At 36.1% G+C, this 53,088-nt stretch overlaps 7 protein-coding genes, 6 non-coding genes and 3 pseudogenes across 14 annotated transcripts; 3 read left to right on the top strand and 13 right to left on the bottom strand.

Annotated features, from left to right (window-relative positions):
• Nucleotides 1-1,626: 1,626 nt before the first annotated feature.
• On the bottom strand, nucleotides 1,627-1,699 carry LOC147937823 (small nucleolar RNA snoR8a; annotated as a pseudogene).
• A 60-nt stretch (nucleotides 1,700-1,759) lies between these two features.
• Nucleotides 1,760-1,852, bottom strand: LOC147937822 (small nucleolar RNA snoR1). The gene has a single exon (XR_015567711.1). It is a non-coding gene; the product is annotated as a small nucleolar RNA snoR1 (small nucleolar RNA).
• A 2,003-nt stretch (nucleotides 1,853-3,855) lies between these two features.
• Nucleotides 3,856-11,895, top strand: LOC109126371 (putative disease resistance protein RPP1; annotated as a pseudogene).
• Nucleotides 11,896-12,757: 862 nt separating this feature from the next.
• Nucleotides 12,758-12,846, bottom strand: LOC147937821 (small nucleolar RNA snoR8a). Its single transcript, XR_015567726.1, has one exon. It is a non-coding gene; the product is annotated as a small nucleolar RNA snoR8a (small nucleolar RNA).
• Nucleotides 12,847-12,919: 73 nt separating this feature from the next.
• LOC147937820 (small nucleolar RNA snoR1) lies at nucleotides 12,920-13,013 on the bottom strand. Its single transcript, XR_015567710.1, has one exon. It is a non-coding gene; the product is annotated as a small nucleolar RNA snoR1 (small nucleolar RNA).
• Nucleotides 13,014-13,253: 240 nt separating this feature from the next.
• LOC147937819 (small nucleolar RNA snoR8a) lies at nucleotides 13,254-13,341 on the bottom strand. The gene has a single exon (XR_015567725.1). It is a non-coding gene; the product is annotated as a small nucleolar RNA snoR8a (small nucleolar RNA).
• Nucleotides 13,342-13,416: 75 nt separating this feature from the next.
• On the bottom strand, nucleotides 13,417-13,510 carry LOC147937818 (small nucleolar RNA snoR1). Its single transcript, XR_015567709.1, has one exon. It is a non-coding gene; the product is annotated as a small nucleolar RNA snoR1 (small nucleolar RNA).
• Nucleotides 13,511-13,872: 362 nt separating this feature from the next.
• On the bottom strand, nucleotides 13,873-16,477 carry LOC104710628 (PWWP domain-containing protein 6 pseudogene; annotated as a pseudogene). Its single transcript, XR_015566853.1, has 2 exons — nucleotides 16,243-16,477; nucleotides 13,873-16,083 (listed from the first exon to the last, which is right to left on the bottom strand). The product of XR_015566853.1 is annotated as a PWWP domain-containing protein 6 pseudogene (transcript).
• A 184-nt stretch (nucleotides 16,478-16,661) lies between these two features.
• On the bottom strand, nucleotides 16,662-17,610 carry LOC104710627 (large ribosomal subunit protein bL12cx). Its single transcript, XM_010427261.3, has one exon. It carries the CDS (start codon nucleotides 17,524-17,526, stop codon nucleotides 16,807-16,809), a length of 720 nt encoding a protein of 239 aa, XP_010425563.2. The 5' UTR covers nucleotides 17,527-17,610; the 3' UTR covers nucleotides 16,662-16,806.
• A 2,996-nt stretch (nucleotides 17,611-20,606) lies between these two features.
• On the bottom strand, nucleotides 20,607-21,497 carry LOC104710626 (large ribosomal subunit protein bL12cy-like). The gene has a single exon (XM_010427260.3). It carries the CDS (start codon nucleotides 21,295-21,297, stop codon nucleotides 20,707-20,709), a length of 591 nt encoding a protein of 196 aa, XP_010425562.1. The 5' UTR covers nucleotides 21,298-21,497; the 3' UTR covers nucleotides 20,607-20,706.
• Nucleotides 21,498-22,395: 898 nt separating this feature from the next.
• Nucleotides 22,396-23,373, bottom strand: LOC104710625 (large ribosomal subunit protein bL12cz). The gene has a single exon (XM_010427259.3). It carries the CDS (start codon nucleotides 23,109-23,111, stop codon nucleotides 22,536-22,538), a length of 576 nt encoding a protein of 191 aa, XP_010425561.1. The 5' UTR covers nucleotides 23,112-23,373; the 3' UTR covers nucleotides 22,396-22,535.
• On the bottom strand, nucleotides 23,356-23,427 carry TRNAP-UGG (transfer RNA proline (anticodon UGG)). Its single transcript has one exon. It is a non-coding gene; the product is annotated as a tRNA-Pro (tRNA).
• A 135-nt stretch (nucleotides 23,428-23,562) lies between these two features.
• LOC104710624 (monodehydroascorbate reductase 4, peroxisomal) lies at nucleotides 23,563-26,703 on the bottom strand. Its single transcript, XM_010427258.3, has 7 exons — nucleotides 26,422-26,703; nucleotides 25,804-25,855; nucleotides 25,604-25,684; nucleotides 25,380-25,498; nucleotides 24,912-25,131; nucleotides 24,706-24,824; nucleotides 23,563-24,504 (listed from the first exon to the last, which is right to left on the bottom strand). The coding sequence occupies exons 1-7, from the start codon at nucleotides 26,539-26,541 to the stop codon at nucleotides 23,749-23,751; spliced, it is 1,467 nt and encodes a 488-aa protein (XP_010425560.1). The 5' UTR covers nucleotides 26,542-26,703; the 3' UTR covers nucleotides 23,563-23,748.
• A 1,059-nt stretch (nucleotides 26,704-27,762) lies between these two features.
• On the top strand, nucleotides 27,763-28,209 carry LOC147937817 (uncharacterized protein At4g02000-like). Its single transcript, XM_087465281.1, has one exon. It carries the CDS (start codon nucleotides 27,763-27,765, stop codon nucleotides 28,207-28,209), a length of 447 nt encoding a protein of 148 aa, XP_087321407.1.
• Nucleotides 28,210-36,841: 8,632 nt separating this feature from the next.
• LOC104710621 (transcription factor MYB21) lies at nucleotides 36,842-39,452 on the bottom strand. Its single transcript, XM_010427254.3, has 3 exons — nucleotides 39,064-39,452; nucleotides 38,532-38,661; nucleotides 36,842-37,468 (listed from the first exon to the last, which is right to left on the bottom strand). Exons 1-3 carry the CDS (start codon nucleotides 39,215-39,217, stop codon nucleotides 37,078-37,080), a joined length of 675 nt encoding a protein of 224 aa, XP_010425556.1. The 5' UTR covers nucleotides 39,218-39,452; the 3' UTR covers nucleotides 36,842-37,077.
• Nucleotides 39,453-43,874: 4,422 nt separating this feature from the next.
• Nucleotides 43,875-45,068, top strand: LOC147937816 (uncharacterized). Its single transcript, XM_087465280.1, has one exon. It carries the CDS (start codon nucleotides 43,905-43,907, stop codon nucleotides 45,066-45,068), a length of 1,164 nt encoding a protein of 387 aa, XP_087321406.1. The 5' UTR covers nucleotides 43,875-43,904.
• The last annotated feature ends 8,020 nt before the right edge of the window (nucleotides 45,069-53,088 follow it).

The raw sequence follows: 53,088 nt of genomic DNA, 5'->3' as shown, positions 1-53,088 counted from the left end.
GTTGTTGTTCCAATGATATGCTTATCCCGTCAGCACGAACGTGGCCTGATGTACCCTTCGCATCGTCATTGAAAACTCTTTGATCATCAAAGTACTCATCACACTTTTGTAACCACTCAACAACATTATTAGTACCATCATATGGTGGAAACTCCATCTCTGAAGGTGGTGTTGTGTCGATGAGAGCTTTGTTGCTTTCTCCCTCTTTCTGTTCATACCCTCTCTCCTAACCTTTTCCATCCGGTAAGCCATATTCGCCCATTGAATAGTGTAGATATCCTTCTTCAGGTAGTGTTCCAATCTTCCTAATTGGCCAATCACCTCCTCTGTCTCTCTCCTGTGACCACGTTCGTTTCTTAGTGAGCGGATTGGCCAAGGTCCGCCTGTGTATGCTATTTTTATTTCCATGTGTCCCATGGTTTTGTTTTCTGCCAACAAGCGTTCATGACTGGTGTTGGCGGAGAATCGCACATCTCCACTTTCTAATAACCTCCCTACAGTTTGCTTTCCCTTTTTTTTGCAGCCGATTCTATACCTTCACTTTGTGTTACGGATGCTTGTAAGGTATGATCTGCTACAATACTCTCCTTTAGTAACATATGTTCCCTTTGAAACTTCTCTTCTCTTTCCTTGAAGTGTTTACGATCCTCTGCTTGTGCGGCAATAAGTGTATCTAGTACTGTTGCAGCAGAAACCATCGTGGCATGTTGTATCTCTGTAGTTGCTTTGAGATTTTCCATAGTCGAACACAAAGGATTCAATATTCTCTTGATCTCTTAGATTTGACATGGGCCCACCTTTCTTACGGTCGGTTTGTTACGTCTGGGAAGCTTTAAAGACTTGTTTACCGTCCCTACAATTTACCACATGATATTTCTCTATGTTTTGTCCTCACTCGCACAGTTCCGACAATCACTTCCTAGAAGGTCACCCATCCTAAAACTATTCCAGCTCAAGCACGCTTAACTCTAGAGTTCTCTCATGACCCTTGACCGAAAAGATAAGTGAACTTTGGTGACATAGGTGGTCAAATCAATTCTTTTAAATCTTTCCACAAACCGGAGTGTCACACTTCATGTCCTCAAACATCTTTAAAATCTGCGCAAATTGTGTGTTGTTGTCTTCTCCCATCGAATCGATTGGCTCTGATACCAAATTGTTATGAGCCTTAGCTCTAGTTGTCACACCTGTTGCTTAAACTTAAGAACAAGAGATTAAGAGCAAATTTCCCTTCAACCCAAATCTCTCTTTGAGAATTTGGTTAATTGTTGAAAGTTTAAAATTCTCATTAGTATAAGAGAGTTTTTATATTGAACCTTACAAACCGACCTATCTCTCCTATTAAAAGGAAATTGTATAAAACCTTAAATCTAATTTAAAAAGGAATAAAACCATTTAATTATATAATTCTAATAAACTATCAAACCCCAATAATCGTATCAAAGTACTATTGGGATAAGCTTTTAGTTCATAGAGTTTACAAGCTAAAATTTTTTATCACAAGCACAATTAGCAACACCACTTTCTCACCAGACTTCACATCATTGTTAAATGGCTTTACAAAATAAAATTTGTGATAACAAAATAAAGAAGAAACAAAAAACTGAGAAAAACAAACTAGAAGAGGGTGAGAAAGTGAGTCTATCAGGCCACTATGGCTATCAGTACGATGAATTACTTTTACAATCATCGCAACCAACCCCAATTCAGATCCAACTTGTCTTCTACAAACCAAAATATATGGAAAAATGTAACGGAAGGCTCAGAGTATTGCATAATATGCTCAAAGAAGAGGCTATCAAACTCTTCTCATACAAGAGGTGTCAGAAAATAAGCATTTATCATCCTCGCCACATAACCAAAATAATAAGTGTTCTAAAGGTGTTCTAAGTGAGAAGCAAAACACAACAAAGAAGAGATATGAGATGAATTTGGCCTCTAAAGAGAAATTGCAGTAAAGATTTCAACATCACTTTCGAGTAGGCCTAAGATTAATATCCGTTATCCGTGGATATTCGTATTCGTGTCCGGTATCCGCTCCAAAAAATGGATACAGATACGGATAGTGAAATGGCGTATTATAAATATTAGATTTTTTTGCTTTAAATGTATTTTTTTGTCAACTGGATATATATTGATAGATATGAAGTATTGCATATGATGACTTGAGAAAAGTCAAAGCCTATTTACCCAAAAAAATTTCTGATCACTAAACTAACTAGGCCAAATAAAAACCCACTAAACCCATCCATGGACTTTACAAAAGAATGACACTCCATTGAATTCATAAGAATGAAATACAGAGAAATCTACTCTCTCATTGCAGAACAAACTTATTAACCAGAACGGATGGCCACCAGCAACATAAGAATGAAGCCTACCTTCATCTGTCACACTCTTTGCAATGAGATTAGCTCCTTTATTAGCTGATCCTAGTTCATTCACCAAAATCCATTCCAACATCAAGGATAATTCTGATAAAATCTGCCTGGAATGATACCTGAAAGATGGCTAAGCTTTTGGTCGATTCAATGCCCCCACCAGCGTTGTATCCTCCGTTGCAAAAACCACTTTGTTCACTTTGTGACTGATTATACTTTCAATAGCTACAAAATGCAGATCAGTTGAGCTTCTTGCTTGGAATTCATATTTCCGAAAGCTCTTCTACTGTGCAACACCACCTTCCCTATGGAGTCTCTTAACACCCATAACCCTCCTGCTAACAATTTCCTTTTAGACCAGGATGTACGAATGTTACATTTGAGCCAGCCAACCGGAGGAGGTTGCCACAAATCAATATTTTCAAGAGCCGGTTCTAAAAATTGTTGATTGTGCTCTTCTTCCAATATGTCTGTAGCCGGCTTTAAATACATTTAATAAATTATAAAAAGTGATACCATTAAAACAGTATTAGAAAAGTGATTTAGTAAAATGTTTGTAGGTCGATGTGGACATACTATTTACTCATGCAGATTTCATAAGATGTTTTTCTCGAGTTAAGAATCTTTAAATCTCTGCCTAGCATAGCCGGGTTGAACCATTAAACCAATATAAAAACTATTAATTTATTTTCTATATTATATATGTAACCATAATTTGGAATTAATTAATTTAAAATTATATCCATATTTATTTTATGAACTACAAAACATTATATATATATATATATATATATGCCTATGAAGTTCTGGCCAAGGTACATATTAACACATTCTTACTTTTCCAACAACTAATAATTGATAAAAAAAAAAATCCAAACAAAAATGTTTAATTTGTTAATGCCAAATAAAAATCCATTAAAAATGCCAAACAAAAATGCCAAATAAAAACACATTAATCTACCATATATCTATATATTATTCTACAAAACAAAACAAAAATCCAATATTTATTATCTGATAACAAATGTAAAAAATAAACACATTTTTAAGTAATAATTAAACTATATAAAACATAGGAAAACAAAATTATTGTTTCGTTTATAGCATAGGTCCAGATAAAATGATTAATTAATACACAATATTGAATAATTGGAAATGTAGAAACCAAATAAAATAAAAATAATTATTCAAAATAAAATAACGACAAATTTCTCTCGCGGTACAAACCTAGTTATAAACTTATAACTAGAGAAAACCATGTTTGACCCACAAACGACATTGACCCCGACTCCAATACCTAATAAACATTCCTTGTTCCAAAGAAATGACAATCACGACTTGTTCAAAATACGGTGAATCCAAAAATAAACCAAACTGGGACAGCGATGTAATAATTCGCAAAGGTTTCAAAGTCAACGTCCAGAGTCAATACATTTTGGAGTCTATCAATCCTCCGTATAGGTTCTTGATCTTTCTCCCCACGACACTAATGGATTCTTCCTTTTTACTAACCATTGTTGTTGCTGCAATAGGCTTCCTCGTGCTTTATGGAAAATTCATATTCTATCAAGATAACAAAGATCTTGATTTGTCTTCTCCGTTAAGTCTTTCATTACCTCCATCTTCTTTGTCTCGCAACTGGATCCATGATGTTTTTCCGAGCTTCCATGGAGAAGATGTCCGCAAAGAATTTCTAAGTCACGTTCAAAAGGGTTTTGAAAGAAAAGGAATAAGGCAATTCAATGACTATGAGATGGAGAGAGGAGAATGTAAGGAATATTTCCTTTTCCCTATTATGTGGTCTTATAGTCATCAGTTTTCTATGGAATAATGTTATTCTTAATATATTTGGTAACCAATTAAATTGGTAACAAAGGAGTTTTTCCTAATCAATCTCTACTTTGATGGACGGTTGAGATTAAATCTTAAGGAAACCCTAAAGAGGAATTAGGTCCTCTCTCCGCCTATAAATATATGCCTTTAGTCCATCATAAAGGCATCCCAAATAAATCTCAGAGAGACAACACATAAGAAAATAAGTTCATAGGCAAGGGAAGAGAAACCTAATCACCTAACTAGAAGATCAGGATATCAGGAAGCTGTTCATCAAGGAATCTCTACTACAACGAACGGAGGAGGTACTCCGCTAACCCTCCTTTATAATTCTGTCATGTGATTAATCATGTTGCTTAAAGATCTTAGGGTTCATGTAAATTACACTTACATGTGGTAGCAGAGCATGGTTATTAGCATATGGTTAATTCATTAAGTATGATAGAATTATAGATCTGAAAATTTTCGTGCATAATTCGGATTTTAGTATGATAAACTTATAGATATGAATATATAAATCTATGTTTGAAAATTCGTGCATAATTCGGGTTTCTCGAAAGTCCGTGCAAAATCCGGGCGTACATAACTCGGGTTTGTGAATTAAATTTTTCTCAGATTAGAGTTTGTGCATAATTCGGGTATATGCGAATGAAATTTTTCGCAGATAAAAGTTTGTGCATAATTCGGATATACGCGAATGAAAATTTTGCAGATAAAATTTTGTACATAATTCGGGTCTCTGTAAATTAATTTTCTTACAGATAAATGTTTATACACAAACTGGACATCTCTAAATTAAGATGTTACCAGAGAAGATAGTCCATAATGAAATTTGTGTGTGCAAAACCCGAGTGTTTGTGAATTAAGATATATCACAAACATATATATGTGCATGATTAGGGTGTGCAAAATTCGTATGTATGTGAATTGTTTTTGCATATGAAAGTTCAAATAGAATTCTTCTGTGCATAAATCGTGCAGTATCATTCTATGATAATTCGTACATAATTATTTTGTGCATAATTCGTGCAAAATTATTATGTGCATAATAAATTTTTGCAAAAACGATTTGAACATAATCCGTGCAGAAATCTGGTTTCTATAAAAGTGTATAGTTAAGGTTTGGATATCACCACAGTGACCTTACCTTATAATGATTTACACATAGAAACTATTTTGTTGATATATCTTTGATAATTAGTTACCCACAGGTAGATTATAAACTTTAGATATAATCAATGAATAATGAGGTTTTGTATTTGTGTAGATTAAGGATATCCACAGATAACTTATCTAATTAATCCAATACATTACTCAATAACGTTTTGTGAATATCATGATTTTATTGAGATTATGTTGTTATCCCACAGAAACATCATAATTTCTTTTCATGTTTATTCAATATTTAAATTTTGTGTTGATTATGTTTTAAAACCTAATAAAACTTGTTGTATCTCTAAAATTAGAGCAGTTTTTCTGGATCTTTCAATCCTTTATGAACCAATTTCCCATAATGTAATGGAAAAGTTGAGTTCATTTTAAGAATATTGATATGGATTTAGTAACTCATTACGAGAAACTAAATTTTATAACGAAATCTAGTATTGAGGATGAAAAGTTTCTCCATAAAAGAAATAAAAACAACTTAAGTATAATGTTAATAATTATGATAACTTTTAGCAATATTAAATGTTTATTTCAATAGTTGTTTAAACTATGGATAAACTAAAAGTTATAGAAGAACAATTTGAGACTGCAAACAATCCCTTGTTGGGAAAACTTATGGCAAATCTCATAATTATGAAATATAATGGTATAAATTTATATGCATGATATTTGCATTGCAATGACTAACCTTTAGATAAGTTGGATAATTTAGGAATTAGTGTGGATGATTAAATTTGTCCAAATTATCCTAAATATACCACCTCCTCATTATAGACCATTCCATATTTATTTCAACATCATTAATGAAACTTAGATGTTAAATGAATTGGTTAACAATTGGTACTAGAAGAGGTCATGCTTGATTATGAAGGTATTAAAGTTACCATTATATTGATGGAGCTGTACCTTAAGTTGGGAAAGACATTAAGTCATGAAAGAGCACCACCCAAAAACTATTGACCATGATCCAATTAATAAGAAGATTCTGGGAAAGAAAGATACTTATGCAGAACCTTGCAGAAAGTTATACACTTTCATAAAGAATACCTTTAAAGAAAAGATTGTTTGAAAAGAAAGCTAATCACATAGATTTCGTAAGGATTTTCAAACCTAATGTTGCTTATGCTTCTTCTTAAATTTTAGTGGATTGATAATCGGTGCAATTATACATGTCTCAAGTGCTATGCAGAAATTTCTTATGACTAAGACAATCAACTTAAGTGAAACTACTTATAATGGAAACAGAGACAATATGCTAGTTGAAAATATTGGCAATTTTGTCTCATTATGAATACTGGATTTTATCTGAATTTATTCAGATATTTCATATATTTTCTATTATTCAGTTTCAGTAAGTAAACTTGATTGGCTTATTGAGATAGTTGTTTCATATATTTCAGAACTCTATTCGAGTTGGTTATGGAAAATTAGTTGATGGTCTTTAGGTTTGACTGATCAACGTTATGATTATGAAACACATCTCATCCTGCATGACAATAATGAAATTAAAAGCAAAACATGTTCTAAAGACTCATATTTCTTGTGGCATAAAAGGTTGGAACATATTTCCAGCAAATGAATTAAAAGATTGGTAAAAGATGAAGTCATTCTGAATCTTGATTTTACCAACTATAAAGAGTATATAGATTGCATTAAGGGTAAGCAAACTAAACACACTAAGAAAGAAGTCACAAGAAGTACACAGCTTATTCAAATCATACATACATATATTTGTGGACCTTTTGATGTTCCTTCTTTTAGAGGTAAAAAATATTTCATTACCTTTATTGATGATGATTCACGTTATTGTTATCTCTATCTATTTGCATGGAAAAGTCTCAATATGTGGATGCTGTACAAGTATTCATTACTGATGTAGAGAGGCAATTAGATAGAATAGTGAAAATCATAATGTTAGATAGAGGTGAATTTTTGGTAGATATAATGAAACAGAACAACATTCTGTAACTTTTGCCAAAATTCTCTAAAATTTAGGAATTGTTACTCTGTACACAACGTCTGGTTCTCCATGGCAGAACGGTGTAGCTGAAAGGCATAATTGTACTTATATGGGAATGGTTATATCCATGATGAGTCAGGGTTACTTATCTATATCCTTGTGGATGGACGCATTATGTACTGCAGTCTATGTCTTGAACATAGTTTCTAGCAAAGCAGTTCAAAATACTCATTTTGAACTATAAAAGGCTGGAAATCTAGTCTTAAGCAAGAATTTATAATCCACATGAAAAGAAATTGGATTTCAGAACGATCAGTGGTCACTTTATTGGTTATCCTGAGAAGTCCAAAGGATATAAATTTTATTGTCCAACCCATATTATAAGAATAATGGAAACCGATAATACTAGATTCTATAAGAATGGCGAGATTAGTGGGAGTGATAAAGTTCAAGATGTGTTCATTCAGAAATTTAGGATCGGGTTAAATTTATTTGCCCTTATTTCTGAATATTACTGGAAATCATCCACTCCATGAAGAAAACATCGCTAATGATGATAATAAAGCACAAGAGGAACAAGCATTAAGTAGATATATCTTTACGAGGATATCTGCTATTTCCGATGACTATGTGCTTTATAAAGTAGAATCTGGAGAATTGAATATTAATTAAAAACCCGGTTTCTTATTCACAAACCATTAAAGATGTTAATTCTAATAAATGGATTGATGTCATGAAGGATAAAATAAACTCTTTGGCTGAAAATGAAGTCTTTGATGTCGCTCAATTGGGGGAAGGACACAAAACAGTCGGTAGTAAGTGGATCTTTAAGACCAAAACCGACTGTTAATAGCAAAATTGAACGATATAAAGTTAGACTTATAGCAAAAGGTTTTAATCATAAAGAAGGTGTCAATTATAATGAGACCTTTTCCCTGTGTCAAGGAAAGATTCTCTTAGAATTTTCATGGCATTAATTAGTAGCTCAATATGACATGAGTTACAACAGATGGCTGTTAAAATTGGTTTTTAATGGAGACTTATCAGAGAAAGTCTATGAAAGTCAACCTGAAAGTTTCATAACCGAAACTTGTGAATGCATGGTCTGCAAACTAAAGAATTCACTTATGAACTTATCTTGAGTCAATGGTATCTAAAGTTTGATGAAACCATTACATAATTCGGTTTCAAAGAAAACATTTTATTTTACCAAATATGTACCTCAAGATCAGTGGGAGTAAGTTCATATATATGGTATTGTATGACATCTTATTGTCTAAAGTGATCTTAAGTCCATTATTGAGACTAAGAGCTAGCCATTCGAGAACTTTTATACGAAAGTTATCAATGAGATTTCCTATGTGATGGAAATAAACTTATCCATGATAGATCACTTGGAATTAAGATTTTCTCAAAAAACTTATATTGATAAAGTTCTTGAGAGAGTTAGCAAGATGATGTGTTCTTCTAATATTGTTATTTGTAAACAAATGTTTTGAGATACCTAAAGGAAACAAGTGAATACATGTTCACAAATAGAAAATCAACACATCCACAGATGGTTGAAGTTTCTAACTCAATATTTGGTGGATATTTTGATTTAAGATACTACAATTCCGGCTATGTGTATCTCATTAATAGAGGTGTCATATTATGTAAAAGCCTGCAGTTGAAGTTTCTTTATAAATCTACTTTAGAGGGTGAGTATGTGACATATAATGAGGTTTATATTAAGAAAGTATAATTACGTAAATGTCTTTGAGTTTGAGACCACTTGAGTATTGTTAACAAGTGTTTAACTCTTTATGTGACAATCAAAGATGTAATTTCTTTTATACAAGTATGACATGATATATGAAGGATCCAAGTATATGGACATTAAGGTTATATATGTCATTAAATTAAAGCAATATGTCAAAAGAGAAATGTATGTTAATTAATATATAGGCAATGAAGTTAAAGTTGCAGACTTAATTATGAAAGGGTTACCTCTAATGACTTTTAACATGCATGCTAAAAGTATAAGTCTTGAGGAAAGTTCCTAATTATGTTGTCTGCTTGATTGGCCTATATTTTGACATTTAATTGAGCTCTCTTATGACTTTTACATCTTTTATATTCTGTTCCAATGTGCACAAACATTATTTGTTGTTGGATCTATGATAACAGAATAAGTCTTTATTTAAAGACATTAAAAGGACCATTATGATAACTCCTACTTATGTTATGGTTTAGCTAAGAAGGTAGTCAATGTAGTAGTACGTGGAAGGGATCATGTTGTTGAATGATATGCAACCGCCATGACTCCCATTGATTACTTGATTAGTCAAGACACTTATGATGACCAAATGAAAGAAATTAAATTATAACATATTATGCCGGCCTTATGATTCCTAAAAGAAAACATTAATGGATTTACTAACGACCAAGTGGGAGACTGTAAGGAATATTTCCTTTTCCCTATTATGTGGTCTTATAGTCATCAGTTTTCTATGGACTAATGTTATTCTTAATATATTTGGTAACCAATTAAATTGGTAACAAAGGAGTTTTTCCTAATCAATCTCTACTTTGATGGACGGTTGAGATTAAATCTTAAGGAAACCCTAAAGAGGAATTAGGTCCTCTCTCCGCCTATAAATATATGCCTTTAGTCCATCATAAAGGCATCCCAAATAAATCTCAGAGAGACAACACATAAGAAAATAAGTTCATAGGCAAGGGGAGAGAAACCTAATCACCTAACTAGAAGATCAGGATATCAGGAAGCTGTTCATCAAGGAATCTCTACTACAACGAACGGAGGAGGTACTCCGCTAACCCTCCTTTATAATTCTGTCATGTGATTAATCATGTTGCTTAAAGATCTTAGGGTTCATGTAAATTACACTTACAGAGAATCCATCTCGTTTCAACTTACAAGAGCGATTAGAGGATCTAAAATCGCGGTCGTCTTGTTCTCGAGAAACTACGCTTCTTCAAAATGGTGTCTTGATGAATTGGTTGAGATTATGAAATGCAGGCGAGAGTTAGGTCAAATAGTGATAGCCATTTTTTACAAAGTGGATCCTTCTGATGTACGTAACCAAACCGGAGATTTTGGGAATGTTTTTAGAAGAACTTGTGGCGGTAAAACAAAGGAGGAAATTAGGAGGTGGAGAACAGCTTTGGCAGAAGTAGCCACAATTGCTGGTTACCACTCAAGCAACTGGTTAGTCTTTTTCTTCAGTTTAAGGGCATACATATTTTCTAAGAAAAATCAATATGTGGATTCTATGAGGAATCATGAGCACCCCCAACTAAATCCTAATTGGGAATGAGTGGACTGACCAATGTTTCTTATAAACTATTGTTGGTCCTTTAATTATGATCCTAATTATACTTTCCTAATTTAAATGATTCTTTGGTTTATATATTCCGGACTGATTGTTTTGTTTTCTGCCTCAGTTAGATCGACTTGTTCGGGTTTACTTAGCTCTAGTACAATGTGAGGAAGCATGCATGACTATAAATTGGTTTACCCAATTCATAATGAATAAAGTGGTCAATGGCTCTTATATACCCTCAGAAAACTATCTAAATCATTATCACGAGATATCAAACTTTTTCAACATTTACGTTGAGATTATATACATTCTTATTAACTATAAGATGGTATTATTCTTGGTTAATGCGACACTGTTCCTACAAAAATTTCTAACATCTTGTAGCTTAATTGTAAACAGTATTAAGGCAAAGAAAAGCACTTTTTGCATGTCAAACGTAACATGTTATTTTTGACCGTTGCTTGATGCGCTGCATGCATTTGATATATCCAGGAATACTGAAGCAGCCATGATCGAGAATATAGCCACTGATGTTTCAAGAAAACTGACTCTTTCCATGAGATCAATTGGTGTCAACGACTTAGTTGGGATGAGAGCTCATATGGAAAAGACGAGTCAGTTGTTAAGCCTAGATTTGGATGAAGTGAGGATAATAGGGATTTGGGGTCTTCCCGGGATTGGTAAAAGCACAATTACAAGATTTCTGTTTGACCAACTCTCTAACGAATTCCAGGTGAGTGTCTATGTCAAGAATATCAAACCGCTTTATACAAGACCCAATGCGGAGTTTATATCTCTACTAACAGATCAGAATGATAGCGAAGTTTTTTTAATCTAGAAGCTGAACGAGAGAGGTTGAAACTCAAGAAAGTGCTTGTGGTTATTGATAGCATTGATAGGTTTGGTAGACTTGGATGATATACTGAAGGAAACTCAGTGGTTTGGTCCTGGAAGCAGGGTTATCCTCGCAGTGCAAGATAGAAAACTTTTGGACGAACATAGGATCAGTTATAGTTATAGAGTGGCTCTTTGCCTTCAGATCATGAAGCTCTGCAAATATTTTGTATGGCTACTTTTAGCCAAAAGTTTCCTAAAGATGGTTTTGAGGATCTTGCAAAGAAAGTTTTGAATATTGCCGGTAAACTTCCTTTGAGACTAAAAGATTATGGGTTCCTACTTCCGAGGAATGACCAAGGAGGAGTGGATTGATAATATTGATCCATTTTGAAAATGAAGTCAAATCACTTAACAAAAAGTGTGCTAGTAGCCTAGTTACTTTAATATTTTTTTGTTTCTTGAAATTATTTGGAGAAATTTGATGTAGACTTTTATTTACGAAGATGATATATACAGACATCGTTGCATTATTGCTAGTTTTGTTACATTTTTTTTTCACAGCAGAAAATGCAACTCCGAAATCAATAAACTTACGTGCGAGAGAAGAAGATAGAAATCTCGTGTTACAGCGGTTTCTACTTTCTAGAAAAGAATCAAACAGTATTGGTTGACTTTAGAGAAGACTATTTGTATGACTTTGCTTAGTTTATGAAATGTTACAGTACAACGACATTGGAAATAATGAGACCGAAAGATTTGATTTCTTTGATCAGCACAAAAAAAAAAAGGTTTAAGCAAATGCATGATGATTATGGTGGATAAGAATCCCAAAAGAAATAAAAGAACAAGTGTCATGAAAGAGGAGAACATTTCAGATAAAATTAAAACAACAGCACACTTTCCATAATCGAATTTGACTATGCCATATAGTAGTTATCAGTGACTATGCCAACCGCACACCAAATAACTTGTTTCAACATTGACCAAACAGTGAGGTCCTACTCTAAGACCTCTACCATACATTCATCAAAACTAAAAAGTAGATGTTCCAACAAGAATAACACCTTCTCAGGCTCTATATGGTCCGCCAAGTCTACCAATCCCATCATTGTAAATAGCTAATTTGATTGAGCTGGTGGAGGGAGCACCGTATTTGTTATACATTCAAAGATTTACTTGCTACAGTATAGGAACATCCTTCCTCACCAGAAAAAATAACTGTGAAAATGGATTTACAAAACAAAAAGAGGGCGGGCGCTCATATTCTATGGGTGTAATGTGAGTCTATCAGGCCATTATGGCTATCAGTACGAGGAATTACTTTTACAATCATCGCAACCAACCCCCAATTCAGAACCAACTTGTCTTCTACAAAACAAAACGTATCAAAGAAAATCAAAGAACATGTAACGGACGGCTCAGAGTATTGCATAATGTGCTCAAAGAAGAGGCTATCAAACTCTTCTCATACAAGAGGTGTCAGAAATTTAAGCATTAATCATCCTCGCCATAACCATTACTATCAAAAAAAAACAAACAAAAAAAACACAAGATTTGTTACAACCAGTCTATCAAATGGGCATTGACAAATGAAATTGAAACCATACTCTAGCAACAAACCAAAACAAACAGAGCTAAATTATTCCACAGCATACCAGAGACCATAACATTCCACTGCCAACAGATTCCTAACCAAATAACCAAAGTGAAAAAGAAAAAAAAAAAACAATTTTGATGAAAAGGGTTGTTGAGTGCTCATATTCTATGGGTGTAATGTGAGTCTATCAAGCCAATGGCTTTCAGTACGAGGAATTACTTTTACAATCACTGCACTCAACAACCCAATTCAGATCCAATAAAACAAAAAAAAAAAAACAAAAAAAAAAAATAAAGAAGACAGATTTGGTGGGAAGGCTCAGAGTATTGCATAATATGCTCAAAGAAGAGGCTATCAAACTCTTCTCATACAAGAGGTGTCAGAAATTTAAGCATTGATCATCCTCGCCATATACCAACCAAACACTAACTAATGTAAAAAAAACATTCACAGAGACCCTAAAACTAATCAGCAAGAGCAAAAACAAAGAAGCGGCGGAGAGAGATGCACAAGAATTAGGGTTTTAGTTTTAGGTCAGTGGTGATGTTGAAAAAGACGAACCTTGTACGGTATTTATAAATAGAAAAATAATGGGCTTATTCAATAAAGGCCCATTAAAGTACTACTAAGTAACCCTCGGAGTCGTTTAGCGGTTCACTACTTAGGTTAAATTCTTAACTACTCCGCCGGCAAAAAAAAAAAAAAAAAATCAGATATTTTAGAGAGAGACTCAGATCAGAGGCCCATTGGGCCTAGAAAATAACCAAATGATTTTAAGGGAATGGAAATTTTCACTTTTTCTCTCCATTTGTTCTTTGCATATGCAAAATAGTCTCAGGGTTTTGGAACTTTCTGTCTCCTAGTAAAAGCTAAAAAAGTCTTCTTCAATCAAAACTAATTTAAGACGAACGAACAATAATCATCTTGCTTACCTTGTCAAGCAAGTTTCTTGATTCGTCTTGAAGCTTCATCTTCACTTCTTCTGTAATCATTCCCTCTGATTGATCCAGCAATGATCTTATCTCTTCAAGCTTCTCTTTCAAACACTCGATTTCCGTTACGCCCTTTGTTGTTTCGGTTTCCGTCTTCTCATTAGTGGTTTCAGGCGATGATAAAGCAGAAGATGAATACTTGAGCTTGAACGTAACGGTGGAAGTAGCAGCAAATGGGTATTTCTCTTTTGTCTTGAAAAAAGCTTCTTCTCCATCAGATACATTCAAGAATGCAATGACTGCGGTTGAGTTATTGTCCAAGATACAGCTTCTCTCCATGTCCAAAGGACCAAACTTTTTATATGTTTTGATCAAATCATCTTTTGAAGGCAGACTAGAGCCAAGATCAGTCTTAATAAATAGCTCAACACCTGAAACTTGCTTCTCATTCGGTTCATCTCTCGTTTGCTCTTTCTCATCCATTACTTCAGGCTGATTCTCTCCATCTGAAAGGTTCCTCTCGTGAATGGCCCCTTTATGATATGTAAAGCTTCGATACATGGACACAAACTCTCTCACCATGTCACATGAGCTAGTATAGTCTTCTGGATATTTTGTACTGAGAGCCACTCCTCGAATTAGATCCAGCATTTCCTCTGCCGTATCTCCCAATTTCACAATATCAACGGCTTTTTCAGGCGTCACTCGCTCTGCTGATTCTAAATTGCTCTTCCTCGCTCTGCAACTAAAGTCTGTCATGTATTCAGGCGAAAGATACTTGCTTTTCTTCCTCTGTCTTTTACCTGTCTGCAGTAAAGTCTCGCCATTGTCATTGTTCCTTTCAACACTTGACGAAACATCAATCTTGAGCCTTTTGCTGAGTGAAGCCAATGGAGTTACTAAATTAACATCAATTTCGATACCTGAACCATCATCTTTCCTCTCACTCTCTTCTAGATGGTTTGAGTCATTTGACTCTACTCTTTTCACAATCTCCTCATCATCATTACTATCATTAACAACACCCTTTTGGCTCTTTCTCTTCCTCGACGACAAACTCTTCCCATTACTAAGTTCTTCCTCAGCGTTTTCAACCTTCGAAACTTCACTCAGTCTTCTCCACCGCCGGGTAGTCGAGCCAGTGGTTGCTACATCACCACATTTCCTATTTTTCCTAACAAACCCTGAACACTTTCTCAATGGTCTCAGCTGGAAAGACTCATCCTCCTCTTTGTCTTCAAGTCCTATGATATATTGATGTTCATCATACTTAGCTAAATCAAATCTTCCTTTACACCGATAAAACGCTGATATTTTCCTCTTCAAAACCTCAAACTCTAACAAATCACTATAACTAACCGTCTTCGCAAGGCCTTTCACATCATCAAGAACAACACCATGATTTTCAAGAACCAAAGAGGATACAATCTCTCTTCTAACATCAGGCACAACAACACCATCCTTAACTCCAGAATTCACAGCTACAGAACTAACCAGAGCTGCCGCCTCATCATCACAAACCAAAAACTGCTCAACATGTTCACCAATCTCCCTCACAGCTTCTTCCACAGCACTGATAAACCCTCTAGAACCACTCATCTTCGAAAACTCATTGAAATTCTCAAGAAACGGTTTCAACTCCAATGGATTACACCAAGCAAAGCTCCCATCTCCAAAATAAGCCACAAGTAATCTACCCTTTTGCATTGTCTTCAAAGCCAAGTCTGAAGCATGTGAAGAATCATAAATCTGACCTGGCCACCATCGTTGACCATTGACTCCTTCTCCCCACACAAAATCTCCCACATGGAACCCGTTTTCTAATACCTCTATTTCTTCAAAATTATCTCTCAAAGATGAAACCTCACTCATCACATTATCTTCGATTCGTTCAGAGTCGTCGTCGTCGTCGTTAACATCCTCCATCTTAACATCATCTTCCTCCTTCAATTGCTTATCAGAATCACCACCTCGTTCTTTGTTTTCAGAAACCCTAGAACCAGCCGTTAGCATATTCCCCATCGAACCAGAAGATTATCTTCTCTATTCTCTAGACATTCAGACAACAACAATGATTAGCAAAACCCCAAACATAAAACCTACGAGTACCAGACCAATTGAAAAGAAGGGTTTTTTAATATCTTCACGAGAAAAACACGTTAAAGTTTACACCTTTTCGAAGAAAAGAATTAAGAAAAAACAAAATCACCTGAGAAGAAGAAGCAGCGAATCTAGAAACAACACCGTCTTCCTCGTTTCCTGCGGCGTAAAGTTTTCGTTTTTTTTTTTTTTTTGGTCCTCTCAAGAATAATAAAGGTTTAGACTTTTGTGTGATTAATTAAGGCTTTTGATTTGATTATGTACTTTTTTCTGATAATCATCTAATATTCGTTTTCGACATTCGTTTATCATACGTTTAATAACATGTCAAACTCATGTTTTATAACATCATCAAGTCATCTCTCTTAATTTGTTTTTCTCGATCCGATTTTTGCGATTAGATTTTGGGATTAAAAGATCAAATTTTCATGCCAAAACCATATTCCTCACAAACTCTGTTCTGTGACGTCTGTCTTATTTTGAGCTAGGCATTTCAACAAACACGTTATGTGCATCAAAACGAATAACTTGTGAAAAACTTATACCGTTAATGGGAAACCAAATTGATTCAAAGTACAACAATTCCAAAAGCAAACTATACTAAACAACAACAAAATGACTCATAAACTCCGAAAAAATCACATTTTTATCGATTTTTAAAAATCCTTAAACCTTAAGCAATGGAGACTTTAGCACCAGCTTCTTCAAGAGTCTTCTTAGCTTCTTCAGCTTCATCCTTAGTCGCTCCTTCTTTAAACTTCTTGGGCAACCCTTCGATAAGCTCCTTAGCTTCCTTCAACGCCAAACTAGTCAAAGCCCTCACAGCTTTAATCACTGCGATACGCGAGCTACTAGGAACCTCGTTGATAATCACATCGAACTCGGTTTGCTCCTCCACTACAGCCGCCGCACCACCGTCGGCCGGAGCTGCAACAGCCGCTGCAGCAGGGGCTAAGGAGAGTGGAGAGACGCCGAACTTGTCCTGAAGGTAATCGACGAGAATGCGAGCTTCTTCGAGGGTTAAGGATGAGATTTCGGATCCGATCTTCTCGATTTTCTCCGGAGCTTCGACGGCGGCGATGGGACGGAGGTTGATTGCACGGTGGGTTGAAGCACCTCCAAGGCGAAATGGGAACTCGATTGCGGTGGTTTTGGAAGGGAAGTGATGGGTGGAAGCGGAAGTGAGATGAGATGAGGAACGGATTGAGCTTGCGATTGAGAGAGTCGTCGACGCCATTGTTTCGCTCTTCTTCTTCTTCCTCTGAGTCTTTTGGGATTTGTTTTGTGTGTCTCGGCTCTCTGTGAGTGTGTTTGTAAGAAGATGAGGATAAAAAACAAAAGGATAAGGGATATTATGGTCATTTAATGTAATGCGTACGTTTTTGCTTATCATGTGCGTGAATACGATTGAGAAGTTAAAAAAAAAAACAACAGGAGCGTTCCGAGAATCGAACTCGGGACCTCTCGCACCCAAAGCGAGAATCATACCACTAGACCAAACGCCCTTGTTGTTTGAAATGATACTTATGTTTACTTTTACTATAGTCATAACATTATGTAAAACCTAGGCAAAACCAGTTACGAGAAGCCACATTGATTAAAATCAATACAATAAAAACAATAAAAACACAATGTTTCTTTGAACTTGACACATCCATCAGCTTCTGTATTGAAGCAGAGACTGACACATCATTTAAAATGAATACCCAATAAGATTAAAACAATGAATACATATCAGATTTTTTTGTCCTACGTGGACAGAACCAAAAAGAGGAATGGTCGATTTCTTTCCCTTCTTCCTCGTCGTTTACCCGATGGTCCGACTGTGCGTTTAATCCATCGATGAATTATTTCTTCTTCTTTGTTGCCGTTTATACCATGTCCCAACTGTGCTTGTGCGTTTAATCAATCAATGGTCTGTATCTTTTTTTTTCTCGCCGTCTATATAATGGTCTTCGTGATTGGTTGGAATTAGGGGTTTATTCGATTTGATTGATCTGATTACGACTCTAGGGTTGGGCGATGAAGGATGCATCTTCACATATCTGATTACAACTCTAGGGTTGGGCGATGAAGGATGCATCTTCACATATCACATGAGAAGCATTATGAATTCGAGGAGTAATGAGTTTATGAATTCGAGGAGTAATGAGTTTATTAATTCGATTTAAGTTGCAGCTCATCTGATCAGCTCTTACAGATCTATCTTCCACCGCCACCGCTTCCTCCGCTAAAATGGTTCGTATATTTATTTTACCGCTAAGCTTGTTCGATCAAGGGTAAGCAGATAGTTAATTTAAGTAATTTTGTTTTGTTGAGTTTGATCCTTTGTACGACTATCTCAAGAATTTGAGTGCCGGTTCGACTAAAATTGTCGTAACAAGTAAGAATCATGCATTTGAAAAGTGTGGCCTGTTGATTGTTGAGCTTACTATGTTACGTCTACTATGCAGCTTTCGATGAAATCCCCTTCTTATCCATAAGGCACACTATTACAAATCTGATTTGAAATCAATATGTGAGATAGTGCATGCAACAAAGAAGTTCAACATGATTTTACAACATCAAAATTGGTCTTTCATTCCAACATACGTGAGAAAGAGATAGTTTATATTAATAATAGTTTACAATATTGTTAATCGTTCTTTATATTGTGCAATCCAAGTTGCTCTCTTTATTTACTTTTGTTAATGTGTATGTGGATAGGTAATGTGTGTAGACTGTAGAACATAATTTGTATTGGATTTTCTGTATAATCTGAGTATGCACAATTCAACGAACTGAGTGTTCTCTGTTTTGTGTGTCAATTACCCATTTGTTGAGTTAAATCTTGTAATCATCTTTTTTGCTTGTTCTTTGCAGCGAGCAAGAAAAATATATCACCAAATCTGTGGTCAACAAGGTATTACTCAATTTCTGATGATGAATCTTTGTTTCTTATTGTTCTATATTTTAAGGTTGATTACTTTTTTACATTGATTTGTGCATATGTGAAAGAGGACACTCGGAGAGTTTTCATTTCCAAGGGAGAGCATGATGGTAAGGATGAAACTAAATTTCAGGATCCCTTGATCAAGAAGAGAGTAGAAGAGGAATGAGAGCTTAGATATTTGATTGTATGATCTAAGCTCAGTTTTTCAATCTTTGTATTATTTTCAAGTGAGGAGATGATTGGTGAAATGTTTGCTCTGTTTATGTTCCGGGGAAATTTTCATGTTTCAGTTTGACCTCTTGTTACTTCCTCATGATCTGAAGTTTGATGCATTTGGTGTTTTAACAAGTCATTGTTGTAGTTGGGTGATAGTGTTTTTTCTGGATTATCTTTTGTAGGTAATTCACATGGACATGAATGACTACTATGATGGAGAATCAACATCGCTTTTTCTCAGTCAGGTTCTTCTTTATAGATTTTTTTAAAGGTTTGTGGTAGTTTAAGGGTTTTCCCTGTTAGTTTAAGCTATGTATTTGAAATTTGAAATTACTATGAATGTTGGTTAAGAGTAGAGTAACGATTTTAACTGAAAGATTCAACAAAACCCTCCAACTTTATGATCAAATTCAATACACTTCTGATCACAAATCACTTTGGCTCTCACAAAGCTTTTGTTTTTCCATTCCCGTAGACCGTAGAATCTGAGAAGAGGACGCAAGCCTCCCAACAGCGATAAAGAAGGCACGCAGAGACGATTGTTAACAGAATCTTCATTGGAGTTAGGTTCAGGGAGCAGGAGGAGCAAAGACAAGGGATGAAGGTTGTGGGTATGAAAGAGAAGAAGTAGAGAGATGGAGGAATCAGGTAGAGTAATGAGGAGAAGAAGGAGAGAGATGGGTTTGTGAAATTAAGCTTTGATGATCGGACAATCGCCACTGTTGTCTTGTTTGTGATGAAACCGTTTTTTTTTTTGGCAAAGTAATGAAACTCTTATATATCTGAATATATAGTGGATCGTTCTTTGACAAAAAAGTATACGATATTTAAAGCCCAGTAAAACTCAATTGGGTCCATAAAAAATAAATTAATCGCAATTAATCTTCATTAAAGGTTTGGAGTGATCAAATAACACGATTTAATAAATTAACATATATCGTCTCCCTATTATCTAATAACAGAATTTCATTAGAAAATTAGAGTACCACAATGATAAAAAAGTCCATAATAAAAAACATAAAGAAAAAACAAAGCATAAGTAAAATTACAAATAACATACCAAAAATAAAACAACAAATAGTTATAAAAAAATGAAAAACACCAAACTCGCGGCGTAGCGCGGATACTATCCTAGTTAATTTTTGAAAGGCAAGTAAATACTTTCATGCTAGAAAAATTAAAGGCACTTAAACGGATTTAGCACCTTGTGATCCACTTTGGTTTTCACACATTGATCAGTTTCAGTGTTTTAGGAGTGGCTAACTAAATGCAAACACTAGCACTATCGTAGAAATTAGCATAGACACTACCATTATCCATATACCTAACACCAAAACATGAAAGTCTATTAAACACCAAAATAATTTTATGAAAGTCTATTAATTAGAAAAAAAATACACTTCATGTTTGAAAAACTGTTAAAACTTAAACAATAGAAACCTTGGCACCAGCTTCTTCGAGCTGTTTCTTGGCTTCTTCGGCTTCATCTTTCGTCACACCTTCCTTAAACTTCTTCGGAAACCCTTCTGTGATTACCTTTTTCGATTCCATCAACGACAAGCTGGTCATAGCCCTAATGGCTTTGATCACTGTAATACGCAAATTATCGGGAACGTCGTCGATAACCACATCGAATTTGGTCTGCTTATTCCCAGCAGCCACCACACCGCCAGTGTTAAGTGGAGGAGGGAAAGACGCAGCAGCAGGCGCTGAGAAGAGTATTGAAACACGGAACTTGTCTTTGACGTAGTCGACAAGGATGCTGGCTTCTTCCAGGGTTAGAGACGAGATCTCGGATCCAATCTTCTTGATTCTCTTTGGAGCTTTGACTGCAGATATAGGATGGAGGTAGATTGCACGGTGGCTGAGCGTGGAAGATGAAGAAGAAGAAACACCAAAGCCAAACGGAAGTTGTATTGCGATGGGTCGAGAAGGGTAGTGATGTGCGGCATTAAGACCGGAAGAACAAGAGGAGGAACGCATTGTGGTCGAGATGGAAAGAGTAGTAGCTGCCATTTATTAGCTCTTCGGTTTCTTCTTCTTTATAGATTTGTCTTATGTGTATCTGTGTTTGCGTTTCTTAGACTGCACGTCTGCACGAGAGAAGAAGATGATGAGGAAGATAAACAAGAAAAAACCCTTTAAATTTTTGTATAGAAAGATACAAACCCTAAGTTTATTTATGCCTAAACTTTGGTTGATAGGTTTTATATAATTTCTACTTTCTTAAGTCACAATTTGTTTCCTTTTCTAAAGTCATTCGATTTGTTTCCTTTTCTAAAGTTAAGGAAGTTAGGATGTGAGAATTTTATATCCTTTGGAAAGTCGTTTGACAAATGGTTTAGAGCCCTCATAGGGACAAGTTGTTGTCTGGCTCTCAAGCATAACTTCTCTCTTTGTTTCTCTGTTTTAGTCATATCTTAATATAATCAGTTCTATATCTAAGCTCCATTTGTAGTAAACGGCCCGGACATTAACATAGGTTAAACAACAATGATAAAATGAAGGTTCCGATTAGTACTATCGTTTCAATAAGGCCGTTTTATGTTTTTCAACGGCTGTGGAAAAGGCAGTTGGTAACAAGCGTGTAGTTTTTTTGGTAACAAGCGTGTAGTGAAAAATGGAAGAGTAAAGCTCTCAAAGAAAACAGAGGTTAGAAGAGCTTCTTTCAAAAATGTACTTATCTTGATTTCAACATCTAGATGTGATGAGGAAATTAGCCCGAGTCTGATTTAGTGTTCATCGCAACTTCGATAAAATTCGATTTCCGAATAGATAGTTTTCATGAATAATCTGTTTCTTTTTTACTGTTTACCATGGTTAGATAAGAATCTACACCTATGTGGTCATGGGCGACTCATGGCAAAACACAAACAAATCACATTCAATAAAACTACAGATCCAATCTTAGTGAACTTATATTGTAAATTTGTAACTCTGTTTGTGTTAATAAGGCAATCATAACTCTAGCTACCTTTTCATTGTTAAGCAACTTAGTTGCTGCAACTAAATATGTCTCCTTACTTCGTATGTGAGTGATCTATCTTATCCTCACCTAGGCATTTCAACAAACATCTTATGTGCAGCTACTGAATCTACGCAACAATGGCTAAATCAGCATAACGGTAGCCAAATTTACTCAAATTACAACAATTTCTTAAAGCTGAATCAACAATTCCAAAAGCAAACTATACTAAACAACACAAAAGACCCCGAAATTTCCAGAAAAGAGAAGAACTTTATTTAAAAAAACCTTAAGCAATGGAGACTTTAGCACCGGCTTCTTCAAGAGTCTTCTTAGCTTCTTCAGCCTCATCCTTAGTCGCTCCTTCTTTAAACTTCTTGGGCAACCCTTCGATAAGCTCCTTAGCTTCCTTCAACGCCAAGCTAGTCAAAGCCCTCACAGCTTTAATCACTGCGATACGCGAGCTACTAGGAACCTCGTTGATAATCACATCGAACTCGGTTTGCTCCTCCACTACAGCCGCCGCACCACCGTCGGCCGGAGCTGCAACAGCCGCTGCAGCTGGAGCTAAGGAGAGTGGAGAGACGCCGAACTTGTCCTGAAGGTAATCGACGAGAATGCGAGCTTCTTCGAGGGTTAAGGATGAGATTTCGGATCCAATCTTCTCGATTTTCTCCGGAGCTTCGACGGCGGCGATGGGACGGAGATGAGTTGCACGGTGAGTGAGTGTGGAAGACGAAGCACCACCGAAGCGGGAGGGGAATTCGAATGTGGTGGTTCGGGAAGGGAAGTGATTAGCGGAAGCTATGGTTGGGTAAGATGAAGAACGGATTGAGCTTGCGATTGAGAGAGTCGTCGACGCCATTGTTTCACTCTTTTGGCTTCTTCGGGATTTGAGTTTCGCTCTCTCTGTGTGTGAAGTGTTTGATTGGATTGTAGGAGGAAGAGGAAAGATGAGGGATAGAAAAATAAAAGATAAGGGGTAATTTGGGAAAATAAATTAAGGCGTAGGTTTGCTATCATACGCGTATAGACAGACATAAATGAGATTGTCCGAGTTCGTCTTTGACGATAATACCCTTGATGTTGAAAAGATTAAAAAAAAGGAAGGGGCGTTCCGAGAATCGAACTCGGGACCTCTCGCACCCAAAGCGAGAATCATACCACTAGACCAAACGCCCTTACTGTTATAAACACTGTTCTGTATATACTTATACCTTTTAATTTGATAATTTGATGATTTATGTTATTATTATTAGTCACAAGATTATTAACACTACCAAGTACCAAAGGGGTTCATAGACTTTGAATCAAAGTTTGTAGTGGAAAACATTTATGCATTAAAAAGAAGCATATAATAATCGTATACCAATGTTGTGTAATCACATCGAGTAGTTTGGACTCTATATTTTTTCCCACCAATGCTACAAACAACAAACTAGTTCCACTTCCAATGAATCCAACACCCCACATTTCAAAATCACTTGAAGTGGGTGGCTTTCTCACCATCTACGGCGTCTCCTCCCATACCAAAACGCAAACGCAGCTACAGATGCAGCCACAACGACTCCAGTAGCCGCATGCCATACGTACAAAGGCTTCTTCATCATCACCACGCTTGAAGATTGCCTCACCATCTCAGAGCTCTTACTATCTTTAACTTCAGGAACTTTATGCTGACTCACTACGGTCTGAGCAAACCCGAGTCCTTCTTTTTCCAATTCTTCCGAATCAATAGTCACAGCTGGTTTCAATTGTGTCGCCTTTGAGATGATTTCATATTCTTCTTTAGTCCCTCCTTCAAGAAAAGATCCAACAAGGTGACCCTTCTTAACCCAATACGCTCCAAACGATTTCCCGTCTTCATAATCTCCAAAGTGCACAACTTCCCCTGTAGGGTCTCCATAGAATTGCCATGAGAAGGCGAAGACCCTTGAGTAGAAGAATGGCAAATAGTCAAATTCTCCGGTCTTGACTGGATCCATGATGGCTGAAACTGCGTGTCGCGCTGATTTCCTAGCTGAGTCCACGTGCTCAAGCCTCCTCATTTCGCCAAATAGTTTCACTGGAAATGTAGCTACATCCCCTATTGCATACACTGAGCTGTCACTAGACTGCATTTTGCTGTTTACTTTTATCCCTCCTTTCTCTATTGTTAACTGTCCTTCAAACAAACTTGTGTTTGGTCGTATCCCGATTCCAACCACAACCAAATCTGCTGGTAATTGGTTCCCGTCTTTGAGATTAACCGCAGTGACCTGTATATCGAAAACCAAAAAGGCTCATATCAATAAAGAAACACACTGAACCAGGCTCAACATGTCATAGTTCCATCACTGGACTAAAGAGTATCCATTGTCCTCCTTATGGCTTATTCTTCCCTTCTTTAGTTCTATACATAGATGCAAAGTACGAGATATCTTTCAAGTTGAATCTCAAGCTAAAGAAAAAGATCTGACCTTTCCATTCGAGTCAAACTCAAATGATGTCAAAACCGTTCCCTTTATGAATTTCACGCCTTTAGCCCTGTAGTAGTCTTCATACAAACTTGCAATCTTTGGCGTAAAGAGACGTGCCACTGTCATAAAAAACTAAAAAGGTCAAGCCAAATACACAAACTTTCTCTCTTACACGTAAGTTGAGTAATATAATCAAGAGTACTTACTGCAGTGAGCCTCTGGGAAAACCATCGTCACATTGATTTTGTTGATCACTAAAGATGCAGCACACTCCATGCCGATGTAGCCACCACCGATAACAACAGCATTCCCATTGGAGCTTGATTGAATCACAGTGGCAAGCCTGTTTGCATCGGCCAGATCTCGTAAGTAACAAACATTTTCAGCATCTGAGCCTTCCACCCCAAATTCTTCAAGCTTCAACGCCTACTTGCACAAGCCACATATGATAAAAAAATAAGGCCATGACTTTAGCATTTCAATGTTCAAAGTATTAAATAACATTAATTTCTTCAATAGTGTTCAGGAGTGAGCTGATTTGCCCATATCATCTAATAGACATTCCACAATTACAAAATCATTGTCTTCAGTTATTAATGATAAGGAATCACAGATTAATAAATCCCAAGGAGAATAATATTTACAAAACATAAATATTCTTGTGCAATCAATACCCGGGCACCAGTTGCAATGATCAAGAATTTGTAACTTATAGTCTCCCCAGTGCTAGATAAAAGAGTCTTCCTCCTCACATCAACTGACTTCACACGAGTTCCAAGGACCAATTCAATTCCTGACAAAAGTATTTCAAAAAACTATCAGAAAAGAATTCTGTAGTCATAGCCCAAGAAAAATAGTACTTTCTCAACAACAAAATAAAATGAGCAGATGTAATTACCATGATCCTTGTACCATTTCGGGGTGAGCTTCTCATCATTAGCACCAACACAAGTGTGGAAAGAAGGAAGCCGTGCAGGAGCTGCAGATAAGATCATGAGTAACCCTTACAAAGCCTAATGAGTAAACTTTAACCAAATTCCTTATATTCATTCCCTAACTCCAAATGCAGAAACAGCAGTCTACCAGGTTTTCTCTTACCTTCTGGCAGCAGAAAACCTTTGCTTAAGGCTGGCCTCTCATACGGTGCAACCTAGAAAACGAAAAAAAAAAAAAAAAAGCAAATACCAAAGCTTATTTTCTACAGGGGACGAAACAAACATAGAATCCACAAACCAACACTTCATAACAAAACAAGCATGAGTGAAAAAACATGAATCACAAACCAGAAAATAGTGAGTCAAGGGTTGTTTGGAACTAATAGGTAAAGCCACAAAATTGTATTGTCCTTCAAGGCTAGACGCTAACAATGTATTGATTCTTGCAAAGCTACTCTACAAGTAGTGTAACTTTTACCAAATACCCCAATTATATCACATCCATATACAGCAAAATCCTAAGCACAAATTGCACATAATTTCAAAAATCTTGATCTTTAACAAAATTCAAACTAAACACGTATAAGTAAGATTTGATTGAAACTGATCATGTTCGTTGCTTGAGCTTCTGATACTTCAATTACAAAGTATAATACCGAGAAACCGATAAATTTAGAGCCGATACAGGACTCTAAAACAACAACGCTGGTTTCGCAATCGAAACAAGAAAAAAATTCAAAATCTGTTGATGAGATTAAAGAGATAGAATTGGGTTGCTTACGGGTTCTTCGGAAATGATACAGAGTTCGCCATCGGAGACACCTCTACGCGTGAATTCGAGAGCTGCATAACCAGCAGCAACACCTCCACCGAGAATTACATATACGAACGCTCTCCCCATGTTTTTTTGCCTTATCACTTTCCCGAGAAAATCCTAAACATGACGATGGTTTTGTATATTTTTGTTTTTAATTTTTCCGAGAAAATAATTTTTTTTTTTTTTTTTTTTTATAGGCACAGAAGAAAATAGAAAATTCTGTTATCTATGGCTTTTTTAGTGAATGATATTCGACGATTTGGTATTGGTCATTTTACAATTTTACCCTTCTTTTGACTTCTTTAATAATTCAACGGTGAAGATTAAGTTAAACGAGGATCTGGACCGTTTATTTGTGGACCCAGCTTAACTCTTTGCTTGCACGACTTGCTCGGCCCATCATCATTGGTAAAAGAGATTATTATAAATATAGATGATTGGTGTCAGTCGATAAATTACTTTGAAAATTACACTGTATTTTATTTATTAGTTATAAATTATATTTTGTAGCCTTGAAAAAATTAGAAAAAAATTATCTCAAACTAATTGGTATAAATATTTTTAGTTAAATGGTTAACGGTGTACTTTTACAATTTTTTTTTACAGAAATTTGATTTAACAAAATCGTATTATAGATTTATAAATCACCAAAATGCTCTCCTCTCTCTCTATCTGTTTCCTTATCCGCTGGTGTCAGTTTTTGGTAACAGTTCTCTTCTTCCTCCATAGAGTCTTTCTCTAATGTCCCCCATCATTGTCAGTTTGCCGGTTTTCTCTTGGAATCTACCTCCACAATGTTGGTTGGGATTATCCTGAGTTGGTTTTGTCCCCATTATCCATTTCTCCATTTCTATTCAAAAACCACTTCTTTCCGACTATTTCTCAAATTAACTGTTCAGCAGTTGCAAACCATCTCCTTTATAACCAGTGTCGGAATCCTATGTTATCCTACTCTAATTCATCACCTTTTTCTCTTTGGTTATTGTTTTATCCTCCTTCCCAAAGATTAACCATCAAAATGGCCGATGTCAACATGCATGTGGCTGATGCTTTTGAAATTCCGCGAACCTCTTTAATCAAGCAACGAGAGCCTCTCAATCCAGTCTACTGGTGCGTCCGGCGAATCCACGTTGACAGAACATTCGTGCAATGATCCGCTTCTTCCCTCATCTTTGGGGGATGGGTAACTCGGTTACTAGTCGTGTTGTAGAAAATGGTCGTTCCTAATTTCTCTTCCAGTCTAATGAGGCGTTACAACTTGTGTATCGACAGGGTCCCTGGAGTTTCAACGAATGGATAGTGGCAATGAAACCATGGCAATCAAACTTACCAAACGAAAATCCACTCTCGGTAAATTTCTGGATCCAAATTCGGGGTATCCCTCTACAATTCTTCACCGCACCATTGGTACGCTACATTGCAGAGACTCTAGGGCCTGTTGTTGATTCAGAGATTGATAATCTTGCTGGTGGCAATATAGAGTTTGTCCGGGTTTGCATCCAATGGCCTCTTGATCAACCAGTAATTTTTCACCGCCGATTCCATTTTGGAAATGAATGGGCTATGGTCTCTTTTCGTTTTGAAAGATTGAAAAACTACTGCTTCCGATGCCAATCCTTGCGACATGACATCTCCGAATGTACTGCACAACTCCAAGAGGAAGCCGTTGTTCATAATCCACCACCACCACCATATGCCATTATTAATGCTCCTATAATGGCGATCCCAAACCAACACATCCCTTACCCATGATTGCTCAATCTGCAAACATCCAACTTGGACATCAAGAGCATCTGGCCCTCCCACCACTACAGCAATCACAAGTGGCACTAACAGAGCTTGTTCCTATTAATGGCCAGATGATATCTATAGGTGATCTACCCAGACTCTATCACAATTACACTACAGTAGATGATCCTTCGGAAGCAGAAGCACGTCAACGAGGCCTGATCTTAGCACTGAAACATACAGGTAACCGAATCTTAGAAGCGGTTATGCGTCCTCTTCCCCATCTACTGACTCAACAGAGGAAACAACGTAGAGTTTCTTCACCAGTGGATGCTAGTTCATCGTCTAACACACACAATAGAGGCATGGCGGGCCCGGTTCCGCCAGACGATCAATGAAGATAGCCAATTGGAACTGTCAAGGAATGGGGAAGTTTCCTACGGTTCTACGCCTTAAGTAGATAAGTCGTCAATATCTCTTGGATGCAATCTTCCTCATTGAGACGAAGCAATCAAAGGTTTATATTATTAATGTTGCAGTTTCTTTAGGTTTCCCTAATTTATGTATTGTACCGCCTCAAGGCCTCAGTGGTGGCTTGGCTTTGCTTGGGAAATCCTCTATCAATATTACTATATTGTACCAAAATGCAAGACTTGTAGATTTCTCTATTAATGACAAAATCACTACTTTCTACTGGTCTTGTATTTATGGCCATCCTGATCCACAATATCGATATGAGCTTTGGGAACGTCTACAATGTATTGCTGTCAACCGTAATGAAGCTTGGCTAATGATTGGAGACTTCCATCAAATAATGAACAATAGTGAGAAGATTGGAGGCCACAATCGTGATGACTATACATTCTGTGATTTCAATGATATGCTGTCTACTTGTGATATGGTAGACTTGAAGCATATCGGTATCAAATTCAGTTGGAGTGGTCAGCAAAGTATTATTCTTAATGGTACGAGGACTAAAGAGCTTATACAGTGGTTCTTAGACAGAGTTATTGCGAATACAGAGTGGTTCTCCTACTTCCCTGCTTCAGCTGCTGAATTCTTGGAACCAATTGAATCAGACCATCGACCTGTTATTATTGATATTTTAACAGAAATCAGTGTAAAGATAGGCATGTTCCGTTATGATAGACGTCTTGCGGAGAGAGAAGGTTATATGGAGTGAATGAAACAAGACTGGACTAACCTTCCATCCGGACTGATGTTTTCGGAGAAGATTAAGTTGTTGCGTTCAAAAATCTCTAAATGGAAGCAATCGAATCTTACTAACTCTGCAGAAGAAATAAAGACCCTCAAGAATCAACTTGAAGCAGAGTTTTGAGAAGTCTCTCCAGAGTATACCAAGATTCGTGATATCAAACGATCCCTGAGTAAAGCTTATCTCCAAGAGGAGATTTATTGGAAACAGAAGAGTAGATCACAATAGTTGAATGAGGGTGATCGCAATACCTTATACTTTCATGGAAGTGTAAAAGCCCGTAAAGCCAAGAATAGAATGCTTTCAGTCTATGATTCTAATGGTGTCGAACATGTTGGAGATGAGAAAATATCTCTGATTGCCACAGAGTATTTTCAAGATCAGTATCAGAAAGAGGGACATAACAGTTGGGGGGATTTCTTTGATAATATTCCTGCACCAGTAACGGAAGATATGAATACCCTCCTCACTCAAGAAGCTACTGATGACGAGATACAACAAGCTGTCTATGCTATCAGAGGTGATCGAGCACCAGGTCCAGATAGTATGACAGGATACTTTTATCATCAGTTTTGGGAAATTCTAGGTACAGATATCACCACTGAGATCAAGAATTTCTTTCAGACAAGTACTATGCTACCTCGACTCAATCAAACACATATATGTCTCATCCCTAAGATAGAGCAACCGAGTCGGATGAGCGACTACCGACCCATTAGTCTCTACAATGTCTCATATAAAATCATATCCAAGATTCTCACAAGTCGTCTGAAGCTTATCCTTCCAGATATCATCTCGATCGAACAAACAGCTTTTGTTCCTGGACGACTTGTAACTGACGATATTCTGGTGGCTCATGAGTTACTTCATTCTCTTAAGTCCAGAAAGCGACAATCAAAGAGTTATATGGCGATTAAGACTGACATCAGTAAAGCCTATGATCGTGTGGATTGGGAGTTTCTTGAGAAAACCATGGCTCAATTGGGTTTTAACCAAAAATGGATCACTTGGATCATGGCTATGGTTCGTTCTGTTTCATATTCAGTGTTAGTGAATGGCAGTCCTACTGGTACGATCATCCCGCAGAGAGGCATCCGTCAAGGTGACCCTATTTCTCCCTATCTGTTTCTCTTTGTTGCTGAAATGTTAACACAAAAAAATAAGACAAGAGGAGTCCAAGGGTAATATCACAGGCTTATCTATTAGCAATAATGGTCCTAGAGTTACTCATCTTCTTTTTGCGGATGATTCCCTCTTCTTCTGCAAAGCCAATTTGCGGAATAGCACAACACTTGCTCTACTATTAAAACAATATGGAGACTTGTCAGGACAATGTGTGAACCACAACACATCCTCCATCACGTTTGGTTCTCGAGTAGAAGAAGCAAAAAAAGAAATAGTCAGAAGCCATATCAATATAACCAGTTCCGGAGGCTGTGGAAAATACATGGGTCTGCCAGAAGAATTCTCAAAGAAAAAATGTCAGATGTTTGAGTATATTGTTAAGCGTGTAAAGGGGAGAACGAAGAATTGGCATACCAAATACTTATCAGAAGGTGGTAAAGAGGTCGTACTGGATTCTATCGCTCTAGCAATGCCAACACATGCTTTGAGTTATTTTAAGCTACCGATTACCATCTGTCAAAAGATTACATCTCTCCTTGCACAGTTCTGGTGGGGTTCAGATGAGTCAAAAAAATGAATATCTTGGGTTGCTTGGAAACGTATGAATCTCCCAAAGTCGGAAGGTGGATTAGGATTTAGGGACATTAAAAAATTCAATGATGCTTTACTCGCTAAACAGGCATGGAGAATCTTGACATCACCGGATTGCCTTCTTGCCAGACTCTTGAAAAGCAAATATTTCCCTGAAACTGATATTCAACATGCGATTTTAAGCAGAAAGCCTTCACATGGTTTCCGTTCAATACTACATGGTCGTGATTTATTAATCAAAGGTCTCCAATATCATATAGGAGATGGTGCGACAATAAACCATGTCACTGACCCTTGGATCCCAACTCACTCACCTTAACCTGCAACTCATCATTCTATGCATCCAAATTCTGTTCTCAATGATCTATGGCAAGTTGGAGGACGCCAGTGGGATGAGCCTAAATTACGACAACAACTTTTACTTGAAGATGCAGCCCATGCTTGTTGCATATATCTTCCACAACATCAATGTCCGGATAAACTAGTCTGGCATTACACCAAGGATGGCATTTACACAGTGAAGTCTGGATACTGGCTGAGTCTTCATCTCCCGGATGCTAATGACCACATTGATCCACCACTAGGTAATCCTTTGCTAAAAACAAAGCTTTGGAAAACATCACTGCCACCAAAACTAAAACATTTCTACTGGCGAGTGTTATCTGCTGCTCTGGGAACTGCTCATGAACTCAACCGTAGGGGAATTCCCATTGAGGACACTTGCCAACGTTGCTGTCAAGCGGTCGAATCTATCAACCATATGCTCTTCCAGTGCCCATATGCCTCAAAAATATGGAGACTGTCCAATCTTCCTGCTGGTTTCACATTTTCATCATCTCTTGAAGATAACATTGAAGCCTTATTACTCATGTACAACTCGGGAATGAATAGAGATAAGCAACATCTCCCTTTTTGGATTGGTTGGCAAATATGGAAATCAAGGAATGATCTTATATTCAATAAAATAACTTGGGAGACAAGTTCGGTGCTCCTCAAAGCTACTGATGATGTTGTAGAATGGCTGGCTGCAACTCAACCATCTATACAACGCCCTCCTCGCAACTCACCAACTGTTCATTCTCCCTCATCTCAATGGACACTTCCTACAACGGAAGTAGTCAAGGTAAACTTTGATGGAAGTTTTCACTCTCATAATGGCAGCATAGGAGTAGGGTGGATAATTCACGGTGATAAAGGAACATATCTCTTATCCAGAAGTTCCAAACTTAAACAAGCATCTAATCCGCTATGGACTGAAGGACTAGCATTACTACATGCTATTCAATCAACTTGGTGCTGTGGCTACCGAAAGGTGATACTAGAAGGAGATTGCAAAGCTTTAGATGATCTCCTGCATAGAAGAACAACGAGTATAACTATGGAAAATCTCCTAGTTGATATCCGCAGTTGGGCGGATCTTTTTGCTGAAATATCTTTCTCGCTTGTACGACGGGAATGTAATCAGGTGGCTGATAAACTAGCTAAGTCAGCTCATTATCAACCAGAAACTATTTGAACTTTTTTCAATCCTCCACTGTATTTACGGAGTTGCTTATTTCAAGACTTTGTACCAAATTCTAATATCTAATAAAAGACGTTAAAAAAAAAATCGTATTATTCTATATAGCAGAGATTACCTATAGATTGATTTTTATTGGGAAAAGTTCAAAAGTATGTTAAATAAGACGGCAAGTGCCGACAAAGACGCCGTTTACACATCTAACATGCTTAAAAAAAAAACCAACTTCGATATAACTAATAAATAAATTTGTGCTAGACGATTGTCATTCTAAAGATAAAGTGATTTTATCTTTTAACGGTTTAGTTTGTTTTATCTGCAGCATTTATTCAAATTTGTCTTAAAACAAAGTGATTTCATCTTCTAACGGTTTAGTTTGTTTTATCCGCAGCATCTATTCAAGTTCTTAAATTTTGAAGAATAACAAATTAATTTGTACGAAAGTACGTACTATATGATTCAAATAATAATAAAATTATGGATAAATAAAACAATTATATGCATTTAGATCATGTGAATTAAGGGATTCTCATTAGAGTTTTTAAGCATACATTAAAAAAAAAAGTGAGAAAATATTTTCATTTTAGAATTTTTGAGAAACTTTCAAGAAATTAACTTTCTACATGCCAATTTGGAATTGATTTTGAATTCTAGAAAGATAAAATTCATATATAATAAAATAATTGTCTTGCATATGCTCTTACAAGTGATAGTGCATGTACGCTATGATTTCATACCGAATGTGTAGTATTTAAATATTACATATATTATTGTCGTAACAAAATTTGCCATCCAAGTAAAACGCAGTTAAAATTTTGTGATTGTTTTACACTCGAGAAATAGTGATAAAAATGACTATCAAGATAAGACGGTGACTGAGAGAATCCGGGTAAAAGAAGCTGTATCGTCTTTGTAAAACCGTTTCAATTGTTCTTTGTCAATTTGACTCTAAAAGATACGAAATAACAAATTGGAGGAGACCTGTAGAGCGTTAAAAACCAGAAAGAAAAAATAGATATGACGAATTGTAGTTTGTCACGTGTATAGACCATGAGGTGGTTGGCGTATTGGGATGTGTGGTCGAGATGAGGATCATGTTCCGAACGAAGATAATATAATCCAAAACGTTACAAACGAATAGTTTTATATTTTATCGCTCGTCAGAAAACGAAGTTTTTATAGCAAAAAACGTAGATACATATCTCGGCCAAGTGGCTCATACGTTTCATAATCATCCTTTCTTTATTGTAGAGTACATAAGATCATCACTAAATTATATAACTTTCGTTTCTCTGAATGGTAGGATACGTGAAGTAAACAAAAACTATGATGTTCTTCTATTATTATTATTTTTTTTTTTAAAACATGCTGATGCAATATTTAGGCTTTGAATGGTATGGTATATTATGATAATATGCTTAGGAACAGAGGCAAAGAAACTCAAATAGATCATCTGGTTCATGAATAGTGGACGACTGGTTATGGCCTACCTTTTGGGCTCTTTCACCAAATACATATGGGCCTTCTCTTACATGCAAGTCATATCGTGTGATGATTTCTCCTTCGTGTAAGGTACTAGGCTATTTACCAGTGGAGTGGACGACGTTTTAACATTGTTAACCTTCGGTTGACATAGCATATATCATTTAATTGGATTAGGTGGGAACCAAAAATCTTCAGACTGAGTTTTGAACCCTAGCTTTCAAATCGAAAACGCTCTTTAATCACGAAATTTTGATATTGTACGTATTAATCGATCAAATGACTTATTGCTCTTTATCGAAAGAGTTGTTACTCTCAAATCGACCCTTCATGTTCAACATCAGAGAGAGTTTCGCGTGGAATGCATGATTTGCACCGATAGAGTTAGTCGATCTAAACCAAAAAAAAAAAAAAAACTGATCAAACCGGAACCAAGTGATTGATCGAAATTGAATTGGAATAATTAGCCTGGTGAAATCGTATTCACATATAATTATTTTCTTTTGTGTATCCGTTACTACACATCGGTGTATTTCTAGGATCGGAGTGCTGAACATCACTTAGAGAAAAGTATTGAGAAAACCGAACTAATAATAGTATATCAACCAATTAACTAGTGATATAATAATAATTAGTTACAAACGTAGCTATAGCTACTTTAGTAACTCCATCGATAATAGTCAAAATCTTCTTAGATAGATGTGAGCCGACTTCAACATTAACTGAAAAAAAGATTACAATGTCAAACTCATTGAGACGGGAAGAAAATGGTTTTTGCTATATATAGAAAGTACAGCTATAAGGCATAAGGCTAGAACAATGCACAAGCAAACACACAAATATAGAGAAGATAAAAAAACCAATTCTTCCACGTTTATCTATATCGTAAATTTATATATAAACCACTTGTATATATATATATATGTTCGTGATGACCGACCCGCCATGTGATTTTTCCTTTATTATTCACATGGGAAGTCGACAATTCCCACATGATAAAAACGTTGGCCTAATCATATATATAAACATGTGGCCCAATTCCATATCCATATATTTCGAATTCATAAATTTACAGTTGAGAATTTAGAATCTAGAATAAGCATAATTCGAGTTTTCTCACTTTCTGATATTCTATAAGAAATATAATGTGGCATAAATAGTAGCTTGTTAAAATAATAACATAATCTTAATATTATTAGGAATCTTAGATATAAATCTAGAAAACATATATAGTTGCGCGTTATTAATAATAAAATAGTTGAAACATACTACATTTTATTCCTATTCTAGCCAATGCATAGAGAAGAGTAAGTGGAGTTTGGATTTATCCTTTACACATGCTTCATTCGGACAAAATGTGTCGTTGCCTAAAGACTAAAGTTAAGAAGTTCGGTAAAGCTTTTAATGCTTTTGCCGTCTCGTTCTATAGTGCTTAACACTTCCAAACCTAACATCATGTCCCAATATTATTCTACCCGATTCATACATAGTAATAAATAAGATGTACACATTTCTACGAATTTGATATCATCTGTAGACTATAGTCGACTCTTTTTGTCTTTATCATTATCAACATGTATGTCAATCGATATAATTGCGGCTCACAATTAGCTAGCCTTTGCGTCCGTACCTCATTGAATCTTATACTTTTCATGTTAAATGTTTTTGGTTTCGAAGTATGGATAGAATAATGAAACTGAACCATTATGTAAACTTTTATTCATTTATTGAGATAAGTTGATATTTTCGGTTTTTTAAAGGTTGTGGTTATGATTCGTGGAGTTAGGCTCACGTCGGGTTCTACATGTTGAATGGCGATGCCCAAAAATGGATAAAAATTGTTGAATAAGGGCAACGTGAACTGTACCAAAAATTATCTATTTTTAGCCTCGATGTGTGATACGTGTCTTTTTGTGATTGGTAACATTAGGTTCTGTATGTTTCATGATGAGTACGTCATCATGTGATATGGTACACACATCGATCTACATGTTTATAGGCTATATACATGCCTAACTCCTATGTTTATGTGTGTACATATATATATGGATGAACGTTGGAGAGGTTCTAATCGTATTCATCATACGCGTAAAATGATTGCTCTGTTTTAACGTTATTTGTTTTGACGTCTTGCTCTGTTTTTACATTCCAAAACAAAACAAAACAAATTATTTAACTTATATGAATGTTTTAACTATAATTTTATATGTAATTATATATCAATTGGTTACTGGATAATTGTACTGATTGAGTATGACAGGAGATATGCGGATAAAGGCTTTTTATCTTTAATAGATCTACCGCATATGTTATGGTTATCAAATTAAAAGAAAAATTATCTTTTGATAGTACATTAATAAGTGAAAAGAAAAATGCATACGACGAGATTGGTGCAATCATTTGCACTGCATTTAGTATCACATAAACTTAAGATTATATGACCTTTTACAGAAATAAACAATTCATAACTGATCATTATATGTTAATTTGTTGCTTTATAACTTGATATTACCAAACCCACTTTTTGTATAAATTTAGTGTTTTATACTATGAGTATTAATTAGACATTTTTGTATGTTTTTAATATATGTGAAAACTTCTAAACAAGGAAGTAAATAACAAACCTTACACAATCTTATATTACTACATTGAATTATTAATCATACGTAAAAACGAATTGATGTTCTGCGGATATCTATATAAATATTTTAATAACATAAAAATATCCGAAAAATATATGACCCCTTCGACAATTTTATTTATGTATAACATGGGTTCAATAAAGATCCAAACTATGTATCAAAGATTCAGATAAATAACATTATATATTTTAATTATATCCCCAAACCTCGACAACGAGGCAAAAACATATACATGTCACGTACTAATAATAGTACTCCTAAAAATCATATATAAATACTCAATTAATATTCCATGTTGTGTCCACCGGATCAATCAATCAATTACCATTCAGTAAATGCATTGATGACCAAATATCATCCATACCCCAATAGTTTTCACCGCTTTGATCATCAACCGTCATCGGTATCGGATAATCCACTGTCGCCGTGGCCGCCGTCGAATAGTTACCGTAGTTGAATTCCATATTGGTTTGTTGGTACGACGTTGGTGTAGGAGAATAAGTCTCCATCGGTTGATCTTGTGTACAAAAGACATTATGGCTCGACGTGCTTGCAGCTTGGTCGTTGATCTCTGAGCTATGATGAGACCCAACGGACGATGTTGTTGTTGCATCCGCTTGCTTGATGTACTTTTGGATTCTTGTCCTCCAGAAATTTTTTATCTCGTTGTCGGTTCTTCCTGGAAGGTGTTTTGCGATTTTCGACCACCTAGTCACACAATTAAGAATTAATTTGATTAGTGAGATCATTATTTAACAGCTACTAGCGTGAGTTTATCAGGACGCGATAATGATTGGTGTGGGGTAAGAAAGATTTAATATGTGAATGCATTTATAGGACCAATGTGTAAGTACGTCTAGATGAAGCCAAAACATTAAGGTTTACGTCTATTTCAGTTGTGTTTGTCACGAGGCTTTTTAGTTTTGTACTATTGCTACATCTACATGTACAATGTTTGGATCTTTATCATTTTCTTGATGTTTTGTCTTTTTTTTTGTTGTTTATGTTTTTTGCTGATAAACCACAAAAAATAAAAATTAAAGCGTTAATAAACTGTAATTCTAGGATTAACACGAAAAAGCTAGATGTCACTAAAATTTTGAAGGTTGAAAAAAAAAATAACTCCAAAGTCAAATAAAAGAAGGGTAACGAAAATGAGTATTATTTTGGCTCTTCCCATGATAAATTTTTGACGTTAAACCTAAGAATCAAATCTGTAACATTACAGATAAAATGAAACTATATTTACACTTCTTTGGAAAAAAAAAGAAGATACCATTTAATTTGTTGAATTAGAGAATCATGTACCTTGTATACTGGTGCATATATTCCAGCTCTATACATATAAACAAATAAAATAGAAATCGAATAAAGTACACATGCATGGGAAATCACTTGAATAAATTTGAAATACTTTATTCGTAAAAACATAAAAATATAAGATTTTGGGAAAATGTAGAGCTATGAAGTTTGGGTGAGAAATATAGGCACGAGTTTTATATGTTGTTTTTGATAAAACGCACGAGGTTTAATGTTAATGGCTATAAAAATTCCAACACGTGCAAACAAAAAGAAAAAAACTCTTAGCGAGCTACGTACGTCTCTGAACAAAATTCGATCAAAGCTTATCTATCACAAAGGTAATAAACACTTTTTTGCTTTAGTCACCAAATGTCTTGCTTTATTGTCTTTTCAAAGATCTACGTGGCATATAGCTACAAGAGTATATAAAACGATTCAAAGTTGATATTCTCAAGTAAATTATACTAACCTGTTTCCCCACTTAGCATGAAGTTCCATGATGATAAGTTGCTCCTCTGGCGTGATGTTTCCCCGTCGTACGTCGGGGCGGAGATAGTTTAGCCATCGGAGCCGGCAACTTTTTCCGGTGCGTTTTAGACCTATACATTCGTACACATAACATCATTATAGATCTCTTTTGATTATTTTACATAATTTTATTCTATCACTAAAGCATATATATATCATCCACACACAAAAACGTTTTTAGATTGATTCTTTAACAAAGAATACTTATAATAGATCATACATATATTATACGATGTCAAAAGAAAAAGTAGAGCATATAAATGTTATGAAAATATTATTTATTTGTGTGTATATACATACATATATTTATTTATGTAAAAAAAAAATGAACGTAATAAAAAGGATATTTTTATCGTATAAATTAAAATCTACCTTTGCATGTTATGAAGAAACCCTACCTAGTTTGTAATTATAAATTATTAAGTGATTAATTTTGACTAAATTTGATCTCAAAAATAAACTAAACGAACTACCTGCAGATTTGGCAAGAGAGTTCCAAACACCATCACCGTGGTTGGCGATATAGTTGATGAGAATAAGATCTTCCTCCATCGTCCATGGTCCTTTTCTCACCTCTGCTTCTGCTGATGATCCTGGACCTCCACTACTACCTCCTTTTTTCTCCATTTTGTTATTCTTTATTTAATCTGATTATATATACACAAGATCGAATTTTTATTGTATATTTTATAGATAGAGAGAGAGAGAGAGGAATATAGAAGGAGTGAGAGAGTAAGAGAGAAGGTTGTGGTGAGTTGATATTGAAGGTTGTGGAAGGTGAGCTACTGCTTTTATAGAGACTAAATTCACCGCGTGATTAGCAACCTTTAATTAATCCCATTTCTTAATTAATTATGTTTGACCTTAATCTTAGAGTGTTAATTAATCATAATCATTATTTCGTTAGGGTTTGTTTTCATTCTCCTATACTAATAACCACATGGGGACTATGTGTTTGTATCTTTTAAACCTAACCATCTATAATAACATGGTTTCATCCATCCATGTCCATATGTATATAAGTGTTAGACTGAAGAGTCTTTGATGCATTAATGCATGGGTGATGCACGCATACATGCATGTACTCCCGTATAGTTTCACATACATAGCTACTTGATTTGTATGTATCATTATTCTCGCACCAACTCATGGTGTTATTAGCACTTAACCATGGATGATATATTGATATATGAAATTAATTTCAAGAGTGTTAGTATATACATATATTGAAATTTACATAAAAATTTAAAAGCTGTACAGAAGAGGCCTTCTTGGGCTTTCTACCATGAGATGATCAGATGTTTTTCTCCCAAACAAAAAGACAAAAGGAGGTCGAGTAACTAGAAAAAATTATCTTGTCCAAGCTAGTAAATGCCTAGGTAGATTATACAGTTGTTTTACTTTCATGCTGATTTCCCAAACACGTTAACGCGCTAATTAAGTACATGTTACATCTATACTATTAAAAGGGAAGCATTTTTAATAAAAAGACATAGAGTTAGACATTATTACAATGAAATGCCATTGAAAATAGAATAGGGATATATATAAATTGTGTAGCCAAACAGATACAATTAACAAGGAATTACGTAGCCAAACATATATATGTGATAGTTTACCAAAAAAATCAGAGCTAAACAAATTGATATTTAAGTTTTTCGGAGCAAACAAATCAAATATTTAATGATTATTAACACATAATCAGAAGCAATTAAAACCTGCCATTAAATCTAAACAAATTAACCCACATAATTACCGTTGATGCCATTAAAACAATTAAAACCTACCCACGTAAATCATATTGTTACGATTAACATGATGCAAACAATTAAAATCATATTGTTACGATTAGGGAAATTCAATCTTAGAATATCTTCTAAAAAAGTGGAGATGCGTTTAATTAAAAAAATGAATTTGCCAATTAACACCAAAATCTCGGATAGTTAACATAATCTTTTCGATTTTGAAATATTCTAATTCACCAAATTTTAGCAACTTACCAAATATTGATAGACGATATGATCAAATCTTAAATACTATGAGATATTCTTTAAAACATGACTTACTACTATAAATATAGCATACGTGATCAAAGTTTTACTCATCTCGAATACTGCAAACAATTTTTTCACAAGCCTTGCTAACTTCAATCCTTTCAAAATGACTTCGAAAATACAAGTAATGATTGTATACAGTTAGAGGCTTTATACTCTTAAAAAGGATTAAAGATTTTTATTGTTGACAAAGATGAGAAACTGCAGAAGAGGAGACTGAATGTAGTCTTCAAAGAAGTTTTCAAAGACCTATAAATTACAATGGAAAAGGCAGAATTGCTCATGGCTACTAGGTATTTTAATAATCGATGGACTTATATAAAAATTATTTCATCTGTTCAAATTGATGTACTTATCGGTTTTTTTAAATTTTGTTACAGGGGTTGTACTTTTTACAAGCAGATTGAATGATAAAACAATGATGCTTTTGAATTAAAATATGGTACTACACTATATTCATCATCAAAAATGCTTTGTTGTAAAAAGTCTCTACATGTAAAGACTGCAGAGGGAGGCAGAAATGAGAAACTGAATGTGACAAGATTTTCTGATGGTTGTAGCCATCTATCCATGATTTCCTCTATTTATCTTATTACTTTTGCAACTTTGTTTGTTTTTGAAGTTTTTAATTTCAATAATCTCCAAACACTTATGCAAAAGTAAAGAGTTCTCAATATTTGGGAATTTTTTAATAATATTTCGAAACTTCTATTTAATTCAAATCACTCCTATTTTTTAATTCAGAAATATCTATAAACATAAGTATAGAATTACTATCGGATTAACGGAGTTATCATATTTGCAGGTTTAGGCTGAACCACCATACTCCACCATGTTAGAGAATGTACCTACATATCACACACTTTGTTATAACAATTATAATCGATTTGACCATAGAGCTTAACGGAATTACTAACTAATAGTCGAACCCGCACTAACATTTTCCATAAGCACTAACCTTTTCCATAAATCCAACACCAACGTTAAGTGTCCTCTGTTCCTTATTCATGGTACTGTGTATATTTTTCTATCCAAAGTACAAAATTGTGCAAATACATATATGAAGAGATTAGGCAAAAATCTATAGTGAATATCGTAACAGAGTCTTTCTTCTTCTTTGCCAGGTTAGCTTCTTCTTTTTTTTTTGACAAAACCAGTTTAGCTTTTTATTTGGATCCAATTTTCACTGTACTAAAACAAACAAATCATTAGACATATTATATACAATATGCAACAATCAATACAAACTACAATCATTATACTTCCACAAAATGATATTACAAATATGCATACTATTTGTAAAAAAAACACTTGCAACAATTCCACAAAACAATTTTTCAACTAACAATAACATAACTATATTATTCAGAAAAAAAGACTTATGAAAACATCCCCGCACGTACGTGCGGGTCCGAATCTAGTTTTATTATAAATTGAAATCAATATATTAACTTTGTTAGAATGTAGTTTACTGACCATCATCATCATGTTAGTTTTGATTAGCAGTCGATTTATCAACGCTACCTTCTTATATGTACTAACAAAATTTACATAGTGGCACATATATCATTGTTCAGTTTTGCATTCCAACATGATATTACCAAAAATTATGAAGACAATTAGTACGTAAGCCAAATGATTTAATGGTATCGCTATTGGACCAAACGTGCGACATCGTTTTCGCACTTATCTTTAACACACAATTCGCATAGCTTGAGTTAAAAAATATATATATATATATATTAAAAAATTTCAATTTATGTTTAGAGTTCTCTAATTTTATTTTGTAGTGGTTTGGTTTGACTATCTGACTAAGAAAAAGTACTAAACCAGTTATGCTGATTTAGTGAATTCAGTGTAAAGCTTGATTCTTGAATCGGTTTACAAATTTTGGTTTAGATCGGATTGCATACCGGTTGAAAGGATCCTAGTACTTTCTGTATATACTCAATCTGTATATAGTCAACATCTAGATTATCCAATACATTCACATCATCGTTGACCATAAAAGATTTGACGGTATAACCCGGTAATGTAGAAATTCGCTATGTACTTCAACAACTCGATTGATCGTTATTACATGCTTTTGTAGGGCATCTCTCATAAAGGAATCAATAAAAAGTACATTAATTTATAACTTTAATAAAATAACGACTCTAATTAACTGAATTAAATATAGATAACTTGAACTTATACTCTATTTCTATTCGTTAAAAATTAAATTAAGGACACGGAAAAGAAAGTACAAAGATGGAGACACACAACGATCTTGACACTCTAAAAGTTAACTTCACTCTAATCCCTAACCAAATTAAAATCCACTTATCATAAAGTGAAAAGTGACTAATTCCTAACAAAAAAAATTAATAATATAGCCCTTTACATCCAAATACAAATCTATGACCCTTCACACTTCAATGATCAAATAGTACTTGCTTTTGTTGCCACATCCATTCTCTATTTCTCTTTTTTTTCCTAGGCGCGATAACATGCTTTCATCTTGATCAAAAACAAAAGTCGTGATTAGATGGACTTTGACGTAACCAATTTATATATACCAAGAGTTTTTTTTTTCTTTTAATAACAATTTGCAACCTCGTTGCTTGCCAATATACATGATCAATGGTCATCTAATCTTTGATTAACTCAATGTATTAAAAAAATTATAATCAAAATTTCAAACTTTTTACTTATTTAATCATGAAAACTTTTCCAGAAAATAATTTTGTAAAGTACAGACGCAAAATAAACAAATACACTAACCTTTATCAAAACTAACCTTTATTAAGCAAATAAATTTTGATTAAGAGAGGCTTAATTAGGTTGTGGGTATTTGAAAAGGAAAAAAATGCACTAACCTTTATTAAAAATAAGTGAGGGTTTTAGAAATATAGTTGGCACGTAACTTTAATATTTTATTTTAAATAGGAATTTTTAACATTTATTTTATTTTAGTTACTTAGTCCTTAATTCAAATGGACTAACATACATATGCAAATCTGTGTTATAAGAGATACGAACGAAAATATTGAGTGACCCATTTGATTTGGGTACGAGTTGAATATGTTATATGGGTACCCCCAAGTCCATGCTGGTACGTATCATCAGACCCGTAACACCCAACCCTATTTTGAAACATATATAATCTTGTGAGGAGGTTAATAAGTAATAACACTATTACATATTACATTAACAATTATATAATGTAAATGGCGACTAAGGACGATTCTAGGGTTTCGAGTGGTGAGCAAGATGCGATTATGGAGGATATCGGCGAGAAAGACCGCCCACCAGGAGATCCGCCGGATACCCCGGGGACCTGGGTCCAGAAAGTGGTGGGGACGAATGCTGGTGGGAGATTGGTACCAGAGGTGGTGGTAGATGCGGCGTTTGTGGCGGAGAGGGTGTCGTTAGCCTTCCCTGATGGTGAGGATGGTGAACCAGTGGTTACTATAGGGAAGGAGGTGTTGGATGCTATGAATGGTTTGTGGCGGAATTGTATGATTGTCAAGGTTCTTGGTCGGACTGTCCCGATCTCGGTCCTCGGCCGACGATTGCGAGAATTATGGAAGCCGTCTGGTTCGATGAATATTGTGGATCTGCCTCGACATTTCTATATGGTGCGGTTTGGTAATGAGGAAGAATATTTGGCAGCTTTGACTGGCGGACCTTGGAGAGTCTTTGGGAGCTACCTTCTAGTGCAAGCTTGGTCGCCGGAGTTTGATCCTTTGAAGGATGAGATTGCTACGACACCGGTGTGGGTGAGGTTGGCAAACCTACCATTCAACTTTTACCATAATGAGATCCTTATGCGGATTGCTGAGGGTCTGGGAAATTCCATTAGGGTTGATCGGACTACCTTAAACGTGGAGAGAGCAAGATTCGCTAGAGTTTGTGTGGAAGTGGACTTGAAACGACCACTAAAAGGCTCGATCATGGTGAATGGGGAACGGTATTTCGTGGCTTATGAGGGGTTATCGGAGATATGTGCAGGATGTGGTTTGTACGGACATCTAATTCATTCGTGTCCAAGTCGAGTCCAGGAACGGGAAGTGACTCCATTGCCGATAGTTACGGCAGGTCGAGAAACAGAAAAGGTACCGACTCAGACGGGCGATGGATTTACTGAGGTTAGGAACCGGGGAAAGCAGTCAGAACCGTCGCGGCGAAGCGCCCTGGCGGCAGTGGTGGGGGCAACCATGAATCAAGGAAACGTTCCCCGTGAATCTCGGAGAGAGCATAATCCCGCAAATATCGCACTCTCGAACAGTTTTGGTAGGTTGGCTGTGGATTTGGCAATCCCGACAGATAAGGAAAGAAGAATTATCTATGGAGCGAATAAGGAAAACGTGGATCTTTCGAATAAGAATCAGGAGGGAAAGATTGGTTTTCAAACGAAGAAGGTGGTTTTGGGGCGAGTCTAGAGAATGGGGCTACTGGGCCTCGAGAAGGGCCTTTAGGACAAATGGAAACCCAACGGAAAGGGCAGTTGAAGAATATAACGCGGCCCAAATTCGGAAAGGGCACTCGGCCCGTTAAGGGATTAGTGTTTGGTCCGGCAAAAGGGGATACAGAGTATTCGGTGAATGGGAAGCGACCCCGAGTTGAAAAGGAGAGTTTAGTGGGTTCCGGTGGTGGTCTCGATCGTCTTCCGGCCAGTAGTTCAGAGTCGAACCGGGAGAATGAGTTGGGGGATAGTTCTACGAATTCGGGGAGAAATGGGGATCGCACGATGGTGGATCCTGGCTGTACGGCAATGGTGTTGCGGACCGACCCGCCGGCAACGGTGGTGCATGGTGAGGTGCAATAACGAGTTGCCCCGGTGGTTCTTTTCTTATTGGAAGTAATAATCATGAATTGTATTTTCTGGAACTGCCGGGGGGCGAATAAACCCAATTTTAGAAGGTCGATCCGTTATCTGTTGAAGAAATTCAGCACGGATATTCTTGCTTTATTCGAAACTCACGCGGGGGGTGAGAGAGCGAGTCGTATTTGCAGAGGATTAGGATTTGATCACTCCTATCGGGTCGATGCTGAAGGTCAAAGAGGCGGGTTGTGGCTTTTGTGGCGGTCGACGGTGGGTAATGTTGTGATTGTGGAGGCGTCGGATCAGTTTATTTATGCGAAAGTGGAGAATGGAGTGGATGTGTTGAATCTCATCATCATTTATGCGGCACCTACAGTTACTAGGAGGAGTGGTTTATGGGAGAAGCTTCATCAAGTTATACAAGGTGTTGAGGGTCCTTTGGTAGTGGGTGGGGACTTTAACACTATTATCCGGATTGACGAAAGGACTGGTGGAAATGGGAGGCTTTCCGCTGATTCTTTGGCGTTTGGAGACTGGATCAATGAGGAATCCTTGATTGATATGGGTTTTACTGGCAACAACTTTACTTGGAGGAGAGGTCGGGAGCAGAGGTTCTTTGTTGCCAAGCGCTTAGATCGTGTATTGTGTTGTGCGCAGGCTCGGTTAAAGTGGCCGGAGGCAGTGGTGACCCACTTACCGTTTCTAGCATCTGATCATACGCCTCTGCGTCTTCAGTTAAGCCCTGAAGTAAGTCGGGATCCTCGTCGACGTCCTTTCAGGTTTGAGGCTGCCTGGTTAGCGCATGCGGGGTTTAAGGAGTTGTTAGTGTCATCTTGGAGGAGAGACATGACAACTCCGGAGGCTTTAAATGCTTTGCGGGTTGCTTTGAGGAAATGGAATAAAGAAATCTTTGGGGATGTGAACAGGAGGAAAGAGGAATTGTTGGTTGAGATTCAGCGTGTGCAAGATGAGTTAGATCACCATCAATCTGATGGGTTGCTTCAGCGAGAGGATGCCCTGCTGAAGGATCTAGACCACGTACTAGAAAATGAGGAGACTATCTGGTTTCAAAAGTCTCGGGAGAAGTGGATCACTAAGGGAGATAGGAACACTCAATATTTCCACATGTCTACGGTGATCAGGAGGCGGAGGAATCGCATTGATAGTTTGAAGGGTGATGATGGTAGATGGATATCGGATCAGCAGGAATTAGAGGGTCTGGCTATGAGCTATTATCAGAGACTCTACTCTATGCAAGACCTTGAGGTGGTGGTTGAAAGACTACCGCGAGAAGGGTTCCAAAGATTAACAGCAGGGGAACAACGTGAACTTTGTAAACCGGTAGTCTTGCAGGAAGTTGTAGCTGCTTTAAAGAGTATGGGACAATTCAAAGCACCGGGTCTAGACGGCTTTCAGCCAGGATTCTATCAGCAGTGTTGGGAGGTGGTTAGCGACTCAGTGACACAGTTTGTGCTAAGTTTCTTTGAATCAGGGGAGCTCCCACCAGGAATGAATGATGCGCTACTAGTATTGATTCCGAAGGTGGAGAAGCCAGAGAGAATTACACAATTTAGACCAATCAGTTTGTGTAATGTTTTGTTTAAGATTATTACCAAAGTGATGGTGTTGCGATTGAAAGGGTTAATGACTAAGCTGATCGGTCCTGCCCAAGCAAGTTTTATACCTGGGAGATTGAGTATTGACAATATAGTAGTGGTGCAGGAGGCAGTACACTCTATGAAGCGGAAGAAAGGGCGAAAGGGGTGGATGTTGCTTAAGTTGGATTTGGAGAAAGCTTATGACCGCATCCGTTGGGACTTTCTCGAAGACACTCTTAGAGCTGCCGGTTTGTCGGATGAGTGGGTTCGATGGATTCTACAGTGTGTGACGAGTCCTACAATGCATGTTCTTTGGAATGGGGAAAAAACAGAGGGTTTTAAAGCGTCGAGAGGGTTGAGGCAGGGGGATCCCTTATCCCCGTATCTATTTGTGTTATGTCTTGAGCGGTTGTGTCACCAAATAGATAGAGCGACGGCTACAAAGGAGTGGAAACCTATTCGGCTCTCGCAAGGTGGCCCTCTCTTGTCGCATGTGTGCTTCGCGGATGATCTGATCTTGTTTGCGGAAGCTTCAGTCGCACAAATCAGTGTGATACGTCGTGTTTTGGAGAAGTTCTGTCTTGCTTCAGGGCAGAAGGTCAGTCTTGAGAAGTCTAAAATCTTCTTCTCTGCGAATGTATCCCGCGAGATGAGTAGAAACATCAGTGCTGCGAGTGGGATCAGCTCAACCACAGACTTAGGCAAGTATTTGGGAATGCCTATTTTGCAGAAGAGGATGAACAAGGATACGTTTAATGAGGTTTTGGCTCGGGTTTCCGCTAAGCTGGCTGGGTGGAAAAGCCAGTGTCTAAGTTTTGCTGGCAGAATGACACTTACGAAAGCAGTACTAATGTCTATTCCAATTCACACAATGAGTGTTATTGCCTTGCCTAAGTCGTTATTAAATGAGTTGGAGAAAGTTTCTCGACCGTTTCTTTGGGGAAGCACACGGGAGAAGAAGAAACAACATCTGCTTGCCTGGGATCGTGTCTGTGCACCAAAGTCTGAGGGTGGTCTTGCTATACGACGGTCACGGGAGATGAATCTCGCGCTGTTGGCAAAGGTGGGTTGGCGTTTGATGCATGACACGGAGAGTCTATGGGCCCGAGTGTTGAGGAGCAAGTACAAAGTTGGAGGGTTTAGCCATTTGAACTGGTTGATCCCGAAGAGTACATGGTCTTCAACTTGGAGGAGTGTGGGACTAAGCCTGCGGGAGGTTGTCCTGTTGGGACAGAGTTGGGTGGTTGGTGATGGGCGAGAAGTTCGATTTTGGAGGGATAGGTGGCTCCTTCAAAAGCCGCTAATGGAATATTTAGTGTCCGCGCTTCCGGCAGAACGAAGTGATGAGTGTGTTCAGGATTTGTGGATTTATGGTGGCGGTTGGCGCCTAGATCGAATTGCTCCCTTTGTTTCGGAAGACGTGTGCCTAAAACTGTGCTCCGTGGTTCTTGATGGTGTTACCGGGGCTCGGGATAGAATCTCGTGGGGAGAGACGACTGATGGGGAGTTTACTGTTACATCAGCCTATAACATGCTCGTCCGTTCTGAGTATGAGGGGGTTAACATGGGTTCATTCTGGTCGCGGGTGTGGAGTGTTGTGGTTCCGCAGAGGATCAGAACTTTTTTGTGGTTAGTGGGTAATCAGGCTGTTATGACTAACGCAGAACGCTTTAGGTGCCATCTTTGTGATTCAGCAATTTGTGTGGTGTGCAAAGGAGGAATGGAGGATATTATACATATCTTGAGGGATTGCCCGGCAATGGAGGGGGTCTGGCGTAGGTTGGTGCCTGCGAGGAATCATGCAAGGTTCTTTACGCAGTCACTGCTTGAGTGGTTATATGCAAACTTATATGGGGAGTCTCGGGTTTTTGGTCTGCCATGGTCGACATTATTTGGAGTAGCAGTCTGGTGGGGGTGGAAATGGAGATGTGGTAATGTGTTTGGTACAAATGGTAGGTGTCGAGATAGGGTTCAATTTCTTAAGGACTTAGCTAAGGAGGTTGATGAGGCTAATTCGTCTTTAAGGAACCAGAGAGTTGGTACTGATCGAGTGGAACGTATGGTTGCCTGGGTTGCTCCACGGGGTGGTTGGTTGAAATTTAACACAGACGGTGCATCACGGGGAAACCCGGGACTGGCCGCGGCTGGAGGAGTTTTGCGGGATGAGAATGGTAGGTGGATTTGTGGTTTTGCTTTGAACATTGGGATATGTTCAGCCACCTTAGCGGAGTTGTGGGGCGTGTATTATGGTTTGTGGATTGCCTGGTCAAGGCGGATCAGACGGCTGGAGTTGGAAGTGGATTCTAAAGTGGTGGTGGATTTTCTTGAAACAGGGATTAGCGAGGCTCATCCCCTGTCGTTCCTGGTACGTTTGTGCCATGGCTTGCTCTCACGGGACTGGTCTGTCCGCGTTGTTCACACGTATAGGGAGGCTAATCGTCTTGCTGACGGATTAGCAAACTATGCATTTTCTTTGCAGTTGGGTTTTCATTCGTTTGATTCTGTACCGAGTGGTGTTGATTCAATTCTTTCGGACGATGTCCGGGGGGTTGCAACTCCTCGTCGAATTTGTATTTGAAGTTTAAAGTTGAATAAATAAAGGGGCATTGCCCCTCTCCCTTACCAAAAAAAAAAAAAAAAAAAACAACAATTAGATAATATTATGTTTTAAATGTACAAAAAAGGACTATGAGTGATTGCAAACCTACTCGTTAAAGCAAAGTTAAAAAGTTTCCATATTTGAAAGAGCACTTGATTTGGCGTATCATACAAAAGTTTAAGTACACTTAAGCCATTTTTAAGAAACCCCATTATTTGTGGCTGCGATTTAATTAAAAGTGGAAACAACTCTTTACTTTAATTACTTCCCTCTTAAGCGCGTTACATGCAATTCCTTAATGTCAACTCTCAAAACAAACCAGTCTTTTATTTTTCTTGTTACACAAAAGTCCATATCAATATTAAGTTAATAGAAACAAGAAAAGAGAAAACGTACAGAACTTGAATAACTTAAATTCCTAACGCTTAATGTTGTTATAATTATTTAATCATAAAGAAACTTTGAATAGTTCGGATTCCAAAGTTTTTATTGGAAAAAGAAATGAAACTGGTTTCTCGTACACACAAAGGAAAAGAGTCGGTGATAGGATACGCGTTAAGAGACGCGTGGAGAAGAGGAATCTTAGAAGAAAAACTGAAAACGTGGACTCCTCTCATCTTCACAATAAGCAAATGGCTAAAAAAGGTAAAAGCGTCTTGCTTTTAGGTTATGTAATGTCATGGAAGATTTAATGGAAAAGCTCTAAGTGGGAAAAAACAAAGCTTATGGGGTTTTAATGGTAGTGTCAAGTGGCTTAAGCTTCGTTTATATGAGTGGCTATAAGAGTGACAAGCTAAGGATCATCAATTAGAGATATGTGTGGGGACCTTGAGAGCAGGAACAACACACACATGTGAGTGTATGTGATTCCAACAATCTAAATTACGCGTGTAATTTTAAAGAAAAACAAGTAATCGAGGATTCTAAAATATTTTCCAGATTTACTTTTCTTTACCACTTAACTTTTATAGATTATGATAAAAACATATAGAGAAATAGTTAGACATCTCTATATTATTTAAGCAATATTGCTAAAAGTTTAATCCTATTATTATATGACATGTTACAAAATATGTCATTAGATTTTGATTAATTTAATAATTAACAGAAATTTTTATATTGATTTATAAAATAGCCAAATAATATTTTTGAAATTATGTAATAACATTATTTAATATATTCCATTTTTTCTAAAATCTTAGAAAACAATAACAAACTATTTAGAATAATGATAAAACTTAATTTTATTGATAAAACTAATAAAATTAAATATTTTCATCCTTAAATCGTTTAATAATGACATATATATTTTAAAACTAAGATAAACCAATTTTTATATTTAAAAAATAGAAAATATTATATCTAATTTATTAAATTGTATATCAACGCAATTATATCTTATTAAAATTTTAAAAATCACAAATGTTAGATTTTATTTAATATAATATATATAACTAAAAAAAAGTTAACAAAAGTGTGACTATGTGATGTACTATACTTTGTGTAGCTAACAATTATTTTTGTATGTAATAACAATATAATTAAGAGACATCTGATGATTAAGGAGGTTGTGGTGTGTTGACACAGTTGTTTATATCTAAACATAAAATTCAGTATTTTCTAGTGTTGTAAACGAAGTTCTGCCTGTTTGTTTCTTGTTTAGGATTTGGTAACTCTTTCAATTCTTTGGGCAAATTTTAATAGTTATGTAGTTATTTATAGTGTTCATAATTTTATATATAAACAAATGATTTGGTCTAAAATATAAATAAAGCCTGTCTTGTAGAGTTAACTTTTGTATACACATATATAATGATATAATTATAGCTTAACAAGTAAAAAACACATTGCTTCTACAAACATACAATATAATTTAAATTATAGCCGGCCAAATATATATATACAGAAAAAACTTACAAATTTTTATATATTAAGAATAGCATTACAATAGAACATCATATGACATAGTTTTCTAAACTTTTTTTTAACAATATAAAATCTGAAAAACCTATGGATACATGCTAGTATTTATGAAAAAGATAAAAAGTATCAACATGCCTTTTTTATAGCAAATTTTGAGCAAAACAAAATTCCTTTATGTACAAGTGTAAATCATGCAAACATCCACAATATTCTTATCTAAGGTCACTGTACAAACCATATGTGCTTTTTGTCTGTTTCTTATTGAAAGTTGTATATTTTAAATTCACTTATAAATTACCAATTTTTTTTTCATTTTTAATTTTAGTTTAGTTTATTAAATTAGGTAGAGTCATTTTAGTAATTTAAGATTAATTGCAAACATTTTATACAATTTTAATAAATTAGTTTATATATATATATATATAATTTACTCATAATAATTCAGTAAATATTATTTCAAATGATTTTATATACTAAAATTTTTACAACATTTGAATTCAGAAGAATATAAGATTTTACACTTTTTTTGAAGCATGATTTACCAATATCACATCAAATAACAACTTAATTCAAATACATAATTTAGCCTTTTCTATATAGTAAGAATAAATTCTAGTTGGATTTTTTTTTTTTTTTTACTATTTTTAATGATTTGAATAATAGCAAATAAATATTATATCATGTAATCTTCTTATCTATTGGTTAGCCCAAAGCTTTAGCCTTTAAGAGTAATTATTCAACCAAAAAAATGTAATTGACCTTTTCTTCGTGAAGGAAATACTTTACCTTCAAACATACTTATTTGTATGCTCCTTCATACGATAAACCTTACAATATCTCAATAAACTTTCTATATAAAAACAACACAATAAATTATATTATATTTTAAACAATATATGTATATAAATTTTTTTGGTCGGACAACGAGAGCAAAATATTCCCGGTAATTATTAAAAATGTAAAAATATTACAAACAAATGCTACGAGGACGCCCATGTCCCGACAAATCATCCATAATTATTGATGCCACCACATTTGGGGATATACTTAAAGAATTAAAACCTAACGGTAATAAAAATGCATAATTCTCCAATCTATCAGCAAGGGAATTGGACTCTCTATACATCTGTGATACACGGACTATCCAGTCTCCTGATAAAAAGCCATGGTACAAGCATACCAAGAATGATAGCGGATGCGTATCCTCTATCCCTTTATTAAGAAATCCAAGCACATTTCCGAATCTACCTCAATTTCCAACCGCATCATCCTTTGGTCCTAAGCTATATGAAGTCCATAGTAGACCTCCCATAACTCTGCCAAATGTGTCGAACATCTCCTAATATTCAATGCAAAACCTCCACAACACATGTCATCCTCATTTCATAGAACACCCCCACAGTAGCCAGTCTTGGATCCCCACGAGACGCCCCATCTGTGTTCAACTTATACCAACCTGCCTGCGGGCATAACCAGCGAACAAACCTCTCGGACTCTGCCCAAAGATGAGGCTGCAG

The sequence above is a fragment of the Camelina sativa genome, chromosome 9 (assembly GCF_030686135.1).
Source record: "Camelina sativa cultivar CO46 ecotype springtype chromosome 9, ASM3068613v1".
Taxonomy (NCBI): Eukaryota; Viridiplantae; Streptophyta; class Magnoliopsida; order Brassicales; family Brassicaceae; genus Camelina; species Camelina sativa.
This window is presented reverse-complemented; position numbering and strand designations above follow the sequence as displayed.

Excerpts from the sequence above, each read along its gene's own strand:
- LOC104710624 (XM_010427258.3), bottom strand. The coding sequence starts at position 26,541 with ATGGGGAGAGCGTTCGTATATGTAATTCTCGGTGGAGGTGTTGCTGCT. Across the intron at positions 25,499-25,603 it reads GAAATGGTACAAGGATCATG|GAATTGAATTGGTCCTTGGA; the intron begins GTAATTACATCT and ends TACTTTTGTCAG. Across the intron at positions 24,505-24,705 it reads AGTTTGACTCGAATGGAAAG|GTCACTGCGGTTAATCTCAA; the intron begins GTCAGATCTTTT and ends TTCGATATACAG.
- LOC104710621 (XM_010427254.3), bottom strand. The coding sequence starts at position 39,217 with ATGGAGAAAAAAGGAGGTAGTAGTGGAGGTCCAGGATCATCAGCAGAA. Across the intron at positions 38,662-39,063 it reads CTCTCTTGCCAAATCTGCAG|GTCTAAAACGCACCGGAAAA; the intron begins GTAGTTCGTTTA and ends ACGAATGTATAG. Across the intron at positions 37,469-38,531 it reads CATGCTAAGTGGGGAAACAG|GTGGTCGAAAATCGCAAAAC; the intron begins GTTAGTATAATT and ends TTGTGTGACTAG.
- LOC104710625 (XM_010427259.3), bottom strand. The coding sequence starts at position 23,111 with ATGGCGTCGACGACTCTCTCAATCGCAAGCTCAATCCGTTCTTCATCT.
- LOC147937816 (XM_087465280.1), top strand. The coding sequence starts at position 43,905 with ATGGAGGATATCGGCGAGAAAGACCGCCCACCAGGAGATCCGCCGGAT.
- LOC104710627 (XM_010427261.3), bottom strand. The coding sequence starts at position 17,526 with ATGATAAGCAAAAACGTACGCATTACATTAAATGACCATAATATCCCT.
- LOC104710626 (XM_010427260.3), bottom strand. The coding sequence starts at position 21,297 with ATGGCAGCTACTACTCTTTCCATCTCGACCACAATGCGTTCCTCCTCT.
- LOC147937817 (XM_087465281.1), top strand. The coding sequence starts at position 27,763 with ATGAAACCATGGCAATCAAACTTACCAAACGAAAATCCACTCTCGGTA.